Here is a 72089-nt window from a genome sequence, read left to right as displayed (position 1 = left end):
TCTAGAAGCTACAACTGGTCCAGAATACAATGACATAGGCCCTTGTAGGCATGCCTTGGTATATTCACGTTACACCTCTGCTTTGTGAGCTGAACTGGCTCCCAGTCGGTTTGAGATCAATTCAAGATATTGGTTGACAGCATCACAAAGCTGTGATATTTGTGGAACTTCCTCTTTCTAATTGTTTCTATACACCTAAGAAATCCAACAGGAAAGTCTTGCTGTAATTCTCACCAATTAAAGACTGTTATCAGAAAATCTTAAGGGCCTGCTTATGCTTCCAGGCAGAGGAGAGCCTGAGCCCATGAGACATTGTGATTTTTATTGTTCCTTTGAGTCTTGCTTGCCATAGCTATCTAGGTATTACAGATATGTTACAGATTGCTGAGTATGATATTTTGTGGTGCAATTGTAATTTTCTGGTTGTTTTTATGCAGTGTTTGTCACAAAAAGTACAATGGCAAGATGCTAAGCAGTCATATTAGTTGAACAAAGACTCCAAGATAAGAATGGAAGAAAGTAAAGTACAGTATAAAGAAACTTGAATACTCTTCTATAAATATCTGAGATTTGCTGAAATGTACTTTGTATCTCACAAAGCATGACAGGAAGAAAGCAGCTCCTACATATGTGATTCACATGCACTGAAGCCATGAATCAAAGTCATTTACTATTAGTGAACTGAAGTATTTGCAAAAGACAGTGATTAGAATCAGGGACGATGGATGGCATGCTTGACTTTACTTATTTATTATTCAAACATATGGCTGTCCATCTCAAATGCATGCCTAACTAGTACAAACTTTGTAAAAACATAAAACCCCATACACATACATTACTGGTTAGTAACCAAAGTAAAACAAACAAACAAAAATAGCAAATTAACACAACCATTACAGTGACTCAGCCATACATTTGAATTCAAAAGCCCAGTGACAAAAATACATCATTAAGGCCTGGTGAAAAGTTGGGAGGTTGGCGGACAATCTAATCTTCAGGTAGATGATGTTCAGGGTAGACATCATAACAGAAAAGGCTGTTCTTCCTGGGACCTGGAGCTGATATAATCAGGACAAGGCAGTCCCTCAAAGGAAGCTTCCCTTGAAGCTCCTTTGAAACAAAGCATGCTTTCCAAGGATGGTCAAAAAAAGTCAAGATGGGAACCACAATCACCCTTTTATAAAAGCACCCTGTTACAAATTTACACACACACACACACACACACACACACACACACACATACATGCATATGACACACAGCCTACACATGAGATTAATCTAAATTCTGATTTCCTGTATATTTGAAGCTGGATTAATAAAGCAGTTAAACTGAGCTAAGAAATACTGTAGATATATATACTCGCATTCAAATACTTTGGCTTAATTTTTGTGAGAAATTTCAGCTTCATATATTTTAATGAACTTGTAAATATTTATAAAAAAAGGAATTGGCTTAAATACAGGGAAATGCCAAAATGAACTAGATTGAGCAGGTGTGATTATTTATGTTTTTGGACTCAATGTTTAATTTTGGTTAGAGACCAGCAGTGATGGTTATAACATTATTTAAAATAAAGAATAAGAAGATTCTTAAAAACAACCAACAGTAAATTAAAAAAAAACTTAGGGGACATAGTAACCAAACATAATTTGTCAGCTACATTTATTTTCCATTCTTAATTATAATACTAGAAACATTATCAATGAACCATGTAATGGGAAGAATAATACCCATTCTTAAATTATTAATAAGCTAATATAAATGTCTGGATGCCATAGAAATTGACATTTTATACAAGTAGAATAGATTAGAGTAACCAGAGAAAGGCAAATGAGGAATTAGAGTATATGACTAGTTTTCTTGTTCAATACAAAGACAAATATAACTTACCATCTACTTCCATTTGTTCATCAGGCACATTTTTTTTCTCCTTCAGAATTAAGTATTTTCTCATCCTAAAGAAACACTTTGAAAGACATGGACATTTTTTTAATATTTCAGTCTTCAGAACCCGATTAGATTTTCCTCCTCCTCCTCCTCCTCTCTCTCTTCCCTCACACAACTCTGTGATACTGTACTAATGAAAAACAGGGGCTTTTTTATTTGCAATGGCCTTGGGGTCAATTATCAATTTATCATTGTGTCCTGCAGATTTAAAATAAAATACTCTGTGCAGTGTAACCATTGTACAAAATTGACATTAAATAGATTCTGCAAGTATGGATTTAATAAAAAAAATACAAAGGCGGTTGCCTAAAAGGATTCGACTTCTATAAATTTTATTTAACTACCTTAACTACATGATAGTGGAGAACTGCAAAACCAATTAAAGGCATCATTTGACTACTGTTTTCTATCTACATGCTGTAGGAGAAACACTTACCTCCAGAAAATTGGGCAGGGGAAGAGTTGTATCTGACCGCTTATTGTTTTACTTCTCTAATGTAATTTCTCTTTTACTTAATAACATGATCAAGGCAATAGTAACCATTGTTAGTAGGATAATGCTGGTTTTTTTAAGTTTCTTTACTTTGACAAAGGCTCAACTAAAGCTCCCATTTGAAGATGTTTTATGAAACAACATGGACATTGGTTCTAGAAGCAGCTGTGATCCGGTTGGCTGCTTTAGCATTTGCAACAACTGGGAGAGGTGGGTTGTTAAAAAGAAGATTTTTGGATTTGGGGGGAGGGTGGGCAGGGGGCTTTCCCAAGAACCTAAAAAGATGCTATTGTTTAAGGAATTCATCCTTAAAGTTCAGGCAAAGCATATATGTGGAACAATAAAAATGAAGACGTGGAAATGGGGCTGATTGCTTATAAATGTTCTTCCAGGTTATGGCCAAGGGTCAAAATTTTAGCCGAACATTTTGGGAACATATAGCAGCATTGTCAGCAAATGAAACCCACCATGTAGAACTAGGATCTCCTGTGAACTGGAGATATCAGTCTGCTTGTAGAAAGCTCTCTTGATACTGATTGGACTTCCAGTATAATTTTATTCAATTTTAATATTATTTTTGTTAAATAAAATTGAACTGGAAGTTGTCATATTGCAAAGCAGAATATTAGCTTCCAGAATTATCTTTATTAGGTTCTTGTTGGTTTCCTTGTGCTGTAGGTTAAAGCAGGAATTATGCAGTATTCTATTTTTTATTTCTATTTTGCTGCCAACTGTATACTATTAAAACTCTTGTTATCATGTGAGTTTTAATAGAGTGCTAAAATAGTGAGTTTTAACCAAGCAAAATGGTCCATCACAGGTTTGAACCAAGGTTTCTCCAAATAGGCCAACTTACAGAATGTATCCAAAATCTGGGACCTATGATTCCTTTGGGAATGAAATTTGGGGAAATTGTGTCATTTTAGGCTAGTGGCTGCTGCTGGACTGATGTTTCATTTTCAATGTTCTGTGGCAATTTCCCAGACAATTCCTCACTCTTTCCCAATTAGCAGCATCCACTGACACTTATCTGCTGGAAGGGAAGGGAAGTGTAGGGAAGGGAAGGGAAATTCTGATGTTCCATGCAGCTTCCCACAAGAAAACTCAGTAGAAAGTTGGAAGGCTTCCTCTGTCTTTTTGACCACCTGTGGACATTTTGTTTCTCTGTTTAGGTAAAGAAATAACGTATGTCTGAAATGATAACCAAATGGGCACACGTCGTCTAGTGATATTAATGAAAAGGTTAAATCTGGAATAACCAAATTAAAACAGTCAATTATCCACGGCATAGCTCTCAGTGATTATGGACAGTTCTACGCCTTTTGATATATAATTATATAGACATAATATATTTGTTTTCTGCTCATGTTTCCCTCTCTCCCTGCTTTTATCTCATGTTTGTCAGTTAATTATTTTGATGTTTGGTGATCTTAAAAACCAAGCATCAAGCTATATTTCTTGCTAGTTGAATTTAATGATGTTTGTGACTTTTCTGAACTGGATATAGGGACTGGCTGGGAGCTTGCTTGGTGTAAACTAAACTGGAAATTACTTAAAGTAATTCTGCACCACTTACCAGAGCTCAACTACAAAACCCTCAAAGATGGAAGCAGAGAGATTCCAGCGATTTCCCCAGGAATGATTTTTACCATGCTCCTAAATCACCTAGCCATCACTGAAATAATATAAAACCTGTTCTCACTGTTTTTATTTTGATGCAACAAAAGTTGAATGATTCTAGAAGACAATAGAAATCACTTTTAGAGTAAAGCACATTGAAAATGCTTAATTTAAATTTTTGAATCCCAGATCTATTAGTTCCTACCAAAGTGTAAAAGTTAAGTATACATTGTATATATCCTTGAGCATTAAAAAGTGTAGCATAGAATAATATATTTACCTTCTGTTAAATTAATGCTTAGACTGGCCAGATTCACTGTAGTTACTACTACGTGAATGAAGAACTTTGCAGCTGACTTTGTTTTAACCAAAAAATGTCATAGACACAGCCTCTCTCAGAAAAATAAGGATCCTTGGAAGATCTGTTTAGTTGTTTTATCATCAACATCATAATCATTATTTTGTTCCTAAAATGTTCTAAATCTGTACAAATATAATACATAATATACTTTGGAGTTGGTGGGATGCAGGCAACTATGTTCAATTGCAAAGCAGTTTCAGGGAATGTAAAAAATGAACTTCCATTGTGCCTGTAACATTTCTATTTCTATTTTACTAAATATATATGTATATGTATATGTGTATGTATGTATGTATGTACATATATATATATATATACACACACACATGAACAAAACCATTATATTAAAGTTTGATTGACCAAAAAATAGGAAAGGGCAATCTCAACTGACCAAAACATATGGAAAACTGTGATTTAATGTGTAAAAAGAATAAATGGTAAAGAAGATGTCTGAGTGAGGGATTGAATGAATGAACTGTACATTTGAGAGAAAGAGGATGTAACAGATATGAAGAAAGGTATTCTTATCTTGTGGAATGAATTGATGAATACATGCAGGAAAGGGAAGATGCATGCTTAATTATAAAAGAAAAGGCATAAATGTATATGAATAGGTAGGTACTAAGTATAATTTGGGTGAATGATGAATATGAATGTAGAAATTCATGGGTTGGGTTTATTACAGGTTACACATAGAATGATGATTATAGAAGAACTAGATGTGAGTTAAAGCAATATAATTGAAGGAGAAAAAGATATTTTGTAAAGTAACAAGAATGAATGAGCAGGGACCAGACAAGACAGCATAGAAAAGCAATTTTGATCTTTTGGAGACCCGAGAATGAATAACAATTGCAATTTTGGAATATCAGCTGAAAAAAGAAAGGTTTTGTTTTCTTTGTTTCAGACATGATGTCTATTACTAAGTACACATAAAAAGGATTGAATATATACATAAAAATATTATGAAAGATAGAAAATTAATGAAAGTACAAGAGTGATGAGAAGTTCTGACTGAGTGAAATAAATGAGCATCAAAGTAAAATATTAATATAGAAGGAGAAAGTATGGATCCTTTATGAAAATATATTAGATCGATCAGTTTCTCAACAGATTAAATGAAAAGCGGAAATGGATAATGAAGTTGCTTAGAACAAAGTGAAAAGAATTATGTTGCCTTAAAACTGTGTGGAATTGCATTTAAAGGATGGGATGAAAAGAGATGCTGGATAGAACAAAGAAGTGAAAGAAACTGGAAGAGAGGGGAAATGTCTGTAAGAGAGCGATTGCTGCAATGATTACTCCAAAATTGAGGATGTAAGGTACATAAGATTATGTAATATCTTTTCAGTTTTATGTATTATGGATGCCTGCATAAAGAATACTTACAGTGAAGTTAATACTATGTTTAAAAAATGCATGCATTTTATATGTAGGGAAATATATTAGATGGGTTTTAGGAGGAAGTTAGGAGCATCTGAATATACCAAACACCAGGATTTTTTATCTGACCCAGGGCAAGAAAGTAAGCAACTAGATGGATTTATGCACTACACTGGAACATACAGTAAACATGGATGGAAATAGATGGGGATTTTTATATGACAAATTGATTGAAAGAGACGTATCAGTTTAGGACGAATGTTGGTTGAAAGCCAACACAGTGGATGCTATGTTGAGTGTATCTAAAAAAGAATGAATGGTAAAGAGCATGTCTGGACAATTAGTTTTTCTCCAATGAAGTATAAATGTGTATAACATCATATTTCATTAAAAGAAACATAAAATAAAGAAATGCAAAGCTCCTGTTTGAGGGAGATGGGCAATTTAGAAATATGAAATATAAATGAATAAGTTGAATTCAAGTGAGTAGTTGAATTCAAGTGAGTAGTTAAGAAGTATGGCTGGTAAAAAAAGAATGGCTAAGGCCAAAAATGAATAGAAGCCAAATGAATAATATGTAAATATAAAAGTCAGTGACTAGAAAAAAAATAATAAGAGTTGGTGGTCTAAGGATACAGAGAGAACAAAAGTAATGCCAAATTGCAAAATAAATAGATATGGGTATGAATCATGACAAAGAGGAAGACTTAGAAAGCCATGGCTGAATGAAGCTTTTCATATATTTATACATGCAAATTTATACAACTGTGCATTTCACAACAGTGTCTATCAGTGGCACCCAGATAATTAATATCCCCAAAAATCCTGCTGAGCAATATGCAAATTAAATATGCCAAATACTAATAATAGTAATAAACTGCTGAGATTCTGAAAAACAGTGAAGTGAGAAATTTGGAAGAAGGCAAGAGAGGGTATGAAGGACAGTTTTCAGACATCCAGAAACAATAGAAAGATACAGTAAGTTGCATTGCTTTTACTTTTTCTTGTCCTCTGGCTTTAAGGACCTTGGAATACTCATATCAAACCACCTAAGCACCGGAACTCACTGTAACAGCATTGCCAAAAAGGCATTAAGAGTTGTAAATCTAATCTTATGAAGCTTCTCCTCAGGAAATATTGAATTGCTAACTAGGGCATAAAAAACCTTTGCTAGACCAATATTTGAATACAGCTCATCTGTCTGGAATCTGCACTGTATATCGGACATTAATACAATTGAGCAAGTCCAGAAAGATTTCATAAGAAGAAAACTACACTCCTTTGCTCACAACAAAATACCCTATATCACCAGGCTTGAAATTTTGGGCTTGAACAACCTTGAACTACCCCGCCTATGGTTGGACTTAAGCGTAGTACACAAAATTATCTGCTACAATGTCCTACCAGTCAATGACTACTTCAGCTTCAACCACAACAATACAAGGGCACACAACAGATAATGTTGTATGTAAACTGCTTCAAACTTCATTGCAGAAAGTGCGACTTCAGCAACAGAGTGGTCAATGCCTGGAATGCACTACCTGACTCTGTTATTACATCCTCTAACCCCCACTCCTTTAACCTTAAACTAACCACTATTGACCTCACCCCATTCCTAAGAGATCTGTAAGGGACATGCATTAGTGCACAATTTTGTGCCCACCATTTCCTGTATTTTTACTCATATTTATACTTATACCTATTATCTGGTAAGCAATTGACAAATCAAATAAATAAATAAATAAAATAAATTCTTTGACTTAGTATTTTTGTCATTTCCTTTCTGTGTTCTGTATATAACAATACTTACCCCTAATAGTAACTAATAATAAATCATACACAATCACAAATACAGAAGGAGATAAGATGTAGAGGGAAGAGAAAAATAGTTTCTCACTTAAAAGATTACTGTACTAAAAAAAATTGAAAAAGTTGTTGGTAACAGAAAAGATAATATTCTCTGCTGTAATCTTAATACCTTAATTTGCTCTGAATATACTGGAAATAATTGAACTAAAATTTGTGAATAGAGTCAGGGCCAACTCTTGCTTCCACAACACAACAAAAACAACAACAACAACAACAACAAAGTATGTCTTGGCGGAAAATAATAAAGACATATTATTTTGAAAGACACTTAAAATGTATTGTTGGAAACATTTGTTCAAGCCATTCTGAGAGTTATTAGAATTTGCAAGTAAATGGTAAACACATGATAAAGACACGAAGCAACAATGTATTTTGAAGCAGGTCTTTGTATTGTACATTTCAAATAAAAAAATTCCAAGGCTATAAGGAATTTTTTTAAAGCATAGTATTTAAGTTTTGTCAATATGGTAGACAAAGAAAAGAACATAGTAACAAGCCTTGTTTTCTCCAGTCAAAGTTCACACTCATTGTTCTGCTAGGAAAGTGATAGACAACCATAATTGAATTATATGTCTTGATTTGATCAAGAGTTCTGCAGATCTACATGGGTGCTTAAAAGGGGGGAGGCAGGAGGAATCATGTTTTCTCCTTGCCTTGCTGTTGTCAGTGTAATAAGTGTGAAATCGGTAAATATATGCACATTTACTACAAGCAAACAAGCTGTCCGGAATCTAATTAGGTACAAAACTACCCATCTGTTGTACATTATCATGGGGTTTGCTCATATGGATGTTGCCTCATTACTAAAGCAAGGGAGGAAAATTGAATTGAGTCAGCCTTTCCTTTTACAGAAGAATCAAGGCCATAAAGTCAGTTCCTTGCTGTGAACTAACAAAAGACCACTGGAGAAAGTGGGATGAGCCAAGGACTTTTCTTTCTTAAATGCCACATGTCCAGAGTTTATGCAGGCCATCATGGTGTGTAAGTGCCCATTTTTTACATAATACAACACCAGCCACAACCATATAAATTATGTTACCCTTCCCCTTGTTGACTTTTGCTTCTGTTCCCCTGTGGGAATATTAGTTAACTACTGATATATGCTGAGTTAGAAGAGACCCTGTTTCTAATGCAGGAGTTAAAAAGAAACAAGATTTCACATTTATTAAAAGGTTTGTCTATGTGCAAAAATGCAAAAGTCAGGGGATATTTAATATATTGTCCAACTCAACACAATATCAGATGGCAATGATTGTGGGATCAAATGTTGATTGTTCTTTATTTGTTATACCAGTATAATTTTAATTTTATACCAATAAATTTTCTAGGTGCAAAAATGTAAAAATATACAGTGTAAGTAGCATTTAGATTTAAGGATAGTTTAAACCAGAGCTGTTAAAACTCCAGGCCTGCGGGCTGGATGCGTCATGCACTGGCCACGCCCAGTGGTTTAGTGAAGGGGGAAAAGTCCCAATATGTCACATGACACCCCATGACAATGTGAGTTGAAAACCCCTAGTTTAAACCAATGAGAAATGTACACATTTACGCATGCCTTAAGCCCTGTAACCATCTCATTACTTCAATCCAACTGTTGTTGCAGAATGCATTTTTCTCTTTACCCGTTGGCCTTCTCTGCTTATTGGGTGTGAAATTGTTACTCCACAACAGTACACAGACCCAGACAACACATCCACCTGGATCATCAGCAAAACATATTGGCAACCAATTTGGGATTGGGATAGCCTTCAAAAGGATTGTGCAAGCCTTCTAAATGATGCAGATAGATGTTAAACAGAATTGAGGATAATAAATTTTATCAGCTTATCATTCAACTTTATCAGATTATTTGTATAAGGTACCGGTAATAATTTTAGCTAGAAGCAGCCCTTACAACAGATTTTCCAAGTAGGATTGAAGCTATTACAATTAAGTAACTTTCATTACCAGCCCAGACAGATCAGTCTCAGAAGAAGTTTTGCTACCCATTGGGAGAGAAAAATCTTATGTGATTTCTCTTTATACTGTATATCATATAAATCATATAATCTTAAGAGATTGTTAAGGTGATGACATATTGAGTTGACTGTTCATTAAAATATCTGCATGCATGCTATTAAGATCAGCAGAGCTATCACAGCTTTCAGGAACAATGAAATCAATATAAAGAGGTGCTTCATCTTCATCTGCTTTTATTCTGCTGTGGACCTAGTGATGCATGAATCATGAATAAAATTATTTGCAAGAATGGGAAAGAATGCAACATTGAAATGTTGACATACTAAGCCATTATCATTTAGCATATGGCATTTACAGAGGTCATGAAATTGCTGATCTACAAATAGAAGTTTAAATAAAGCATCAATACTAAGCAACATAATAGTGAAATAATCTAAGAGGTAAGCAGACCGAAGCACCATAATACTGAAATGACACAGCTGCTTTAATACACCAAGAAGGATTATCTCATTCAGACCCACATAAAACATTTGCTTCCAAGATTCTGTACAGTCCTAAGACAGCAGCTTGTCCTACTTTTTCTCAGATGTAGAAGTGGGAAGGAATATTCTAAACCAGTGTTTCTCAATCTCTTTAAGATATGTGAATTTTAACTCTCAGAATGTTACTGAGGTTATGAAACATTGCTCTAAACTATGTTTCGTGTGATAATGGAGGAGATCAGGAGCAAAAATAATAATTGCTCCTCCAGAAATATGTTTATTTCTTTGAATAAAAAACATGAACTGTACTGATACATTGCTAGTTTAGCCTAATGTAGGGTGTCAAACTCGCATTGTTGTGGCAGCGTCATGTGATGCATCATGATTTCCCCCCTCCCTTTACTAAACAGGGCATGGCCATGGCCAGCACGTGACGCATCCAGACCATGGGCCATGAGTTTGGCAGCCCTGGTGTAGTGGTTAAGGCATCAAGCTAGAAACCAGGAGATTATAATTTCTGATCCAACTTTCGGCATGAAAGTCAGCTGGGTTCCTCTCAGGCCAATTCATTTCACAAGGTTGTTGTGGGGAAAACAGGAGGAGGAAGGAGTATATTGGCCATCTTGAATTGTGTATAAAAATAATAAAGAGGATACTAAAAACATGTTTGCATCAAAGAAGCCCTGATTGATCAGATAGCAATCATTATGTAAAATGTATTTTTTTCTTATTTTCTTTCTATAATTATGTTATAGCTTTTATTTTTAAACTGAATAATTAGGGTAAAGAGAAAATTCATAAACATTTAAATTAAAAAATGTGCAGTATTTTTCAAAAAACATTAATATTCTTTGGGTGGGGGAAAAGTGAGCAAAGGATTAAATGGTTTTACAGTGGAAAAAATGTAAGCAGTACATTGATATCCCCCTATTTTATTATTTTTATTTGGGTCTCAGTGTACCATATAGAGTATGATAGACAGAATAATGGCATCAAAATGGATAGGCTAAAAATCTAGGACCTCTACTGAGTTTTGAACATTTTGAACACACCCTGTTTTTAACTTCATTTTTTAAAAAACAAGATATAAAACCCCCCACAATTCACATTTGTTTTGCAAAATTGTATTGGTGAGATATGGCAGTTAATAAAATTGAATTAGAATCTTTACAAAACTTGTTGTACTACTGTACTAGAATGTAGATATGTTTGTAGATGTCTTTCATATAACAGAAAATTGACATGTTTGATCTGTTGTTCAATGAATGATAGCAAGGGTGTTTCATAGAATCATTTAGGGCAGGGGTCCCCAAACTTGGCAATTTTCAGACTTGTGGATTTCAATTTAAAGTCCACAAGTCTTAAAGTTGCCAAGTTTGGAGACCTCTGATCTAATGTGCCAATTGCACCCCTTCCTGGATTGAAGGACCTTGTTCATAGTCATTCATGCCTTGGTAACATCCTGTTTAGATGACTGCAAAGCACTCTTTACACAGGGCTGTCCTTGAAGACCACCTGGAAACTTAGTCCAGAATGCAGCAGTGTGCATAGTGATAGGTGCCTCTAGATTTGCATAACACCTCAGATGTGAACTGGTTTGGCCTCCATTTTCTTTCTGGTGCAATTCAAGATGTTGGTCATCACGTTTAAAGCCCTATGTAGCACAGGGCCAGGTTATCTGTGGAACCATTTCTCCCTAAGTTCATCAATCCATCCTATCAGGTCAGATAGAATCTGCACACTTCTAGTCCCTTCCATTAAATATGTCCATTTAATGGGAACTAGGAAATGTGCCTTTTCTGTGGCAGCCCTTGCCCTATGGAATACTCAACCCCTTGAACTTTGGCAAGTTTCTACTCTCCAAGTCTTCCAAAAATCACTTTTTCCACAATCCATGGAATAAGATGAGGTGTCTGCATATTAAAGCCTTGACTTGGCACCAGTTTTTCTGTTTTTACTACATTTAGTTTTTGTAATTTTAATATTGTGTTTTTGGAGCTTCCCAGAGCTTGTTACAAGATGGCTGGCTATATAACACTTATAAACAAAAGGAGGGACTGAAATAAGGAATATAACAATTAAAATAAAAGCTGCTGAAAAAAATAATAACAGCACCACATTTCTCTCATTATACTTCATTTGTCTTTTCAATATTGTAGCTCACTTTTTCAGGAAATATGACTCTGGTTCTTTTTCTTCTTTATGATAACTGTGTAGGATATGACATCTTGACTATTTGCAGGAGAAATAATGGATAATTCCTGAATTCATAATTATGAACATTTAATTTCTGTAATCCCCAGACGGAGGACTGTAGTTGCCCTAGAAGGGCCCACATTGGGGGGAGGGGGGGGAGCCAGTTACATTTTTTCTCTTCTATTTCTGCTGTTACACTGAAAGAGCCAGGGAAAAGCAGGGAACCTATAATGCTTCATTAGTTAATTGTGCAAAGTGAGGCTCTTTAAGGGTAAATATGTGAAGGACATTTGCTGAATGGTCTTTGCCCATCATGCATATTATGGCCTAATGATGTTGGTAATGGTGGGTGGGTGGATGGGGGTTTCCTGGAGAGTCATCTGTCAAATTAGCACATTGAATTATTTATTGGTTCAGAGTAACATGCTGGAAAGGTAGCAGCTGAGAAAGGCTTGAAAGAAAACATACAATTCTCCAGCAACTGAACAACTGAAAGAGCTGTTTTTGGATCAGGGACATAGAAAAGATTAACTATATGTGTAGCAATATGTAAACTAAAGACATAAACTTGTACATGCATATTTATTTCAAAGCATGCATGCTGCAAGCCTGGTTATGGATATTATTGATTTGTTATTTAGCTCTCTCTATAGAAAAGCAGTAAAATCACATTTTTAAAATGAACACTGATTTGAAATGATAGATGAGTTTAAATTAAATATAAATGAATGGCAGCTGCATTTTATGTTTCATTCATCCTGACAGCTACAGATATGATTTGGATGCATTGATTCATGCTGAGTATTTGAGCTATGAAACACTTTATATTTGAAGGCACAAAAGGTACTTTGGAGTATGTAGGAATGCTTACATAGCACTAATTAAATCAAACGTCTTTTTCCAGGAATGAGGGCAGATACATACGATGATCACTAATCTAAAAAAAAAAAAAAAACTTAATTGGTTTTTTAAAAATGGAAGACAAATGTTAGATGAGCATTCCAATAACTCAAAGAAGTTTTCGATTAGAAATACAAGATGCTGCACAGCCATAGCAATTATACATTTAGATTGAACCATCTAGTCCAAGGTGCAAGGCTGATCATAGCATTTATATGATGAGAGTAGTGTCTTGTTTCTCAGCTTGGCTTTGTAGAGTTGTTGTGAAGATAAAATGGAGGAGGCAGAAGCTACATAATTTCTTGATCTTCAGAAAAGAAGGTGAGGATTTAAAAAAATGTAATACACAGAGAAATAATGTAAAACAAAGCACCTTTACAGCCTACAAGTTAGTGAGGAAAAGTTACTGTTGAAAAAAAAATGTGATCTCAATAATTTGTTATTGAGGGGTGGGATTCAAATTTTTTAACAACCGTTTCTGTTGGTGTGGCTTAGTTGGTGGGTGTGGCTTGGTGGTCATGTGACTGGCTGGGTGTGGCCAATTCAACATCACTCACATCGAGACATGCATCTCCTCCCCTAGCCTTTCATGACTGTGGGGATGATGCAACAGTTGTAAATGTGAAAAACGGTCATGTCACTTTTTTCAGTGCCATTGTAACTTTGAATGGTCACTCCACACAAGCAAAGTACCAGCAAAGGAGGGGAAAAAAACCTGAGACATTCCAGAGACAGGAAGTCTAGTCCTGCCAAGAATGTAATAAGGGTTAATGCAGAGGAAGTTTCTGTAAGCAACACCAGAATGTTTCCTTCCTGCCTTCCATACAGGATTAGGCTAGTAATGTCTTCTAACAACCGGTTCTCCAAACTGCCCTAGAATGTTAACAACCGGTTCTAGTGAATAGGTGCTAACCTGTAGAATCCCACCCCTGTTTATATGCCAGATTCCATCCAACAGCTGAGTCCAGGACATAAGATTATGTCCCCCAGTTTGTCCTCATTATTGAAGGATAATTTCTGCTCTTAGTCCAATGACATATTGACTCTCAAATAGTGTGACTAATGTGGAGAGCAACTGGGAGACCCAGGTTGATATCTTCCTGTGAACATTTGGTTGAAACAGTTCATCCAGGCTAGTCAGTTTCTTGTAACTCAGTTTTCCTAAAAGTGTTGCTCTAGGGGTAGAATTGGGGTGACCTTCTCTACCTGCATGGCTTAGAATTTCCAGAGGAAAGGTGGAATATAAATATCAGGCTAAATAAGTAGGTTACAAATTTGATTCAATATACATTAGATTGTTATGCCAACATTGGACATGTTTCATCAATACATGGCATGAAAGTTTAATCTGCTGTTTCAAAACTGACCCTGACAACAAGCAAACTCAATCTCAAAACAAAAGTGCTTGGAAAGAAGGCATTCCGTTTGCTAATCTCCAATAATTTTTCTGTTTCTTGCCATTCCAAATTAACCATCTAGATGTCATGATACCAAGAATGTTATTCAAAGATCTTAAAGATTATGAAGAAACAAAGAAAGGAGATTGTTGTGGTGTAAGACAAAATCATGCATTTGAAATGTGTCCAGAGCAGACATTATATGCTGTCAAATATCCACTATTTTCTTATATGTTTTGTACAAAAAGCACATGTAAAATAGGGCATGTAGTTGAGTCCATCATCTTCATTTTTTTTACCTCTTCCATCCCAGAACATTCCTTCTTCAGAATTGCCATCCTGTCCCAGTAGTGATTGGAAATCACCCCTGTTGTCTATCTTTGAAGCTTTTTATTTATTTATTTTTTAAATGGTCACCTTACCTTTAAATTACTGGCATAAATGTCATTTACCACATGACCAAACAAAATGTGTTTTCAAACAACAGGAAGGGATGAGGTTTGTTTTAGATAACTTTACTGAAAATATCTTGTACCAAAACAAACTAATTCAGCAGAATGTTGTGAACCATAATTTATTATTGTTATTGCTATTGCACTATTATTGTTTTGCTGCATAGTTGCAAATGTTGTAGTACTTATTCCAAGATAGAAATTCTGAGTAAAATTAGTCGCACAGATTTGGAAAGTAGGGAAATGGGGGGTGGGGGGTGGGGTGGGATTGTGATAATGAAAGTATCTCATCTGAAAATATATTTTCTCAATATATTATTCATCTCTCTATTGAAAGAATGCCTTTAAATAAATGAAGAATCTTTCACTGTATTTTTCGTATTTATTAAAATGATACATACATGTATTCATTCAAACACTCCCACACACCCAAAGATATATATCTTTTTAAAAAAGAAATCAACGTAGACCACTTATAAAATTTTAAAAAATACATATATTTGGTGAACATCCTCCACTAGATGTGTATTTCCGACCTTGCCACTTACCTACAGGCTCACAGTTCATTGAATATATGTCTGTTTAATTGAATATCTTTTGTTTAAAATAGTCACATTAGGTTTGATGACCAGACAAAGGGAGGAAAAAAAGCCATTCAGCTGTATAACTCTGGGTAATTGAATTCCTCCTGCTCTCCCCATGTTTCACAATCAGATTGCTTGTCTGTGTTTTCCTCTCCTGTTCATTTGAATAAACTTTATGTAGAATGTTTCTCTACCTAAAGATGGGGAATTAGGTTTAATTTGAAAACCTGAAGGTCAAATATTTGTTCTTCTGCAGAGCTGGTATTATTTCGATGTTTATTTGTGAAGATCTCTTTCTCTTTTTCTCTTTTCCTATGCTGAAAGGCAGAGAAAGGGGGAGAGAAAAGGCGGGTAGCTCGTGGGTTGTTTATTGCCCTGTGAAAAGAAGAAAAGAGGCAGGTGATTAAGAGGAGAATTGCTTGCTAGCCTCCTTCACAAGCAGGCCACCATGTTTCGGGATATGAGGCCACCTAATATTTATGTTTGAGTCCATCTGAGTCTGAAAAAAAAACCAAGCTGGAACCTCTGAAACAAAGCCAAGCCAAAAGGCATCATTATTGTTAATTACCCAGCAAAAGAGAGAGAGAGAGAGAGAGAGAGAGAGAGAGAGAGAGAGAGAGAGAGAGAGAGAGAGAAAGAAAGAAAGAAAGAAAGAAAGAAAGAAAGAAAGAAAGAAAGAAAGCCGTCTTGCTTTCCTCAGCAAAGCAACAGTGTTGGTGGAGCAGCTGATACTGTAAGAGACAATTGGTCTTACTTTGATTAGCATTGTACTGTGAGATTATCAACCTCAATAAACAGCTAAATGTAACTGTGTTTAGAAAGGCTGCTTTTGTGTGCTTCCCCAAATGCCAAAAACAACCTGTGAATTGTAAGTAGGAGACATCTGTGGAGGGGCAGTATCTTAATCATTCTTTTTTCCATACAAAATGAAAATGGAGAGGAAAAGTTCACCCATATCAAAAGTGAAAGATCAGTGATGCATAAAAGAAACCTACTAACTGACCCACTTTATTTCATTTATGTATTTATTAAATATATATGATATAATTTTTATATTACCCTGTTTCTCCAACAAGACGGCCTTCACCAATAGGAAGGCCCAGCATGATTTCTAGGTATGAGGTGAAATTAAGCCCTGCCACCAAAATTTAGGTCTATTTAATCCATGCGTTTGCCCGCTATTTTTCACATCATTCATTAAAATTACACGAGATGAAGAGAAACGGGGGGGAGGTGGGGAGAAAACCTGCCTTTAGGAATGCCCTGCACGTAGAATACCCCAATCTACTACCGATAGAACATCGGCCGATAGAAGCTCCCCGAAGGCCGAGTCACCAGCCGCTTCTATCAGCCAGTAGAAGTGGCCTCGGGACGAATGCCCACGCGCACTCCCCTCACCACAAAGCTGTTTCTATTGGCTGATGGAAACTCCCCAAAGGCAGAGTCACCAGCCGCTTTGGGGCAAGGCTTGGCTGCCCGCGGAGCACTCCTGACAGGAGCATCCCATGCACATATCCCTTGTCATGAAGCCGTTTCTACCGGCCGATGGAAGTTCACCAAAGGCAGAGTCACCAGCCGCTTTTATTGGCTGGTAGAAGCGGCCTTGGGGTGAACGCCCACATGCACTCCCCTCACCACAAAGCTGTTTCTATTGGCCGATGGAAGCTCTCCGAAAGCAGAGACACCAGACGCTTCTATCGGCTGGTAGAAGCAGCCTCAGGGCGAGTGCCCCATGCACACTCCCTTCACCACAAACCCGCTTCTACTAGCCGATAGAAGCAGCTGGTGACTCTGCCTTTGGGGAGCTTCCATTGGCCGATAGAAATGGCTTCGTGGCGAGGGGAGTGCATGTGGACGCTCACGCCGAGGCTTCTTTTACCGGCCAATAGATTTCCTCCCCCATGCTCACCCCCACCTAGAGCAGCCCATATGCACTCAACTCTCCACGAGGCCGCTTCTACCAGCTGATAGAAGCAGCTGGTGACTCTGCCTTTGGGAGCTTCCATCAGCCGATAGAAGTGGCCTCGTGGAGAGGTGACTGCGCATGGGGCACTCTAGGTTGGGGTGTGTGTGGGAGAGGAAATTAAGTCACCCCTGAAAAGATGTCCTAGCCATTTTTTCGGGGCTCAAAAAAAAAAAAAGACCCGGCCTTATTTTATGAGAAATACGGTATTTTCTCAAAAGACTGTGTTCAAGATGGAATTGTTTATATTTTTGTTACTCTTTGATATGCTGTTTAAAAAAGGAGTCTAAACTAAAGTCCTGATTTGCTGAACTGATTTTATTTTATTCAAACAGTTGTTATAGGTTGAAGCTGTTGCATCAGCTAAAAGTATTTTTTTATATCACAATTGGAAACTTGTCCAAAAACTGGGTGCTATTATGTGATTATTCACAATGGGGCAAGCAGTTTCCTCCCTCCCACCAAAGATAAACTCATAGAATCATTAAAAGAGGATGGAAGAAGCTTCTTGGATGAGAAACAAAATAGTTTTAAAGAAAAAAAACCAAGAGAGTCCAGTTCCTTTTTGGAAAAAGCACCTTTGGGACAAGAATATGAAATTTTGAAAACCTCATATCAGAGTACTTATGCAGCCCTGCCTGAAATCTTGCTATGGAGCATGCAAAAATGGAAAATGTCACAATCTTGGTGATTATTTTTTTGAAAAAAATGGCATCACCATCTGGGAATGCTGTAAGTGTCCTGATACCCACAGGTATTATATGCCAATCAGAGGTGGTATTCAGGTTTTGACCAGTTCTGGAGAACCAGTAGAGGAAATTTTGAGTAGTTTGGAGAACCAGAAAATACCACCTCTGACTGGAGATTTTACAGTATCTTTCCCCTGCCATGCCCACCAAGCCACGCCAGCAGAACTGGTGGTTAAAAAAAATTGAATCCCACCACTGATGCCAATCTCTTTTTTTCTCTTGGGCAAAAGTGCCAACTATTTTGGTATTATCATTTTAATGTTTTAGTGTTAACTTAGTTATTTAATTAACATATTTATATGGCTGACCATCTGCTAAAGTACTCTGGAGGGCAAACAAATAAAAAACCCAACATTAATAGATGGCATAACAAAGAAATAGCAACAGCAATCAAATCTTCTCCCACCAAACTTTCAAAAATAATAATGGAAAAATCTATGCCCACATCTGACCTATTAGGACTCTGGTCCCACTGCCTCAAGAATAGCTAGGGCTTTATAGTCTTGTGAAAGGTCAGCAGGATGGGAGACATTTGCAAGTGTGTCAAAGACACACCAACAACATTGTTTCACCAATGGGATGAGCATGATCATTCTACCTGATCCAGTAAAACGGACAAAAACTATTGGGGAGAGGTATTATTCTACTTGTAATATTCATATATGGAAAACAAGATGTCCTTTTTTTGGATTTGAAGAATAGCGTATTATATTTTCTTAATTGCAATTTTTGAATATTCTGCTTCAATACTGTAGGAACTGTGGTTCTAAATATCTGTAATGACATGGAGAAATGACCCGAGAGACAGGAGGGAGACCCATAGACAAGGCAACAGGCATATTTCAGCCAACAGAAGGAGGAACCCTCTCTAGTTTTCCAGAATGTAAAATGAAAGGAGGGAAGACAAGCTTTCAGTCTTGCAAAATTCTGTTAATGTAACATTACAATAAAGAAAAGGACATCTTAGTTGTGCATCTTATCTGGACTATTACAAGGCAATCTGATTAATTATAAATGCAATCCTAGGCTTCATTAACAGAGGGATAGAATCAAGATCGTGTGAAGTGTTAGTACCCCTTTATAAAGCCTTGAGAAGATCACACTTGGAGTACTGCATCCAATTTTGGTTGCCAGAATATAAAAAGGATGTTCAGACTCTGGAAAGAGTGCAGAGAAGCGCAAGAAAGATGATTGGGGACCAGAGGCTAAAACATATGAACAGTAATTGCAGGAAATGGGTATGTCTAGGCTAATGAAAAGAAGGACTAGGGGTGACATGATATTTGAGGGGCTGCCATAAAGAAGAGGAGGGTCAACCTATTTTCCAAAGCATCTGAAGTCAAGACAAGAAGCAATGGTTAAAAACTAACCAAGGAAAGAAACAACCTGGAACTAAGGTGAAATTTCTTAATAGTAATAATAATAAACCGGTGGAATGGCTTTCCTTCAGAAATTATGGGTTTTCCATCACTGGAGGCTTTTTAAAAGAGACTGAACAACCATTTATCTAAAATGGTATAGGGTCTCTTTCTTGTGCAGGGGGGTTGGACTGAAAGACCTCCAAAGTCCCTTCCAACTCTGTTATTCTGTTCTGTTAAAGGCCTAACATGTCAGAGGAAAAGTTCCAACAACAACATGTCACCCAGAATCTCTATTTACACATTCCTGCTTTTAAAAGTAAAAGAACAGAAAGCCTGCTTCATCTATCCTGTTCATTTCATGAATTGTTCTAACGAATCACTTTTTTAATGTAGGCAGATACATCAGAGGTCTGCAATTTTTCAGATATTAGGTACAATGGTGCCAGTGGTGGAATTCAATTTTTTTTTTTTACTACTGGTTCTCTGGGCGTGGCTTGATGGGAGTGGCAGGGGAAGGATGCTGTAAAATCTCCAGTCAGAGGGGGTATTTTCCGGTTCTCCGAACTACTCAAAATTTCCGCTACCAGTTCTCCAGAATTGTTCTCCAGAACCTCTGAATTGTGCATGAGGGTAAGATATTCAAAACAGTAATTTTAAAACATCCTGACAGCTTGCAAAATTATAAAATCTCACAATATTCTGATATTTTCCATCCAAAGATGATAGTATTTTACTGTTCTTGTCTTCAAACTTGGTAGTGTTTTAGTATTCTTGCCTTAATTTCTCACAAGATTTTGGAGTGAGAATGCAGAAATCTAAAAGGATTTCTCAGTCTTGCAAGAAAAAGAATAATTATTTTCTATGTTGATGTTCTTTTTGTCTTTTTTATTATTTCACTTCGTAGTAGTGCATTATAATTATATTGTTTCTCCCCTTTATATTTTTTTTCAGGCCCATACATGAATTTGTTAACTATATCACCTGCATACCAGCATTGTTTAATTTATACTTCTTTAATGACATATGTAAGCATGTGATCTAAATCCAGAAAGTTCTGAGTCAGCATCATTTTTTTCCCCCTTTCTCTCAGACTATAAAAGTTTGCCCTCTGTATTCCCCAGGATAACTAGGTAATTTAATTAAGCATTTCAAAGGAAAGAAATAAATACCTTTTTTTTCCTTCTGAACCACAGCTGAAATTATTGGTCCTGAATTTTCATTGACTTGTCTCTGTTTTTGTTATTTGCCGGTCTCCCTGTTTATGTCGAATAACCTTTAGAGTCTCTCTTCTGAAATAATAAAGTAAAAGCTTCCTGTTCTATTGATTTGGTAAGACCTATTTTTTGCACTAATAAAATGAAGCCTGGTTTGATAAAATAGACTTTTCCAACTGGTGGCTAAGGGTTGAGCCCTTGTCTTGACAATTTTGGAGGAGGTCAGCTTAGAGTAAGTGGGTCAGATCTGTGGTAAATCAACCCCCATGAACAAATCACTGGACACCATAAAAACCAAGAGTGGTTCTTTAAGAGAGCAGCTTGACCTCTCCTTAACCAGAAAATAGCATCTGACCTTCCAGTGACATTTATCACAATGTTTCAATTAAAACTTGCCAGCCAAATAAAGTGACACATTGCTCTGCTAACAGTTGACCTTGTTATAGAAAACACAATTCATTCAAGAAGGGGAGAAGGAGATTCTGTTTATCCTATGAATATGAATCTAAGAATCAATATTTAAAAGAAACACCTATAGACAGCTCTCCAAACTATAAAGAGGACAGGGTGTGAGTTATCTTAAACTTTGCCCTGTTCTGGGTGCTATTAAGCAGCATATATGATTAACAGTTCAGATGAACTCCATAGTACCCAATTTATTTTCTTTTTCAATGACTTCATTGTCTTCTTATTAAAAGTTGCCTACTTGAAATCTCAGGCTATGAAAATTCTTATTTTAAGCCTCAGAGATACCAAAACAACTCTTGGCGGTAGTCTGTAGTAACAAATTGGGCAAATTCTGCATGCAGGTAATTGATTATTAAGAATAATTTTCAACATTAGAAAATTATTTGGCCAATGTTACATTCATTTGGTAAATCTGTTGATTAGCCCCAGATATTATAAGCTGCATCCTATATCCATTTGGTAATTTACTATCTCCAAGCACTAGGTTTATTTATGAATTGGGGTTAACAAACTGCAATAGTAGGGTTTCTATTTATTAAGTTTACATGATTGGCAGATGTAACCCACTGAGATCCAGAGACTTTAACCTGGATCTTCCTGGTCCCAGTTCAATACAACACGATGATCTTGTTTTCATTTAATTCAAGTAGGCAGTCACTAACCCAGTTAGATCTTCTCATCAGTGGCTTTAGAGTACCATTGTACTGGAAATAAAGATTCTCTACCAGTTTGCCCAAATAGGACCTAATATACATTATTCTAGGAAAGCACCAATAAGATTTCATTATATTGGGGTATTTAGTTAGTTAGTTAGTTAGTTAGTTAGTTGTATTGATTTTTGTACTTAAATTCTTTAACCATTGGATAAAAAGGCCTAGATGTGTTAGGAATCAGGCAACATATAGATTTAATAAATTATCATTAATTTTACTAGTTGCAGAGTTTGCCATATATTTAAACTAGATTCAGCATTTTGTCTGTCTATCAAGTCCTTCATAAAGACAGTCCTTTAAACTATAAACTAACAATAACAACTGTAGGCAGATATTATTGTTTGAGGGTCATAAAGATATTGTCACAGTATTTAAAATGTTCCAAGCAAAGCTGCCTTTTGCAGTTGACAGGTGGTGATCTTGTCAGTGCCGAAAGAGTTCAAGGTGTTTTTCAGATGTTTTGGAATTGCCCCCAAGCACTTGTTATTATTGGTACTATCCTTGTTTTCTTTTGCCACAATCATTCTATTTTCTGAATGTTGTATTTTCTTATTTTTTCCAGTTCTTTCTCTGATATTTTCAGGTACTACAACACATACTTTATTCTCTTTTTTATCAATAGTTATTAAGTTTGGATGTTTGTCTGTTTGAATGCTACAGTCCTGGAGAATTTTAGTGTCTTCATTTTCTATTACTTTGCCAATGTTTTGGACCTACCAGTTCTTGCTTGCTGGCAAATGTTATTTTATGAATAAATGAATTTTTTATTGGCCAAGTGTGATTAGACACACAATGAATTTGTCGGTGCATATGCTCTCAGTGTACATAAAAAGAAAAGATAGGTTCATCAAGAATCATAAGGTACAGCATTTAATGATAGTCATAGGGTACAAATAAAGCAATCAAATCATCCTAGAAAACAGTCAATATAAATCATAAGGATAAAGCAACAAAGTTACAGTCATACAATCATAAGTTGGAGGAGATGGGTGACAGGAACAATGAGAAGATTAATAGTAATAGTAATGCAGACTTAGTAAATAGTTGGACAGTGTTGAGGGAATTAGTTGTTTAGCAGACCTCTTTTTGACTTGTGCATATAGAGGTCCTTGATGGAATTTCTTGTAGCTATTTCAAGGCCCATTATTGCTACTTTTTCCATGCTATTGTTTTTAGCATGAAGTCTGTGCAATTTTCTTGCAGCAGTTATTCTTCTTCTTCTTCATCATCATCATCATCATCATCATCATCATCATCATCATCATCTGTCTCATTAGCCAAGGAGAGAACAATAGCCTGGAGCCAACCAATACTTGAAAACCTATTTCATGCTGTCAGATCATAACTCTAAATTCTGTAATGAAAAGTGTTCATATTCAGGCCATTTCATTAGCATTTGAAAGAAGGATTGAGGACCGATAACTGATATTAACTTCATAACCATTGCAGAAATTTAATTGTAAGAATCTGCTTGAAATCAGTGGTGTCCAAAGAATGGGAAAAATAAGAAATATTAGAAAATATGAAATCATAAGAATAAAATAATAAAGATAATAAAATATCCAATAATATTTACATTGTTATATGAGCATTAAATAATTATACAGCTTTTGTCTATTTTAAGCCTAAGGAAGAAGGGTTCAACTATCTTCCAAAGCACCTGAAAGCAGAACAAGAAGCAATGGATTAACCAATTAACCAGTGGAACAGCTTGACTCCAGAAGTTGTGGATGCTTCATCACTGGCAGTTTTTAAGAAGAGATTGGCCAATCATTTTCCTGAAAAGGTATAAGGTCTGCTGCTTGAGCAAAGGTTTGAACTAGAAGACTTCCAAGATCCTTCCAGCTCTGCTATTCTGTTATTCTCTCCCATCCCAGTTTATTATTTGAATGTACGCCTACTTGCTGGCTCCCCATCTTGAGCCACACAGCACCACCAGCTCTATGAAGGCAGGAAGCCTTAATGAAGCAGTACAACAAAATTATGAGAAACCCACTTCTTCCTGTGCACACTGATCTTCCTCATCTATCAATTGGCAGGCTTAAATCCAGGAAGCCCTGTCTGGCACTCACGCAACAGCTGTCTAAAAACTTTGACATCAACTCACAGTGAAAAGCCAAATGGGCTGTTTAACGCCCAGATGCAGGCAGTTATGTAGATGACCCTCAGTGGTGGGATTCAAATTTTTTTACTACCAGTTCAGTGGGCATGGCTTGGTGGGCATTGAGTGGCTTGGTGGGCGTGGCAGGGGAAGGATACTATAAAATCCTCATTCCCTCTCCATCCCATTAACTTGCTTTCCAGCTCTGTTGTCCTGTGCAGGGCAATAAAAGAAGACCCAGATGATCAGGTGGGACTTAGGAGGCAATGAATACCTGGTAGTGGGGCCAGTCAGAGGTGGTATTTGCCAGTTCTCTGAACAACTCAAAATTTCCTCTACTGGTTCTCCAGCACTGGTCAGAATCTGCTAAACACCACCTCTGATGATCCAACACAAAAGTGCCAGGTATTGACCTTCCTCGCCATGATTGGTCAACTCTGAACAGGATCCGTATCCAACATGGCATCTGCCAGGATTCGTTGTTTAAGTGAGGTCTTGTCTCTACCCCTCAGTGTGACGGTGGTGCTCCTTGACAAAATATCCATCACATTGTGTCCAAATGTCCATCAAGAGATTTCAGTGCTCAATGTCTGATTTTTTTTCAACATTAACGACCCTGTCCTTGAATGGCCGGGAGGACTGGACATTAACATTTGAACTACTATAAGTCCGTGTATTTGCCATATGCTAAATAAAATAAATTTGAATGCTGCCCCTCCAAAGATTTAGAAATATACCACTCAAACTTCCCATGACTGCTAAGAAAATAACCTTGAATATTAGAATATTCAGAGAAATCTTTTTTTAGCCCTATGTCATCCCTCTTATTTCTTTTTTTAAATGTGTGTCTGTGTGTGGTTTTGAAGTTTTTTGGCAAGGCAAATTCAAGTTGACAAGCTGCATTTTCCTTCTGTATTTGCATGACCATGATTCATTGGGCTAACATCTGCATTCTGCGAGACTGCAGAAATTGGACATATTTTAATATATACCAAAGAAAACCCCAAGGAAGCAAGCATAAGGTAGCAGCCGGAGGTTTGAGGCAGAGTGGCCTCTTTCCTCTTGCACTATTGTGCTCTTCCTGTGGGAGAGCTGCAAATTAGCAGATACTTAAACCAATATTCTCTTCAGAAGAAAATAGCGGGTTGGAACAATCCTTTCCTATTGCATTTGCAACCTGATTATACTCCTATTTCGTTTTTTGTGGCATGCTTGAAGAATACAATAACTGAGATTAACTATATTATACCCTGACTTGTGTGATACACACTATATAATTTAAATAGGAAGAAAAATCAGCAGAAAAAAAATATTATAACTCCCCACTCCTCACTTTAAATTATATGGTACAAGTGACTTATATTAGGCAATATTTGCATTCTCACATTTTAATCTTCTAGCTTTATCTTAGGCTCTGGATGTGATGTTTTGGAAATTTACTCATATGTGTATGTTCCAACAAGGATTAATTAGTTTTAAAAATTGGTCCTTTTTAGTGACACAATAGTGGAAATATTTAATTTGTGTAATATTAGTAATTGAATTGTTAGGTAAAGAGGACCAACATTATTAAAAATGGAAGGCAGAAATCCAAATGAAATCCATTACATCTGGCCTTTTGTCTGTTCCACAATGTCCTCTTTATATTTTTAGGGAAAGCAGGAATTCTATTCTATTCCAAACAAATTTTCAATTAAAATGGTCACTATTTAATGAGATCATCAAATACCAACCTTCCAATCTTTTCTTATATGAAATTGGATACGATTTGGGGACAAAATGTTGACATTTCATGAAATTTCTGGATTCTCATTCAAGATACAATAAGAATGAGATGTTTTCAAATAAGACTATGCAATCTCAAGGGTGAGACCATTGTATCTTGCCAGTAAGAGTTTCACATTTTTAGATATATTTTTTAAAATCAAATTTTATTTATATTATTTTTCAGCAATGAGGCCTTTTTTCTGTCTACATACTTTGAAAAAAATCATTGACAGTTGTATTAGTTATTCCTTCATGAAACCTTAGCTAGAATATCCAAGTTGAAAAAAAAATGAATATAAAGTTTTAGAAACAAAGCTTACATTTTGCTACTTGTTCAGGTGGCCAGAACCAATATATTTTAATATGTAAAAAACTTACTAAATATGTAATGGAAGAATAAACATAAGGGAAAATGCACTAAGAAACTAAACTAGCCTCATCCTGCAGCTTTTAAACATCTTAAAAACTTTTTTGTTGAAAACTTCTTATGAGACAGGAAGCCAGGAATATGTGTTCCATCTTAGTTGACAAGTTGTCATGTGTCAAGAACCTTACTCTTAACTTTCCAAAATTCAGACCTTCCAATGGCGAAACTGTAAAGATCACAAAATAATACCAGTATTCTTCTATGAGCATGTTCTCTATTCTTAATCCCTTTTTACAACATTATTTTGCTTTTCTTATAAATGTTAGGAAGCTATTCAACAACAAAGTCACACTTTTAAATCTCTGCATAATGCAACTTTTGAACATGCCTCAAAGTTCCACATAATAAATAACAATGATCTTATACAATTTTTGGAAGTGTAGAATATTAAAAATATCAAACTATAACTTAAAAATAATGGTGGTCAAATCTAACAAAAACAATCTTTAATTAAATATTTTTTCAAATATTTCTAGGATTTCAGTCATGTAATTTATTCATCTATTTTCTACATTTTTAAATATATCTGATCCAAACGCACTTTAGTTTTCTAATATTTTGTTAAATTTAATAAAAACTAATAACATTTAGAAATAAATTAATTTTACATCTGTAGATGCTAACATTACCAAAGAGTGTGTATATCTTTTCCAATTTCTTCAAAAACTAATGCATTTTAATAAAGGTGTGCTAACATGTAAAATCAATTGTTCCATTTTTATTATCAATATAAACTGCAATTGCATTTATTAATATTTTGTATGCATGGTTTGACTCCATTTAGACTGGAACACTTAACTGATCTCACTGCCGTTACAATATAAATCAATGAAGAAAAGTGAGCATTTTGATTTATTAAACTGATTTTGAGCCATCCAAATTGAGTATTCAGTTTGACTTCTGTTTTTATCTAGGAATTTAACTTGATCTGGAGATTCAGTGGAAATGGACTTGAATTAAATTTTCAAACTGAAGGTTAAAACAGCTCAGTTAATATAGTGCAGCACTGATGGAGTGTTATACCGTTTTTTTTTATTATGGTCAATTCTAGCTGACTTTGCAAAATACAACTAACACATTTTGTACCATAAAAAGTTCCACTCCAACTTGCCATATTGCCAACTTGCTATCCTAAACTTGAGAGTTTCAAGGCAGAAACACATTCAGAAATAGCTGCTCATCCAGCAACACAGTTTATTTGGCCACATTGAGCTCTATCATCAACTAGTCGGAAAAAGATCTCTCTCTGTGTACTTGCATGAGTGCATCTTCAAGTTTGTGCTGACTCCTGATAATTGACTGGATTATTCCTTTTTTTGGCAAGATTTCAGAAGTGTTTGCCTTTGTCTTCTTCCTAGGGAAGGGAGGGAGGGAGGGAGGGAGGGGAGAGGGGAGAGAGGGAGAGAGAGAGAGAGAGAGAGAGAGAGAGAGAGAGAGAGAGAGAGAGAGAGCGCAATTGACCTAAAGTCACTCAAGCTGGCTTCTTGTCTAAGGCAGGATAGAATTCCTGATGTCCCAGCTTATAACCTGATGCCTTAACCCAGGGGTGTCAAACTCATGTTGTCATGGTGGTTTCACATGGTATATTGTGATTTTTTCCTTTTCGCTAAACCAGGCATGGGTGTAGCCAGATGTATGTGGCCTGTGGGCCACAAGTTTGACACCCCTACCTTAATAATTGCACCAGTGGTGGGATTCAAAATGTCTTACTACTAGTTCTGTGGGTGTGGCTTGGTGGATGTTGCATAGCTTGGTGGGCATGATAGTGGAAGGTTACTGCAAAATCCCCATTCCCTCCCCAGCCCACTAACCTGCTTTCCAGCTCCGTTCTCCTGTGCAGGGCAACAAAAGAAGACTCAGCCAATCAACTGGGACTCAGGAGGCAGAGAATAGATGGGGGTAGGGCCAGTCAGAGGTGGTTTTTGCCGGTTCTCCAAACTACTCAAAATTTCCACTACCAGTTCTCCAGAACTGGTCAGAACCTGCTGAATACCACCTCTACATTGCGCCAGACCAGTTATAGTTTATAACTATATTTCATTTCATATTATTACAAGGAAGATATTGAGTAATTTAATACACTGATGACAGTCCACTCTAAACTTTGGGCAATCATTCTTTATCTCTTAGGCTATAGTCAGGTTCATCAGCAATTCGTCCTTTCTTCTAAAAATTTGGTTGTGATAGATGTAGTGAAGTTGACTACTTCAGTCTCCTATTAATATTAATAGTATTGCCATTTTTAAAATAAATGTATAGAATGAAGATTTAAGAATCAATTAAAAATAGAGACTTCATTTCATCTTGCTTTATTATTGTAATATTTCTATTCAGCTTTGTTCTAATACACTTATAATTAAAACATCAAAATTACAAGTTTAGGCATACAGAATCAATTTCTACAGTAGATCAAAAAATACTGAGACTAGTTTGGTGTGATCTGTAAGACTATTAAGAGGTGTTAACACCTAGATATCTTGTGCCTTAACTCTCTTACCAGAAGCCTCAAGTCATTAGCAATTGTAAATCAAACCAGTCAATGGACATATAATAATCTAATTAGCTCCATTTTACCAGTTCCTTTAAAAGATATTTAAAAGTGATGCTTTTTTGCCTGCATCAACAAGTAAGGAAAAGCATGCTGGGCTTAGCATGTGGGATACTCCTTTTACCAGCAATAGCCATGGAGAGAGTTTGCATTTTTGTCAGGAGAAGTAACCTGGTTTGTGTGCAGATGACACATGTGCCAATTGGGAAGCACAGAGTTGGGGCATACAATATATACTCTCTCCTGAGTCATATGCCCTGGTGGGATTCACATTTTTTTACTACCGGTTCTGTGGGTGTGGTTTGGTGGGCGTGGCAGGGGAAGGATACTGTAAAATCTCCAGTCAGAGGGGGTATTTGGTGGTTCTCTGAACTACTCAAAATTTCCACTACCAGTTCTCCAGAATTGGTCAGAACCTGCTGAATACCACCTCTGACCAAAAGAAGAAGGAGATATGTATACAATGGAGCATTCTAAGCAATGGAGGAATTTAATTCCTTTTTTTCCCTCTGTAACCTTTGGACAATTGTGGATGAATTTTGATCTTTCTTTTGCTGGTTTCTCTCACTATTCCAAATTAAGGTCCATTCTGTTCCATTTTCAGAGAGTTACAGTCTAATCCATCTTTACAAAAAAAATTCCATCAGGCATTGGATTGGGAAAAATAAATTAAAATATTCATGCAGTAAGGTTTACATTAAGAATGGGTGGATTATGACAGCAATTCCCACACACATAAGATTATATGTCAGCTGTAACCATTAGGTAAAGAAGATTATAAAAGAAGAATCATGCTTACGGATAACCAGATAGTACTAAAAGGACTGACATAAGGAACATAATGGTAAGGGAGAGTATCAAGGTCTGTCCTAACAAGGCAGTTCTTCTTACAATGTTTTTGGCCCAATGTGTCATAGGGCTGGTCCTGTCAGTATCTCAAGTGTTCCCAAGCACAGATGGTATGGGTAAGGAATGCAGAGAGCTAGTGGCATCTGCAGTTGGATAGGAGTTAAACAGAGCAGATGGTGGATGTGGGATTAGAAGCCAACCCATTCCACGCTTGTAGGAAGGGCTTCCACTGCAACATTTAATTTGCCATCTTACCTTTTTTGACCTCCCAGTACAAATGGCAGAAGAAAGAAAAGAGCTATATGTTATTATACATTATAAGGAAATGTATGAGTCAGGTTCCAGTCCATACTAGTTTGTGATTTTAAAAAATGAACAAAGATCCTTTTCTTCATTCTTTGTTTCTTCTTCTTTTAGAAGAAAGCATACACTTACTGAGTAGCATCATAGATCAGTGTGCATAAAATGCTAATAGAACAAATAGAATAATGTCCAAAAATTATGACATCTCTGATGGTTCTTAAATCAGTTTCCCTGACTTGCGCAACCTCCAGATGTGCAAAATTCAATTTCTAATGTACTCAGTTACCCTCAAGCTGCCCAATAGTTAATTCATTCTAAAGGTGAATATTTGCCCTAAGATTTAGCCCTTGTCTTCTGTCCTCATGTATACTGAAGGATGTGGTCACTCTTGAAGTGCATTTTATGGAGAGGATCATCGCATCTTTTTGAAAAGAAACATGATTGGCTGTTCCTGTCCATTAACATTCTAGAGCAGGGGTCTCCAACCTTTGCAACTTTAAGACTTGTGGACTTCAACAAAAGTCACAAGTCTTAAAGTTGCCAAGGTTGGAGACTCCTGTTCTAGAGCCCCCCCACCCTCCACCCACCCCCAAAAAGCTGTTAGTTACAGGATAGACAAGAAATACCTTTTGAATTGGAATCTGAAAACAGGCAGTAAATAATCTGATAACAGATTTTGTATGCAAGTTTCAAAGGAAAAAAATCACAGAATAAAGGAATTAAAAGCAGCATCCCACTATTTAGTTTATGACAGATTTATGATAAAGTGGCTTAACATAAACTTTAACAGTTTAAGAAAGTTTAAGGATGTGGAATACATTTTGAAATTTGTCATTCACCTTTAAGATTTCAAGGAATTTTAATATAAAAATGTGAGTACACATACATGTATGTATGTATATACAGACAATATATATTCTCACTCACTATTTTATTGTGTGAAACACTGATAGATTCATTATAAAATCAATGACTCTTTCACATGGCAAAATAGTTTATAACAGCTGGAACATCTCTGAAAGACACATGGAGCTCACTGGAGCCACCCAGGCAGCCAATTAAGAGAAAACATCTATTAAGTAAAAACAGGGAAGAACTATTGATTTTCTTAACCCCATGAAAAGAGAATCAATTAGATAAGAAAGACTAATGTTATGGCTGCAATTTAATAAACCTGACATGAAAAAAAGGAGGGCTATTGATTTCTGACATGGAATTTTGAATTTTATTGAAATAAATACTGAACTGCGCTTGCTTCAGAACCATCTTACCCAAGAAGAAGTGTTTACAGGAGTAAATGCCTTGAACAGTCTAACATCTAAAGGCTTTGACAGATCTGGTGATGATAAATTAAAAAGGAGAATCAAAATAAACCCTGCTCTATGTGTGGGAAAAAAAGCACACACAGAGATTTGGAAGGACTTACTATGTTTTCCCAAAAATAAGACCCTGTCTTATAATTTTTTTTTGCCACCAAAAAAGGCACCAGGTCTTATTTCGTGGGGATGTCATCCACTGACAAACCTCACTTGTACGCATTGCCCGAACCTCCTTTTCACTGTCAGAGGTCTTCAGGAATGTCTTCTGTGGATGCCAAGGCTTTCCTGAAGACCTTTGCAGTTGATTAGAGAGCTTGATCCAGAGCTTTATTATCAGCTACAGAGAACTTCAGGAAAGCATTGCCAGCCTTGCTGGCTACAGAAGAAATGGGCCAACAAGGCAGGTGTTAGGGTGTGCAAGGCCTGGCTACAACTGTCCAAAGGAAAATAGTAGGGCAGCTCCATCCCCCATCCCCACTCGAGCTGAGTTTTTATCCATCCACTCTGGAGAGGGTGGAATCTTAATTAGGGCTTACTTTGCAGGGGGTAGGGCTTATATTGGATGCACATGTAAAATCAAGCTAGAACTTACTTTCAGGGTAGGTCGTATTTTTGGGGAAACAGAGTAGTAGTGCTAGTTGGCATATTAAATTGCAGGAGACATTGATAGAAGTTAATATATCCTGGTGAAGGATGTTTCTGCCTCTGTTGTTTGTGTGTCTCTCTTTCCACCCTTTCACATCAAGTGCTCCAGACCACCACCTGTCATGTTCAAAAGCAAAGTCAGTTTTGCCAACCAGCCGTGAATAAAAAATAAAGCTTTATATAAAACACAAGGGCATATTATGCACCATTGTGTGCTGGGCTAAGTGCTAATTTATCTGGCTTGTTCTCTTCAGCAAACATTCACAGAGGCACACGAAATAATTCATCTAATTATGTAGCTATTTGGGACAGAAACAAAGCAAGGGGGTGTTTTCTTCTTCTTCTTTTTTGTCTGATGCAAAGGTACCTGAGGCAACAATACCTTTCTTTGAAAAATATAAAGAGAAAGAAAGAAGAGCTGTAAAGCTGTAACAATTTTAAAAACAAATGCAACTTTTGCCAGAACCAGCTGCTTTTCATAAATAGATGAGTACTTGCATTCATTTTTTTTTAATAGACCTTAATTGGAAATGTCGAATAAGCCTTGTGCCTTTCCTACTGAAACATCTGGTGTAAAATACTTTTATCCATATATTCTTTTTGTGCTTTTTTTCTTCTATTGCTTGCATTTGATCCCTTTTTTTTTCTTGTTGTATATATGGTCCTTTTCAGCAAGAGACAGCTGCTATTCACATTAATTGCCAGGGCAGTCAATTATACTTTAAATAAGCCTACTTGAGGGCAAATGGTAGCCTAAATTATACTATGGGCCTTCTATCTACAAAGTGTTATATTAAAAAATTAATCCACGGTAAATATTATTCAAAACAATATATCTCATCAAGATATAAGAAATGGCTTTATAGCTTTAGATTAACAAATACAAATTAATTGACTTTTGCACTGCAAGGATATTTTTTTTTATGAAAATAGACATTTTTTTTCAATGTATCTCTTCCTCTTTTACATATAATTTTAACTAGTGTTTCTCTGACATCTTAATTCAGTATAATGACAATTAAATGTTAGCCCAGTGGTCACCAACTGGTGGTCCTTGGACCACTGGTAGTCCATGAGAAAATTTGGGTGGTCTGCAGAAAAATTATTTCCATTTTTTATATTGCACTAAATCAGGGGTCCTAAAACTATGGTCCCTGGGCCAAATATGTGCAATGAACAGATGCTGCAGAGAATCTCCCGCTTTTTGTGTGGGTCAGAGTGGGGCAGAAATTCCAACTCCTAGTGTGAGGCTTTGGGTGAAGGCTGAAGGAAAATGCTACTGGGGTCCAAGAGCTGGAGGGCCTTGTTACAGTGGGACTGCATCATGGCCTGGAACTGGCTGACCATCTCATCTCGCTGAACCTCCAGGGGCCAGTACCTAGCCTTGCACTCCCGCAGGTCTTCCCTTTACTTGGAAAGCCTATGCTTGTAGTCCTCAGTGAGGTACTTCTGCTGAGCCTCCTTCTCGGTCAGATCCAATTTGAACTGAGCCAGCTGTTTTGCCAACTCTCGTGGTGGCTGCTCCAACAACTGCTTCCTGTTCGGGCCCTAAGGAGCCTGGGCAGGCAGGAAGGCAGGCAAGGAATGGCTGGGAGGGGAGGGGTGAGTAGTAAACAGCAAGGTGCCCCTTGATGTGAGTGACATCAAGTTGCCCATGTCCACCCAGTCACAGGACCATCTAACCACACCCACCTAACCAGTTATTAGGCAGATCATATTAGCAGTCCGTGGGATTTAAAATTATGAATTTAGTGGTCCCTGAAGTCTGAAAGTTTGGGATCCCTGCCTTAGTCAGTTCCATAGGTAGATGGATTAAAAATGGATGTCTATAAATCTTAGAACATATCTTCATTGAGCATATTAATTTACCTGGTTCTTAAGGGCAGCGTTTGAAAGAAAGCAACTGTCTTCTTGATTTGAATCAGCTTTGTAGCCTTACTAAACTGATTAGAACTTAAAAGAACAGTTATCATCAGCCATGTGTATATTTTGCATAATAGCACTTCATAACTTCTTGCAGCCCCCATGCTACCAGGATCCTCTGGGAGACATAAAATGATCCAGATTTACACAAGCAAACTGACCCTGGTGTAAAATTAAACCAATTTGCATTTCATGAGTTGTCACACTGAATGACAGATTGAACTAGTTAATGGGATGGGACTCTGAGACTTGGTACATTGGTCTTCCCAACCTGGAATGATAGCAGTTGAATCCAATTCTTCTAGAAAGCATCACACTGAGAATCAGTGCTGCAAATGTTTCCTTCTAGCAATGAGCTATTCATGCTTTGATTACCAAAACTTTGGAACATTGGGATGAAATCATTGGCTTGATTTTTCTTTTCCTGCAGAGCATCATGGTTCTGAATAGCAGTATAATCAACAGAAGGAAAAAGGTGAAAAGATTTTTGTTTTTTTTAATTTTTAACTTGGTTATAAACATTAATGTAATTTATTAGACATTGGCTAATAAAACTGTTCAGTGGTAGTATTGGATTCCACTATAAAAAATGAATGAATGCAGAAGAAACTCATTTCCAAAGTCCCATATAAATAATAATTTATTACACTTGAAGCGAATAACACATTTTCTATTCCCAACTTAACATACCTCACCGAACTACTGTAGGAATAAAAATGGGGAAATATATTTTTTTAAACAACAACAACCCTGTTTCAGAATCCTACCTTAAACTACTTTAATAAACAGAAATATATGAAAGTGATAGATAAAAATCTTATTTTATTTTAAAGTCATTACTTCAAATACTTTGACCAGGCAATGCTATGTCAGACCATTGTGGGGGTTTTAACTGTATTTTTCCTGTGGATATTTTATTATTTAAAATGAACAGTATTTCCTAATCTGGAAACAGCGACAGGTTTTTTTTTAAAGAGCTTTAATATGTGTTTAACAAAGCAGTTCAGCCTCATTGTGCTGCTCTCTTGCCTTTCTGTGGCTCAATAATAAACAAAATATTGCCATGCATGAAAGATATGCAGAAAAATTTGACTCTGGACATAAATTCTTGCCATTTTCTTACACCAGTAATAAAATATGAGGGGCATGCTGCATTTGAGATCTGAAGATCAGGTGCTTCAGATCAGGTGTGTGCACAGGCTGCTCTTGTGGGTATCTCCTTCAAGAAGTTGCATTGTTCCTGACTTGCACAAACTAGCGAGGCAATCCCAAGTAAACATGTGCTTCGCAAGGCACCTTGTCACACTCTATTGGTATCTTCTTCACTCAAATATTTATTTTCCTGTGATTATATGCCTCATGTGCAAGCCCAGTTAAAGATGCAGCTCCTTACATGTGTAATTGGTGCGCTTCTCCTGTTTGAAAAGCATATTTTCAGATCTGGATTCAAAGTGCAGCACATCCAGTGAAACAGATACACATTGGTTCACTCATACTTGAACAGTAATCTCTAAGGTGACATTTGGTGTCTAAGGATACCTTTCCTTGAGATATCCCTGAATCATACCTCACCTGGTCAACATCCAATTTCTAACTTCGCAAGAATAGCGATGGGCTCTGAAAGTCTTAGAAAATAAAAAAGATGCAAGCCCAATGTTTGGTTTGGAAACATATCTGCTCAATACAAGGAAAATGGTAAGAGTGGACTGGGGGATAGGAGTAGAGGATATAGTCAGTCATATAAGTGTTTAATTTCTCTGTGATAGTCATTTTACAAAAGACAAAGTCCTTCCACCCAGCAGTGCAAGTATTCACAATATGTTCTTTCAAAATTTTAAATTATGTTCATCAACCTCAAACATTTAGGGACTCCTGAATTAGAATCATTGAGAATTTTGGAAAATACTACGCACACACTTATTTAGAGTGTGTGTGCATGTGTGAACAGGAGCAGGACAATAATGTAAACCACAGGATGCTGCTAAGTGACCACAGTGAGGACACATGATGGTGGATCTGGATCATAGGTAGTTTAGGTAGATTTTCAGGCAGGTTGTAACTTTGAACTGACATTCACTGCCATTAACTGACTGGTTGTAAGTCAAGGACTACCTGGATAGTGGAGGTTGTCTATAAGGAAGGCAATTTGATTAGAGTCTCAGGGGACAGCACACTTATTACATTGTTTTGGTTTGTTGGATTTATGTGCTGCCCATCTCCTCTGGAACTGACTCTTGGCAGCTTACATTAGAGTGTAATTTTTCACTGTATATCATTTCGCATGAGCCTATTTCCAAAGTGACAGACCAAAGTCATTTCACAAGAACCCCTCCAAAATTTGCTTCTACTTTTCTGTTCATTCCAATGCCACTGGAAAAGGAATTTAAATCTAGTGCACTTTTCCCATCCTTTTGTTTTGTTGTTATTAGTTGCAAAGTCATGTTCAACCCATCGCAAACCCATGGACAATATTCCTCCAACCCTTCCTGTCCTCTACCGTCCCCTGGAGTCCATTTAAGCTCACACCAACTACTTCAGTGACTCCATTCAGCCATCTCATTCTCTGTCATTCCTGTGATGACCCGGGGCGTGCCCCCAAAATAACAAAGTCACAAAAGTTGATAAATTCCCTTTAATACCTCCAACTTGGCCCCCAATGTCCAGGTATCCTCATCTGGAGATCAGTCTACAAACAGTCTACAAAGGGAAGAAATGCAGTCCAAACCCAAAGTACAGATAAAGTAGAAATATAAAAAAAAAAACCAACACAAACCACACTGAAGTATGTGGAACATGACAGGCCAGGATAATAAATTGTAGACTTCCAAAAGATAACGAAGCACACACAGTTGGGAGGATGCCAAATCCCAGATAAGCCTTGACAAAGATAATGCACGCTTTGCTTCCAGCAAGGTGCTGTTTGCAAATGCCCTTCTTATATCCTGTTCTCCCAGCTGCAACTAATGAAAGGGATCAAGGCCTTTTTCTCTCCTGTAAGCCACATTGCTCCCTTCTCTGTTCCTCCCTGTGTGCCCTAGATTGAAGAGGGGGTGGCCTTTGGTTTTTCTCTGAATGCCCAGCTGGACTGTGCCCTTCCCACATTTCTTCCATAGCCACCGGAGCCACACTTCCACTCCCTGTCAGCTGCTCAATCTCCACCTAAGAATTAGACTCCAACAAGGGCACGGCAATCCCCTACTTCTTTTGTCCTCAATTGTTCCCAGCATTAGGTTCTTCTCCAGTGAGTCATTAGGTGGCCAAAGTATTTGAGTTTCATCTTCAGGATCTGGCCTTCTAAAGAGTGGTCAGGGTTGATCTACTCTAAGACTGAATGGTTTGATCACCTTGCAGTCCAAGGAACTCATAGGAGTCTTTTCCACCACCATAGTTCAAAGGCCTCAATTCTTTGGTGCTCAGCCTTCCTTATGGTCCTTTTGTTTTAGCTGGAAGCAATAATTAGTCCCATCTGGAAGAGTTAACAGATAGGAAGAATAACATAGGTAAAAAGGGAAGCAGGTAATAGATTCTGAAACAGCACAGCAACACAAACACACCTAGAAGGAGATGGATGCTTAATGAAGTGCAATTAAATGCAGCAGCATGGATTCTCCATCCCCTTATTATGGACAAAAGATAGTATTACCGCACTGGAAAGATAACCTTATGGTACCTATCACTCAATGGATTGAGAACCTGATTGTACCTGCTACCTCGGAGCAGGTTGCCTATAGATGTAGACTTTGTATGGACAAATATAATGAAATGTAGGAGTCATTTATATAAAATATGGTGGTTAAAACATGGTACTTATATAAATGTACTAGAAATATATATGTGCTTGAAGAATAATTGCATTAGATTATATAGATTTGTGACTATTTACTGTTAAAATGATATGCTATACTTTTTTCTTTGTATTTTTCTACTTTCTTTTAAAAGCACTTCTTAGTTGTTATTTTCTTTTCTCTGACAATTGTATGTACTTTTCTTTTTTTTTTGCATTTCTTCCATTTCTTTTTTGTCACTATTTTAAAACAATAAAAGAATAAATTAAAAATGTTAGACCCAGTAGCAACATTTATACCACTACCCAAGTTTTATAAGCTTTACCTTAGCTAAGTTATGGATGAGCCCAGCCTCTTTAATTAGTATTATGTGGAACCAGAACATAGGTTAATTCACAAGTGAATTGTGTGAACCCAACCAGAATAAAATAGCAGAAGCAATCTTGAGTAATAGATGAGCATAGATTTTACAGAATTCTTACTTAATTCTTAAATGTTTGAAAACACCAGTTGAAACAAAGAGGAAAGAGTTACAAATGAATTTGATGGCTGTAGTGTGATACTTTGGTGAGGTCCTTGATGTTCTTTCTTGTTTTCTTGCAAACATTTCATCACCCAACTAAGTAACATCGCCAGGGTTAGAAGGGAGTGGGGTTTGCTCTCTTTATATACACATGACTAGCCCTATCAATGTTGGTGGGAGTGTTCTTGGTAGGTCCTTGATTAGACTGTTATTTACTGTTTGATTGTTTGTCAGAATTGGTGATTCCTTGATTGAAGTATTGTTTACAGCTTGATTATTGGTCCAGTGTTAATCCTGGTGTTAATCTTTGCTTATCTGGATGTTGATTGCTAGTGTGATACTCTTTGATGCCTATTTCCCAATGTGGACTGTAGTCATCATAAATTGTCCATTTGTATTCTACCCTCTATTTTCAATAAGGTCTAGACCAGGGGTCTCCAACCTTGGCAACTTTAAGGCTTGTGGACTTCAACTCCCAGAGTTCCTCAGCCAGCATAGCTGGCTGAGGAACTCTGGGAGTTGAAGTCCACAAGCCTTAAAGTTGCCAAGGTTGGAGACCCCTGGTCTAGAAGACAAAACAAACTGAAATTCTCACAATGCTGAGTAGGCAGTTACTGAATGTTTGTCAATCTCTATTGAAATATGTAGTAATATCCGAAATACCTGTCCTAAGTACCTGTCCTTGTGCCACTTTCAGGGAAATGGTAGCTTTTCTTCCCAGATTTGAATGGTTCTAATAGGACAAAAGTCTCACACTAACTTATTTATAGTGGAACCTCAGGTCGCGAATGCTCCTCTTTGTGACCAAATCAGGTGACAACTAACAATTTGGAGAAATTGTTGCTTCTGATCGCAAACAGATCTTCGGGTGCCAATCAGTACAGTGATTTTCCTTGCCCTGGCGATTTTCCCTTCTGCACATGCTCAGAAGTGTGAGAACATGTATAGACGGTCGTGCTTCCGGCCACAACCAAATCGGGTTATGACTATAGTCCTGGAATGGATTATGATTGCAACCTGAGGTTCTACTGTATTCCAATTTCTGTTACTTGTTACAATGTTACACATTTTGGTAGCTTTAACGTGAATAACTTGATTAATAACTAACTAAATAGAGAAAAATACAAATTTCTATCCAGATCTTTCTAATTGGTTGATTAATGCTGGAGATAAAATGAGTGTTCAGCATCCATACACTTTCTTCTCCTTTTCTCCAAATTGATAAAAGTCAACTTTTTTCTTTGGCTGTTTCTTTGCTTTTTATAGGTAGCAGTTTTAATCACACCTACTTTCTGTCTATAACCACCTCTTAAATCCTTACTTGTCTGTACTGAAGTAAGTCGTTTTTACAAAACTGATACTGTACTTGTTCTACCAATTCTCATTCCTTTAACAAGAGTGTTTGCTTTCAGAATTTCTTTGAATGGAGAAAGGAATGTTTGTGAAATTGCTGCTAAGAAATATGCTTACAAGGCTGAATAAGGGTGAATATCACATCTTTTGATTGTTGTACAATCATCCTTTCTTTGTCACACCCTTTAGTAAAAAAAAAACCAAGGGAAGATTACAACAGAATTCTTTCTTCTGAGTTTTAGTCACAATATAAAAGTGAGAAGAAGGATAGTTTTAGCATGAGTGGTTCCATCAGTGATGAAAACATTAAAACCATCATCAAGATAAATTCAAAAGTCATTCCAAATGACTTTTGATGAGAATAAAGCAGAAAAAGGGGGGAAACCCTTCTTTTGTAAGGAAGGAAACCAGAAAATTGCGAGAAGATTTTAACATAGCATTATCTTGTTCTACTTTCTCCACAATTGGATTGCTTTCTCTTCTTTTCTCAACTTTTTCCCTGTGGTAGATTTTCATTCTGAAGCTTGATGCAACTTCAACAATAAGAGACACACACAAACACACATACACAGCCAGACAAGTACATTCTCAAACATGCTTTGATGGATGGTTAGAATGATACATTGAACTCAGATCATTGGTGTAGTTGTTTTTCAGCTTAGATGAGAATCCATTATATTCATTCCTACTTACCTGATAAGCAAATGAATTTAGATGAATTCTTCATTTTATGATATAGTATATAGACAAGAAGTAGCATTTAGACAAGTTTATTCTGAATTCCAATAAAAATCAATTAATCACTTGAACCATAGGTGAAATGATACATTTAAAATTACAAATAGAAATATTAAAATTATTATATTTTCAGTTGTTTGGGTGTGAATTACATTCCTTCATTACAAAAAGCTTCACTTCAGAATATCAAAGTAGCTGAAGACAGCAGATACCAGAATGATTGGCTTAAAAATGTTAACATTTATTTTATTATTTACTTAAATATATAGACACAACAATAGTTACATCAAAAGATGTGTGTCTCTGGGAGTGCATATACATATGACTTTTATAACTTCATTCCATTATTTGACAATTTTGACAGACATTATTGATTTGGCCAGCCACTGCGGCTAACTATAAGGGGACAATGTGACAGTTTTATGTAACAAAAGCCAGAGTGTCATGTCAGCTGAACAAAGTGTTGTACAAAGTGACAGCAGGACAAAAACGCCTTTCAGACTTAATTTTCTGCTTCGTTCCTTCTCTCCTGAAATGCAGTAGGTGACACAAATTAGCAGGATTGAGCAAAAGGTCTACCTTAGCTTCCCTTGTTATATACTTGATTCTTTTTCCCTGAAAGCAGTGTGTGTGTATGTGTGTGTGTGTATCTTCAAGAAAAAATTGAGCAGCTTATAGTAATCAACCAACCCCTATAGGAGAAAATATATCCCTTATCAAGAAGCTTTATATATTTCTCCCAGGTGGCTTTTGGGAAGGGATGAAAAGGAGGGAGGAGGCCCCCCTCTCCTCTTGTAGGTCATGCCTACGAGACACATTCTGTCAAATCTTAAAAGCAACTACAGCTTTGCCTGTGGGATACCTATAATTATTATGCAGCACGGCCTTATGCCTGCTGTAGCTCATTGTTCCACTAACACAAGCCTGAATGAGAACACTGGCTCCAGGCTGTGAGTTGATAAAGTGCAACTTTTCGATTTTGCTCCAGCATTGTGTCAAAGCCATGAGTGACATCTTTGGCCTACCTTTGGGCTGAGCAGATTGAATCTGTCACACTGAGTTAAACAATGACTGGAGGACATAACCTTAGCAGGCCCTGTCATTTTTTTCCTAGTAATTCAATCTACATTTAATCAATGAAAGTAATTTCTTGTTTGTTTAAGTCTCATATTTGTGGGTCTTGAGGATTCTAAAGAAACCCTCTTCTACCCATACTTCTTGAACCTGAGCTAGCACATCAGCAGTAAAAGAGACCATAAGACGAATGGCTCTTACATATTATAGTCTCTTTCATTTGTATTTGATATTTATTGTTCCATTACCTTAATGTTGCTAACCTGTAATATTTAATTTATTTACTTATTGACTCGTTCATTTATTTTTAACCCATTGTAACTGAAAGACTCTGAGTGGTTGACATATATACCAATAACATGTCCATGGTTCAATATATTTTAAACAGTTAATCAAAAAATAAAAATCATAAAAATAAAAATCATAACAACAACCAATAACCAGATAACTACAAAAGTACCATTTAGACCCTTTAATCATTTGTTCAGTTTTTCATTCAGATAATTCTAAACCTAACTGGCAGAGGAAGTTATCATCTCTATCTCTGAACTGGCTATTCTGGGGAATAATGTATCATGTTTCCTGAACAATATCCCATGATCTTTACTTTGGATGAACTGGCCAATCTCAACATACATACAGAAAAAATGAGATCACATATGGTAAGCATCAACAAACAATTGGAACTGCATTCAACCCAAAATGGCATTATAAAAACCAAATCTAGTAAAAAAGAAAAAAAAATGAATTTCTTTAAAAAATTTCACAAGCTTTCTCCCAGAGACCAAGATTTCATGTAACACTCTATCTGCTTAGCTATTTAATGCAAGAATATCTGTGTCCTATCTAGCTGCTGCTTCATACTTATAAAATAATTGTTTCATCAACTTCCACAACAACAAATTATCATATATAAAATAATCCTCCCAAAAGATTATGTTATATATGCATCTGATGATAATACATATAATTCTTAAGATGCATTTTTTTCTGGAGAAGATAAAACTGATGAACATCTCACAAGGATTAAGTAGATAATGTAATTCCTCTTGCTATATAGTAAACTATATTATTCCATATTTCATATATACGTTGGGATGCCTTTTTGTCTTTGTTTCAAGCCATTCCTCTTAATGAAACCAGCCAGGAGTCACTTATGCAAGTTCAAGGACTTTATTGATCGGTTTGCTGGCCTTAATCAAAAGCTGCCTTCCATTCCACTCATAGTGATTAAGTATAAGAGAGCCTGACATTAAGCTCCTGAGTTTTTATTAGTTGCATCAAACCAAGCAGTCAGCATTTCCAACCTGACATTGCCGAAGAAAGACAACAATGTCAGAGAAATTTTGGGGATTATAGAAATGTTGAATGTTTTTGATTAAACCTATGTAAGTCAACATAGAAGCAGCACAGGAAGAGAAATCCAGTTAAGGCTTTCTGTGTTTTGGAAATGAAGTGTCCATTCTTCATTCTTGAATTGTACATGGAGAGGCATCCATAGGAAACTGCCCAAAATCAATATCATCAAGACAATTGCATGGGAACTACTGTCCTTTTGACTTTTTAAAACCTTTCCTATAGATGACACCTCTCACATGTGTGGACAGATGGAACCAGATTAATCCTAGATTTCAGAAAGGGTTTGTTCATCTGTCTAGAAACTTCTGGCTTTTGAAATGCCAGAGGACAATATGCTTGGACTGCAAAAGAGAGTGAAACAAAGCAATGCAACCATTTTGCCTTTAAAAACAAGGGGGTTATTTTATTTTATTTTATTTTTTATTTTATTAAATTTATTGACTGCTCATGAAGCAGATTGGAGGCATAATTTGCTTAAGGCTTCATTAAGGAAACTTCTTTTCCAAAATCTGCACAGTCTTTCTTAGCATTTTTCAAGCTTCTAATGATTCAAACTTTAGAAATAAAGAGAAGGTTGAATTCTAAATTGAATCTGAAACCTATACTCTATTTTAATTTCCAACTATTCAGCACATCATCCCACCACAGGCATAACCCATAGGAAGCAAACTCAAGAAGTGCTGCTTTTCTGAAACAGTAGTAGGGTTAACATTTCCTTGCAGCAAATAAGAGAACAACTATTGATAAAAACAAATAAAAGTAGGCTATCCAATACAATCATTATAGCTCATGGCCTTTGGATTAAAATTAGAAAAAAATAGTCCTAAAAACAAGTCCTATTTATTAGATAAAATATAACAAGAAAAGAAAGAAAGAAAGAAAGAAAGAAAGAAAGAAAGAAAGAAAGAAAGAAAGAAAGAAAGAAAGAAAGAAAGAAAGAAAGAAATTGGTATTGATGTCATTAAATCTGGATCATAACTAAAGGAATAAATGAGGAAGTATTTTTTTTAAATGGATTGGGAGGTTTCACAACATTTCTTAACTTGAGGTTAAGATGTGGTTAAGAATTCCTGTAGATTTCAATCTCAATACATCTGAAGGTATTTATAAGACTTTACTTCTAAATATACTTACTGTAATTCAGAATTAAAACAAATATTGCCACCATTTTTGAAAACATAAAATTTTGCTAATGATGGTTTGTTTCCAGCCTTAGGTGAAGTCAAACAGGTTTTCGGCATTCAAACAATATAAATAGATTGACCATCTTTGTAGTAGTCTCCCGTCACTGGAATAATTTTCCTCCAAGATGCGTGTTGATCTTATTAATGGTTAATAATTCATTAATTCATTAATGGTTTGAGACAAAATGATAGAAACAGTTGTGTTCAAGAGAGCAAGACTTTTGATGACAGCTACAAGTTTATTTGCAACTTGTAATCATTTGTTTATCTTTTATTGATTTTATGAATGAATTTATGATTTTTTTTATTTCAAATGTAGGCTGTCTAGAATTGGAAGAATAGTCAGCATATAAATGCAGATATATATATAAATGTACAAATGGTCCTCAACTTTCACCTGGTCAATTAGCGACCATTCAAAGTTACAACAGAAAGTGATTGACAACCACTCCACACACTTACAACCATTACAGCAATCCCATTGTCATGTGATCAAAATTTGTGCACTTCACAACTAGACTGTATTTACAATGGTTGCAGCATCCAAGGTTCATGTGGTCACCTTTTGTGACATTCCCAGCTGGCTTCTGACAAGCAAAGTTAATGGGGAAAGCTGGTTTCACTCAAGAACTGTGATAAAAGGTCATAAAATCAGGTGGAGCTCATTTAGCAACTGTCTTGCTTGGTAATGGAGACTCTGGTTCCAACTGTGGTCTATCTGTAATGAGAAATACAGCAGATCTCTAGCAAATATAAGAAATTAACATTTGGCGAAATCAACAGAGACTGAACTTGATCAAGTTATCTAGATGAAGAAAAATAAATTAAAGTTGTTGAAACATCCTGAATATGATTAAAGTCTGAAGTGGTGTAGCATATCCTGTATAAGCAGGGGGTTGGACTATGAGACCTCTAAGATACCTTCCAACTCTGTTATTATATTCTAAAGCCTGTGCAAAAGTGCACAGGGTTTTAAGCAAAATGAAAATAATTGTTTTAATAAAAAATAGAAAAGAATGCTGTAGTAAATGCTGTAGTTTTTTTTGCTTCTCAATATTGCAATTTTATGTTAACTTTGAAACCTCTTCTCTTGCCAAAATTTCAGGGAAGGTTGCATTTTAAAATAATTCATTGAAACATTCTACAAAATATACATATCCTCAAATATGTTGATTTTTTTTTCTTAATTGAGAGTGACCGACATTTGTGCAATTTTACCATCCCATTAAAATCCAATTTCTACTCTGGAATGTGAATTGGTGGATCTTTTCACCTTAGCTGATAGTTTCCTGCATTAATTCAGAGCTTCATTCTAGCCCTTGCAGAACAAAAGGCATTTCTGCACATAGTTGGTGAAATCTTCACAATTCTGCTGTTAACCTACTTCTCCTCAAATGACTGACTTCAGTCCAACGTGCACACTGTGGATTTGAATAGGGCAATAGCAGGAGACTAATTACACTGGCATTTCAGAGAAATTACATGATAAATTTGCATTGGCTGTGTCTGCATCCCCATTCATTTCCCCTCTGCGTGCATTGATGACTTGAATAAAGAAGGGAAGCAAGCTGCTGGCTAAGTTTCAGAATTCGGATGGCCATTTTGTAAATTGTCATATAATTTTATACAATTTGACTTAAATTTCAGAAGGAAGGAAGGAAGGAAGGAAGGAAGGAAGGAAGGAAGGAAGGAAGGAAGGAAGGAAGGAAGGAAGGAAGGAAGGAAGGGAGGAAGGGAGGGAAAGGGAAAGAAGGAGGGAGGAAAGGAGGGAGGAAAGGAGGGAGGGAATTTCAACATTTATCCTTCTCTCTGCAGCTCTGCATCATGTGAATCTGAAACAAATGTTTAGGTTGGATTGATAAACCAGATGCAAGAATACAGCAGAGTTTTTCAAGATGACAGAAGCAGAAATCAGTGCTCAAAATGAATGACAACCAAAGGGAAGATCATGAGGAGAAAGAACATGGAAGAAATAACCTTTAACATCTGTAAACTCATGAGAAGAATTGACAATAAACCAAATAAAAAAGAATTAGGAAGAGAACTTTTAAATGTACCTTTCCTTCAATACTTAGCATATGGAAGAAGCCTTACCTTAAGCTGTCCATTAGTATTTATTCTTATTTATTCTTATATTTATTTCTTATTTCTTCTTATATTTCTTATTCTAACAAAAATGAAATTCAATGTAGAGAAAGGTAAAGTCTTACATGTAAGCAAGAAAAACCAAAAGTACAGCTATAGACTAGGGGAAACCAGGCTTAATAATAGTAACTGTGACAGGGATCTTTGAGTCTTAGTGGACAGCCAGCTAAATATAAGCCAATAGTGTGCAGCAGCAGCCAAATAAGCCAATGCAATCCTAAGCTGCTTTAACAGAGGGATACAATAAAAATCAAGTGAGGAACTATGCTATTCTAGAAAGCCTTAATAAGACCATACCTAGAGTGCAGTCAATGCCGCTCACAGAATAGTTGTGTTACATATGTCATGTAGCTAGCACCATTTATTATGCATGCAACAGCATTTTGTACCTGTTGAAGTTTCTGAATGCTGTTCAAGGGCAGTTCCATGTATATGTTACTCAATATTTAAATTATATTGTTGTTATTATTATTTTATATTATGTGATTTATAAACTTGAGAAAATAAGCCATAGTTTCCTATTAAAGATTGTTCCAAATCACACCTCATTATTTCTCAGCTCTTTGAAGAGATTCTGTAGGATGATACTGATAAGCAGAATAGTGATCCAAAAGCCACTGCTAAGGGATTAAAGCACAAAACATGCTAAACTAAAATTTATTTATATCTATATTTATCATTAAATATTGTCAGAAACAATAAATCAAATTAAGATTGGTTAACTAAATGTTCATTGATTACCTAGAAACATAGACATTTGTTCTCTGATACACGTGCATGCACACAGACATCCTCCCTCTCCCTCATACATACACACACACACACACGCACACATAAAAACACACAAACACACACACATACTGTAGTGTAAAAAAGGACCACTTACCATGCAATCATTTCTTCTCTAATCCATTGTATATTTCTTAAAAGAAAAGGAATACAAAAGCTTTATTTGGATACAGACAGCATATAATTTAATTCTATCTTTCTGCCTAAAGTCTTCTAAAGAAATAATAGATATAAGCCAAGGACTAAGGACGATGTTTATAAACCTTGTTGATCCTTTCAATACATCTATGAATAACATAAGATAAGAAAAACTCATGTTGAATATAAGACTAAAATGAATACTCTTCATAAGAAAAAGAAATGCATATTGAATGAAAAGGTCAAATCTTCCATTTTGTGTACATAAACTGTCAACATTCTTCACATATTGTGAAAGGAAAACTGAGGTCACATTCAAAGCAACTCTGGTAGCCAAGAAGACAAATAGCAAAGCTTTTAGAAGGCTGGGGAAGGATGTAGTATAAATTTATGGAATTCTTTGGGCTTTTAGAGCTGAGCAAAATGGTGAGATATGGAATTATAGGTGAGATCGTAGAAATGAAATGCTATGGTTGATGTCAAGGCTCATGTCAAGACTCTACCAAGTGGGGACAAGTAAGCAGAATTGATGAATATGGTAAACATTCCCGTTTTCCCCACAGGAGGAAAAATGTTTTCGGAATGTTAACAAAGCCATGATCTTGCAGTCGACATAAAAAGAAGGAATATGAGGTACAAATTTGAGTATCTTCAGAAACTGAGTGGAAGGTTAAGATCAGCGTTAAATATAATATGGCCAGGAAGGATGCCAATTTAAAAGAAAATTGAAGGACAAGCACTTCCATTCCTCCCTTTCAGAAGATACTTTTACAACTCCTAATCAGTGGAATTTAAATAATTTCAACAACATTCAATGACTGTACTTCCAGCAAAAAACATCTTGTATTTATATTTATTCATGGCATCTGTGTTCAATTATATAAATACAAATTTGGGGGGGGGTGTATTTGTGAGTGACCGATTGTAATGGGTTTCAGAACAGTGGTTCTTTTTGTGAAAAGGTACAATGGTTTGAAGATAGAAGACAAATGTGTGTATCAGTTAGATTTACGTGATTTGTAGAGCTTTAATAAATCTTCATTTAGCATAAATTTACATATATTCTTTTTGTAAATGTCAGCCTAACAGTTACCATAGATAAAAAGATTTGTTTACAATCAAATAACCTAGGCTAGAATTCAGTTGGAAAGGAAAATATCCTTAAAAAACTGAATTAGCATAGAAAGCTGTGATTTTTCAGAGTAAGGTTGAGCAGTCTGAAGGACAAAAAGAAGGGTTTGGATAATGGTGATAGCTGACTGATAAAAAGATGCACAAGCCCTTCCAGGATAAGCACATTAGAACACGTATTTCTAGGATGAGTGTGATTTTGTTCATAAAAGAATAATATGAGACTTTGCAAAGCCTTTTCTGTATTTGCCTCAATTTTCTTTGAGACAGAAAGACAGGATATAATTTCAAATTAGTGAAAAATGGAGAGCTGAATTGTAGAACTCATGGGGGATATGTGAATTTCAAAAGAGAATTAAACTGAGTTACTAATCAAAATGATGTTATGAAAAGTGGAACCAAATACCGAACATCTTCTCCCCCTCCATATACTTTAAGATAAAACCATATTTATGAGTTCCTGAAGAGCAGAGGTGTCAAACTCCCATTGTCATGTTGTTGTCATGTGACATATCACAACTTTCCCCCCCTTTGCTAAAATGGAGGTGGAAGTGGTCAGCGTGTGACGCATCCGGCCCATGGGCCACGAGTTTGACACTCCTGCTGTAGAGAACATACCTTGATCTGAAATGTCAAAATCTGAGAGAACTTTTCAAAAATGAAGTGCTGTCTCCTCAGAGACAAAAAAACCCCCCAATAGATTTAAAGAATTACAATATTTTATAGGATTGTGTGTTTATGCTTCCTAGTTTAAACATTAATCCAGCCCCTTACAGCCAAAACAAACAATGTATTTGTGATAATATGACATGTCCTCTTCTCTATTTGGCCACATAAATTCAGAGTAATATTTCTCTATATTTCTACAGACCTTTCTTCTGAACAAAAGCTTTTCTGTCTGCATTTCTTGGCATTTTTATTTCAAGAACAATCCTATTCTCAAACTCAGTGCAGAATTCAGCTATTATTGTTTGGGGTCATAAAGGTGTATTGTAGAATGAAAAAATACACATACTAAGCTAATTGTCTTGGCAGAAATGGAGTACTAAAGTGAGAAGCAACCACACTTAGAGTAAAATGTGACTTCTTGAAGTAAAAAGTGAAAGAGCTGGATGTGTACTGAATCACACAATCAAAATGAGGTTTAGAGCTTTTTCTACTAATCGATGAATCTACTATGGGTTAGATTGGCTTCTTTTTTCTGGTCTCTAGTTTGTTTCATTTAATTTTTGTAGCACTGTCATCATTTTTTATCACACGTTTTTCTCCTAATGTTTTTGTGTACACTGTGGACTCATATACAACTATTGTCCTGAAATTTATACCATTTTTGGTATATTCTTGTTGCATATCAGTGTGCTTTTTCATCTAAACATAAACAGTATATTGCAGTTTAAAAAGAAAGATGTGTTCATTTGTGGTTGCAAATTGCATTTTAGAATTCAGGAAATGTGATTACAAAGCTTAGATTACATTTCAGTTTGGAAATTTATATTGCAACCAATGCTTTTAATTACTTTGTAATTTATAGAACTGAGATTGAGCAGTTTTTCCAAGTTTTCTGATATCAAATTATTTAGAGTGGTTAATTAGAAGAACAGCAGAAAAAGGGCAGGTAATGTAAGGATGCACAAAACATTCTGTTTTAGGATGTCCCAAGCTCATACAGATAACTCCAGAAAATTCCAGAAGATCTGAAATAAGATACCTCATAAGGATCTGTAGATGTTAAACTATGATCACATCACCGTGTATTACCAACATCTAGAGAAAGGGAAATTTGGTTTGTTTGCTTTTTTAATCCTCCATGTTATAAGTCAAAATCCTTTTTGCTATTCTGAAAGTCCTTCAAGACCTGCTCTAGGTAACTGGAAATATGTTCAATATAGCCATTGTTGAAATGACTGTTTTTATCCTCTCTTTGCCTAAGATGCTTATATTCATTTTATAATATTTCTCTTTTAAGTTACATATTTATAGTTTTATATCTATTATCTTTATATATGTTGCTTTATTTAATTTGTTATATGCTGCCCGCATCATTTTTTGTGATATGGGTGGCTATACAAATTATACAATAAATAAATAGATCAGTTGTTACTCTGTTATCTCAGTGGGTTTTTTTCCCCTTCATTTTTTTAAAAACAAGATTAGGTTCTCTACACCCCTGGTCTGCGGCCTGCTAGAAATCAGGTCACAGGAAAAATGAGCAAGCGTGCCCGCAAAGCTCCACTCACATGAGCAGTGGACAAGTGCATGCATATGAAGCTCCGGTAGCACAAGCAAAAACTGAGTTTCGTGCACAAGTGCTCTCTGCTCATGCAAGATTCATGTTTGAGCACAAGTGCCTGTTGCTCATGTGAGGAGAGCTTCGTGTGTGAGTGCAAGTGGCCTCTGCTTGCACATGAACTCCATTCGCACAAATACTGCTACCACAAATGGAGATGTGCATGCGCCTGCTACTCACATGCCTCTCCTACCACTCCAGGCTGTGCAGCCAAGCTGAAAAGGTTGGGGACCATTGTTCTATGCTTCTTATGAGATGTCACCAATAATGTTCAAGTCATCATTTTATTGCAATTAAATTTTTAAAAATGGGTGAAATCATATGAATTTGGTGTAATATCTAGTTTATCCCTCAATGATATTAGAAATGAAAAAGAGAAATCAACTCAAAGCAGATAAATGTATATTATTAGCAGAAATGGGAATGTACAGTTTATTTTTAGACTTAGGATACTAGCTTGTATTATACTAGGGATCAATTTTCATGAGACAGATAATAAATTATACAATTGTTTCCCAATATTGTTACTCTTGATTATCTAATATAGGCAATAATACAGATCTGGTGGAAGACTAAATCTTGAGTAGAGAATATTGAACCCTTCATTATACTGACTTTGGTTTAAAAAGTAGGTTTTAAAATGTAAAGTAGTTTATATGTTACTTCAAATAGAACATACAGTACATTGTCTTCCATACCTACCAATAATATCCTTATACATACAAGTGTGCATGTACATATACCCAAATGTGTACCCACATACATTTACTATTTCAGATACATACACATGCTCATAGTAGAAGTAGCATATACATATTGCAGCATATAATATAAAATATACTCTAGATCATATTTGGTTATGCCTTTGAGCATTGTGAGAATCCTCAAGACTTGCTACTAGTGTGATGGCATCTGAAGATAATGATGACATTGCAGACATGGTAATACATCAAGGAAAGCTGATAAAACACAGAGAATGTAACACTATGGCAAAGCAAGGCAGAGACAGACATGGGGGAGTAAAGCAAGAGGGGGATGAATTTGCTAATGGCAAAATCCAAGAACCAAGAAAAGAACCGGTCCCTGGCAAATTGAAGACATTTATTAGGCTAAGTAGACATGGTGAAAATGATGAATTATCACTGTACAAGCCAACCCTAAAGCTGAAAGAAGGGAGATTATACTAAGTACCTCAATCCATAGGAAGTGATATTTCATATATACATATTTGCTGCACTGAAGTATTGACCTCAAATCCAACTTGCTTCCACATACATGACAATGATACATACACAGCTTTTAAAAATTTCTCTTTAGCTTTTGTTTCCCATCATAGCAGGAATTTGTTAATTTTTTTAAGTATTGTGTAGAAAACTGCTTCTGCAATTTCAACCTTTCTCTTCAAACTTGATAGGAAACATTTTTCAAATATATATATATATATATATATATATATATATATATATATATATATATATATATATGTGTGTGTGTGTGTGTGTGTGTGTGTGTGTGTGTGTGTGTGTATTTTTGGTTGTTCGGGTTTTCTCCCACGTAAAATTGGAAGTATCTAGGTGACGTTTCGATGAAGTCTCATTCAACATCTTCAGGCTTGTGTCTTCGGCTTTGTGCTTCTCGGAGTAATGTGAGCTTGCAGCTGCTTCTTTCTTTTAACTGCTAGTGGGGGTGTGACTTGATTGGGTGGGGGCTTGGCTGTGTTCTGATTGGCTGGTGGTGTGTTCTGTTCAGGTGGGAGTTTGGTTTTGTTCAGGTTAGTCTTAGTTGCCAGGGGATTTGAGCTGGTGAGCTGTGATCCTGTTGTTTGGCTTCGCATTCATGGTCGTGCCACATCTTCATGGTGGGCGTCAGTTTGCTTCATGTATGGGTCAGAGGGGTTTGAAGTGGGTAGTGATGCCGTTTCTGTACGGCTTCTGGTCCGTGGTCGTGTCTCATCTTCTGTGTGGGTGTGAGTCTGCTTTCTACGTGGAAGTGTGGTGGTAGCATCTTGTGTAGCCCTCGTGCATGTGGGTCTGGTATCATTCTTCATGTTAGGTACTCGTTTGTTCATGAGGGCAGGTTTCCAAATGGCTGGTAGATGGGAGGTATCATCTCATTTATTCATGCATGACTCTTGTGTTTTTCATAGCAGAAACAGGAGGAAGTCAAGGATTTTGTAGCACCTTTCATTAAAAACACTGCCAAAAGAAATTTAAAACAGACTGAGAATGAGTTAGAAAAACAGAAGACTTTTTTTTCAGAAAATAGGGGACAAGGTGTGTGTGGAGGGGGGGATTTGAAGATAAACATTGGTGCCTTTGTCAGCTTTTTTAAAATGCCTAAATCAGAGAAAAAATTTAATTGATTGATAATCTAAATATTAGGCAACTTTTGGAGCTCCAATATTGAATACTCCAAGGGGGACAATTGGATTGTCCTATCCAGTTGGAAAAAAATTGTATTGGTTACTTCCAAAAACTGGAAACCATTTAGAATTGCAAAAGCAATGCTAAATAAGACATAAGACATAAGAATTTATTTGTCATTACACTCGCAAGCGGGTGCAACGAAATGAGGTGCTCTTCCACAACACCATTGAAAGAAAAATAAAATTAAACACAACAGACCATACAATAATCTTTATACAATTTAAAAATGTAAATACCCCATTACTCTCAGCCATTAAATTCCACAAAATCTTATGACCCTGCATTCAAACTCAAAACTGCACTTGGATAAAAACTGTTCTTAAATCTAGTCGTCCTTGTTCTTAATACCCTGAATCTCCTTCTCGAAGCTGATGTCCCGGATGAGAGGAGTCATTCAATATATTAAATATCTTCCTCTTACATCTATTCCTATACCGTTCTCCCAAAGAGGGGAGTGAGCAGCCAATGATGTTTTGGGCCATCTTAATCACCCTCTGAATTGCCTTTTTCTCTGCCACTGTGCAGCTCGAGAACCATACACAGAGACAGTAGGATAATATACTCTCAATTGAACTCCGATAGAAGGTAGTCAGTAGACTCTCAGCCAGTTGTTGTTTCCTAAGAATCCTTAGTAAATACAACCGTTGTTGTGCCTTCTTAATTAAAGCAGCGGTGTTTGCACTCCAGGTCAGGTCATTTGTAATGATGGTCCCGAGATACTTACATTCAACCACCTGTTCCACACGAACTCCCTCTATATACAGTGGCTGAATGTCTGCTCTTTTTTTCCTATAGTCCACTATAACCTCCTTGGTCTTCTTAATGTTAAATAGAAGATTATTATTTTTGCACCAGTGGGATAGCTGTAATACCTCATCCCGATATGCAGACTCATCATCCCCAGAAATAAGTCCTACAAGCATAGTATCATCTGCAAATTTTATTATCTTATTTTTGGGATGTTTATTTGTGCAATCTGATGAATAAATGGAGAACAGTAGTGGACTAAGGACACAACCTTGTGGAGTGCCAATGCTAAGTGTCTTGACAGTAGAAATATAATCATTCAGTTTAACTCTTTGTGGACGATTTGTTAAAAAATGCAATATCCATAAACAAATAGAATCTGGAAAATCTAGATCTTTGAGCTTGGCTATTAATCTGTGTGGTATGATGGTATTGAAAGCAGAACTAAAATCTGCAAACAACATTCTTACATAATTCCCCGGTGTTTCCAAATGGGATAAGGCCATGTGAAGCACAGTAATAATTGCATCCTCGGTTGATCTATTTTCTTTGTAAGCAAACTGAAGCCCATCAAAGGAATCAGGAAGGCAGGAGATAATATAATTTCGAACTAGCTTCTCAAAGCACTTCATTAAGATAGAAGTTAGTGCCACCGGCCTATAGTCGCTAGGACCATTTGTGGGCAACTTTTTAGGCAGTGGAACGATGGTGGAAGCCTTGAGACACACAGGAACCACACTTTGTGTCAAGGATCGATTAAAAATTTCAGCCCACACCCCAGCTAGCTGATCAGCACAATCTTTTACCACACGACCAGGAATTGAGTCGATATATAGGTGTTTTCTGAAATATAACATTATGCAGTTAGATTTATTCCAAAGTGGAGAACTAAATTCAAGTCTAAAATTTTATTACATTATATCTGAGAGATAATAAGCAAATGTTTCTATTAAAAATAGTTATAGAAGTTTATTCACAAAGGAATTACAATCTCTCTTACTCTGTTTCTCCTCCATAAAAAAAAATAGAAGATTACTTCTTTAATTCATAAGTAGCTTAAAAGACTTTAAATGCATTTTAGTCAGGTGAATCCTCTCATGATTTTTTCCTAGGAGATTAAGCATACAACAAAGCATGAAGATAAATAGTCCATGATTCTCAGAAAGAAAGAAAGAAAGAAAGAAAGAAAGAAAGAAAGAAAGAAAGAAAGAAAGAAAGAAAGAAAGAAAGAAAGAAAGAAAACAAAGTGTGCTGCTATTCTGATGTATAAACTAGGCATAAATTTTAATTTTGGGGATTAATGTTATAACGTTAAAAGCCAGATATTAAAATCCATCTGGGCAATGTGTTTGTTTGTGCCCTTCCCTTGCATTGTTGTTTCTAACCTCACTCTAATTATGCTTACAGCTTCTAGCTGAGTACAAATCTTACATACTATTTAACATCAAGAGAAAAATTGCCAGAGAAACCATGAAGAGCAGAAAAGTGAAGAATAGAATTAAAAAGAATTTCTGTCAAATTGTAAAGTAGTAGGAAACCCAGTTCTACCTGGTTAGTATGTAGGTTAGTGTGTTGAAATGCTATAATAACAACTGTATTGTTAAAGTGATGCCTCTTTGTATAATGTTAGATTTGATAAAAATCTTTTAGAAATCTCATTTAGATGCTGTTTGTTTGACTTCTATTACCTCTCACCTTCCAGTGTTTAAAATGTTTCTACATTTTTTAATAGTTTTTGTTACATAATTTTACATATATAATAAGAAATAAATTCAAAGAAAAACTATAGTAAATGCAAAAAAAGTATATATATGTGTGTGTGTGTGTGTGTGTGTGTGTGTGTGTGCGCACATACACAGACAGATGATAGATTGATAGATAGATCTTCCTTTTGAAAGTTATACATACAATTCTGATCAAACCTGTTTTTCTAAGATTTCATCATACTTTCCTTGTTTCTGTAATCTATTCTTTCTAATCATAAAAGTTCTAAGTCATAAAATCATTTTCATGTGTATGTCAACAATGGCTTTTGTCTTTAATCAAACAAGTCAATCTGACCATTTCAACAAGATCTGTCAATTTTACCAACCAAATGTTTTACCTGAATGCATGTTCTAATTTTACTGCACTAGTCATATATTGAAATAACCATTTGTGGTTTTTCTTTAATTGTTTATCCAAAGTTCAGACTTCAAATGAATATTCTCCGGCATAACGTAATGATACATCATTTGATAAACACTTTCTTTAAGATTATAACATAATATGAATTGACCCATCTGTATGTTACAAACATTTTTTTTTTACTCTACTTTATCATAAGTTCTTTAACTTGTTCTTTCATTTCCAAATTTCAACAAAAATGTATACATTTTAGCAATTAAGTGTCCATAATTGATACAAAATTGTACTTCAAATTCTGACTTACTTTGTTCCACGTTATAAGCATTTTTATGCATTTTAAATCATTATGATAACTATGATGGGAAAACCATTGACAACAATGTCTTTCTTCCATTAGTTGCTTTCTGGGATTAATTTGATGTTCCCTTTGATGATTTTTCTATAATTCCTGGGACATTAACCATTTGTCTTTGTGTATTGTTATTTCTCTTCTATAAAATGCTTCTTGAGCTGAGATCCAAAGAGTTATTTTTGCATTTATCTCTGTTCCATATTCTCATCTGTTTAATGGTTTTTAAAATCAACATTAACTTTAGCATAACTTAATCATACCATAAATATCCATGCCATCCAAATCTCAATCTGTGTGTTTCTGACTCTAAAAGTGTTTTGTTTCTGTGATCTTTGGGAAATTCTGTTTATATAAATATTCAACCACTTTTTCCAAGGAAGTTTCTTGACATTTATGTAAAGTAAAATAATACTGATGGAATGCTTTTCACTTATTTGCATTATCTATTATCATTGTATTTCCTTCTTGTAACTGTAATACCACTTTCTTTTCTTTTTGCTATTTATATACCAACCATTTTCTCACTTTATTTGCAAATTGAAATTTTATTTGTTTCCCATACTTTATTTTTATTTCCATCTCTATCGTTGTTAATGTACAGTAGATAATGTCTCTGTAGAATCTTAATTTGGTGGACAATAGTGGTCCTTTAGGGACATTTTTCTATTTTTTCTTCCTTTTTTTAAATCTCCTCCCAAAAATTTGTATCTTTTCTTTCCTTTTTTTAAAAAAAATCACTGTTATGTTGTAAAATATCCTCTTAGACATGTTTTGCTTGCATTCCAATCTTTCTTAGGCCTTAAGATTAGGATTGTTTCAAAATAATTATTTTAATCATTTTAAACCTTCACCAGAATTTTCTTTTGCAACAGCATATCATTCAGTCCCCATCTTTTTAAAAGTTAAAAGTCATTGGACTGTGGTCTGAGAAAATATTTGATATATTTCCTCTTTAGCAGTGAAAGCCTTAGAGATTGAGTTGATATCTATTTTGCAAAAAGAAATGATGTACAGAAATATAAGTAAATTCTTCTGAGTCAACATTTTTTATATTTTTATACCTTCAAATTGTCCATTAAATCACAGAAAGCTTTGGTAGTAAAAAGTTTCTATATTTCTGACTGGTTAGAGCAAGGTAAAGTAATTAAAGCCAACAATAATTAGCATAGTTAAACCCAAGTAAATAGAATGATGAACTAGCTAATCTTGACCTACAAAAAAAAACAGCAATAATGTGGTGCTCTGGTATACTTAAGAATGTAACAATTGCTGTTGTTTTTTTGTAGGTCAAGATTAGCTAGTTCATCATTCTATTTCCATGGCCAATGAAATGCTTCTGATGAATCAGAAACTTGGAATGAAGCACTGGCCTTTACGTTTTATTCAGGTCCAACAGGAATATGCTGCTATTGATCATATGCTTCACAAAATAAAATGCCCATATACATAAAAGTACATACACACAAACTTAACACACATTTGACAAATGAGAGAGAAAGAAAGAAAGAAAAAGGCCCTAATAAATAAATCATTATTTCAATATGCAACATAATATAACTAAGAGGTACAATATTATTATTGATCTGTTCTTCGATTAATCAATTGAGAGATGCAAGCCATAAGGTTTCACAGTACTATTATACTTGATTTTGTGTGCAGTGAAATGAACTTTTATTGTTTTATATTGGTTCTATATTTTGGGGAGGACTTAGTAAGTTGTTCTCAAATGAAGCTTTTTCCTAAGAGCCATATTTTCTTAATACCATCAAACTGTATTTTCACAAACACACAAAATGAAATCGTGTATGGTCAGGGAAGAGGGAAACCAAGAACCCAGGAAATGAAAGGAGATTTGCTGAGAAGCAATCCCCAATGGGACCTTTGGGTCAATAGCAATAGCACTTAGACTTATATACCAATTTATAGTGCTTTACATCCCTCTATAAGTGGTTTCCAGAGTCAGCATAATGCCCTCTAACAATCTGGGTTCTTATTTTACCCTCCTCAGAAGAATGGAAGGCTGAGTCAACTTTGAGCCTGGTGGGATTTCATCTGCCAAATTGCAGGCAGCTACCTGTCAGCAGAAGTAGTTTGCAGTACTGCACTCTAGCCATTGTGCCACTGAGGTTCTAATAGTCATGCTCTGCATTTGGGCATAAGAACATAAGGAGTACTGTTCTAGATCATACCAAAGGCCTACCTAGTCAAATAGAGGGTTCCCACCATGGCTAAACAGATGTCTCTGAAAAACGTTTATGGAAAACAATAATGTAACAATATATCTGCCTGATTATAGTTTCAACATCTGCTTGTGCATATTTTACCTAAAATAATATTTAACTATGATGATTTGCATCCATTGGTACTCTAGTCTTTCATGACTATATTACATCAACAGAAAATTTAAAAATGAAAATCTGCAGGTTTGATTCAATGCTGGCACTTCGGTAACAATGTACTTTAAATGGGAGTAGTAGTTACCAACACGTGCCTGAGAAAAAAGCAGACTCATTATCTAATGTTCTCTACTTTGTAGAGACTTAATTTTCATCCTGTTCCTAACCCTGAGACCCATTTATAACAAAAGGAAAAGTGTTATCTAAATATATCCTTTAATCCAACTCCTGCCTTTACCACCCCATGATGCATCTATTCCAGGAACAACAGCAATAAAATATATCCAGGCCTGATTTATTTTACTGAAATATTATTTAATCACTCACTAGTGTGCCACTTCATATGGTACAAATATAACAGGTTTCTGCTATGGACCTGGGAGGTAGGGAGGATTATGCATCTTCTTTTTTGAATATAGTAGAATCCTTCTGAAGCCTGGCTCATATGCATAGCAGAAGCATATATCCAAAGCCATATTCAATATTTATTTATTTTTAATTATTTTATTTGTCAATTGTTTACAAGATAATAAGTATAAGTGTATACATAATTATGAATACATGATATGGGTACATATAAGAAAAATAAAATAAAAATAAAAGAAACAATAGGACAGGGACGGTAGGCACGTTGGTGCGCTTATGCACGCCCCCTACAGACCTCTTAGGAAAGGGGTGAGGTCAATAGTAGACAGTCTAAGGTTAATATCTGGGAAACTCATGGAAAAAATAATCAAGCTACAAATCTGCAAATATCTCAAAGCAAGCAAAGTTATATACAGAAGGCAACATTGGTTTGTCAAAAAAAAAAAAAAAAACCAGATCATGCCAAACAAATCTTATTCAATTCTTTGACAAAGTGTCTAAATTAGTGAAACAGTGAAACATTGTGGACATAGTATGCTTGGATTTCAATAAGGAATTTGACAAAGTAGATCACAACCTACTTCTTGCAAGTTAGATGTGGGATAGACAGCAACACCACCAAATGGATTCATAACTGGCTGATAAACTACACTCAATGTATAGTTCCTTAATAGAACTACATTTACATGAAGGGAAGTAAGCAGTGGAGTACTCGAGGTTCTGTCTTATACCCAGAACTTTTCAATATCTTCATCAATGATTTAGATGAAGGGCTAGAATGGTAACTCAAATAGGCAGACAACACCAAACTGGCAGGAATAGCCAACACCCCAGATAATAGGCTCAAGATCCTGAAGGATCTCAACAGACTTGAATGCTGTGCCCTATCTAACAAAATGAAAATCAGTGTAGAGAAAAGTTTCACACTTAGGCAAGAAAAACCAAATGAACAGGTATAGAATAGGTGGAACCTGGCTCAATAGCAGTAACTGCAAGAGGGATTTTGGAGTTCTAGTGGATACTCCACTTAGAATATGAGCCAGCATCCTAGACTGCATTAACAGAGGGATAGAAACAAGATTATAGGAAGTGCTAGTACGATTTTATGATGCCTTGGTAATACCACACTTGGAATACCGCATCCAGTTTAGGTTGCTACAATATAAAAAGGGTACTGAGACTCTGGAAAGAGTGCAGATAAGAACAACAAAGATGATTAGGGGGGTGGAGGCTAAAACATATGAAAAAAGATTGTGGGAACTGGTTATGTCTGGTCTAGTTAAAAGAAGGATTAGGTTTGACATGATAGCAGTGTTCCAATATTTGAGGGGCTACCACAAAGAAGATGGGGGAGGGTCAATCTATTTTGCAAAACATCAGAAGGCAAGATAAGAAGTGATGGATGGAAACTAATTGTTCTGGACCTTAAAACCATTACCTGATTATAAAGCAGACAGATAACTCCATAAAGCATCCATACAAAGTTTTTGGTTCATCAGGCATCCTCAAGATAACTCACGGTTACATCGAGATTCATCTCAATGTCCAACTCTTTGCATAGCTGACTTTCTGGTGTAAAAGGATGTTCATCTTTCATCCCCAAAATGAAGGAGCAAGGGGGTGAGGCAGCAGCATGCTGCTGGGTTCCAGGCAAGAGTGCTGGGTTCCAGGCAAGAGTGAGGAAACCTCCCCCAACCCGCCAAGAGTTAATTCAGGGACCAATCAGGATTACAGATGTGGCCACATGACATGGACTACATTTCCTAGGATACCTTAACTACATTTACCATGATGCATTCCCTTAAGGGGATAGCTCCCAATTCCTGACTAACTATCCCAGTTCCCAATTAACTATGCATTTCCTGAACAGCACACTAATCAAGGAAAAAAGCAAACTAGAACTCAGGAGAAATTTCCTGACAATGAGAACAATCAAGCAAAGGAATGGCTTGCCTTCAGAAGTTGTAGGTGTTCCATCACTGGAGGTTTTTAAGAAGAGATTGGACAACCATTTGTCTAAAATGGTATAGGGTCTCCTGCTTGAGCAAGGTCCCTTCCAAGGTCTCTTCTAAATCGGTAATTCTGTTATTTACCATTGATAATCTGGGCCAAACATTGGTTATATGCAATTTGTACTGGTGATCTTCCTGTGATATGATAACATGTGACTTCTGGGAATTGAAGTCTACACATCTTCAAGTTGCCAAGATTGAGAAACATTGATCTATGCAAAGACTCAAAAAGGAAAAGATCGTAGTATTCGGTAGATTGTCCTTTATCCTGAAAGTCACATTAGCATTATCTGTTTGGGAAAATTCCTGGTTCTTTCTCCTACAAGACATAGTCTTGGTAAGATATGCATGAGCAATAGCAAGTGTGGCAATTTTTGTTTTATCTCATTTTTCAAGCATTGTGAAAGCCAAACTGTTTCCTGCATTGAAGGTGTTTTGCTGTGATTTAGAGTTGAATATAATTAAACCCCTACCATCAATTTTGACAGAACATCCTGTACATTGTAAAGAGGCAACCAGACTCAGATTGTTTGCACTAAAGATATTTGACATCTCTTTATCTTCCTGATGGAAGCCTGTTATCTTACATACAGCACAATCCACAGGAGTAGGCTAACTTTATTGTGCCTTGATTGACAGATTAGCAAAGTGATAGACTTTGACAAACATGAGAGCAGCGTCTTGATTCATTCTGAGAAAAGAACATTTACAAATGAAAGCAGCCACACAATAGGAAATTCTTTTGATTTGGTTGCCTGGATAATATTTATATACAAATATGACAGCTACTTCTTTACACAAAGTGTATGACTAGGTCTGCTCAGGTTTAGCAATCCAGGCATTTGTATCCTAACTTTCAAAATAGCAAAACAAGGCCAAGTTTGGACATTTCTTTATTTATTAAACTTACTATGCTAACAACTACAGACATATGGCCAGTTTCTAAAACTGAATGAGGTATACGATCAGAATGGCTATGGAGATTCTCAGTCACCCAGGTCATGGTTGTCCCAAAGGTGCTTTCTTTTTTCAAGAGGCAACTGGACTTTGGGATATGCAATCAGAAAATACACAAGTGATGGTCTTCCTCCAAGATCCTCAAAATTGAGCATTGTGACTAACTATGAGAAATACCACAATGGTTTCTCTTTCTATTATAATGGCTACCCAAGTCAAATACATTCTGGGATAAATAGGTGTTAGGAAACCAACATGGTGTAGATCACTGTTGCTCAACCTTGGCAACTTTAAGATGTGTGGATTTCAGCTCCCAGAATTCTCCAACCAGCAAGCTTGTTTGGGTGCTGGAGGTTTGGGCCAAGAATAGAGAAACTTAGATTCAAATGTACAATCATCCATAGCAATAGCAATAGCACTTAGACTTATATACCACTTCACAGTGCTTTACAGCCCTCTCTAAGTAGTTTACAGAGTCAGATTAATCTCCCCAACAATCTGGTTTCTCATTTTACCAACCTTGGAAGATGGAAGGGTGGGTCAACTTTGAGCCTGGTGAGATTTGACCTGCCAAATTGCAGGCAGACGGTGGCCAGCAGAAGTAGCTTGCAGTACTGCATTCTAACCACTGCGCCACTTTGGCTCTTGCACATGCATTTCACCATATTTATTTATTTCCCATTTGCAGACTTTTAGCCTTACATGCCACATAGAGTTTGAGTGGGAGGTAGATAACCAAATATCAAATCTGCAGCTCCTGGTGCAAAAATGAAATATGAATGTGATGAATAATATAATTTTAAAAGCCTGATTATAATTCACCATAATTCTAATATTCTAATGCCCGTGGGCCACCTGTGGCCCTGGGCAGCCAATAATTCAGCCCCAAAAGATCATAAACTTTTAACATTGTTATATGATTTATATACATTAACTAAATTATATATTTTATATGCAACTGAAGACAATTCCTCTTCACCCAATGTGACCCAGTCAAGCTAAAAGGTTACACACACACGTATACACCTCACCATGTTCTATCAATCTATCAGAAACTCAATCTTTTAATGCATTTTAAATCTAGATCATATGCTAGATCTTAGCATGTTTCATAGTTAGAGTCTTCTCTGCTTAGGCATAAGGTGGTCAAATAAAATCAAATTGTGTACATAAGAAACACCTACCAAAAATATCTCTTCCTCATATATTTGGACAACATCATCAAAGTGTAGAGTGATGATATTGTCCAAATATGTAACTCAGTTTTCATCAAGCTGTTTCCCTCCAGATGTTTTTAATCCAAAACTCTCAGAATTCTCACCATAGGTTGAAATTCTAAGGCAGTGACGGCTAACTCTTTTGGTACCGAGTGCCCAAAGCAGACATGTGTGCATTCCCAAAATGCAACACATGGCCACACACGTGTCCCACCGTGCATGCGAGTGCACCCCAGGTGTGTGTGTGACTCCTGCATGTGTGCCCCACCCCCGTAAGTGTGCTCCCCGTGCATGTGCAGACCTGAACACCAGCTGGCTGGCAGGAGGTGCATGTACACATGCGTGGCAGAGCTGAGCTGGAGCGACGGCTTGCATGCCCAGAGAGAGGGTTCTGCGTGCCACCTCTAGCACATGTGCCATAGGTTTGCCATCACGGTTTAAGGCATGACTTAAATTGCTAAGAGTTATAGGTCCAATACCAATAATACTGTTGTTTTGAACTTCTTTAGGACTGGCTTTTACAACTTATAAATAAAACTTTCAGATAAGCATGGCTAGGACATCACTTTTTCCTTCTTCAAGGTAACTCACTAAAGAATTGCATTCAGATGTACAGTAACCAAATGATTTTGGTTCACCTAGGTAAGCTAAGCAGTTAGTGCTTGGATGGACATCATAGAAAATCTCAAGATTTCCTAGAAAAGGAAGTAAAAGGAATATCCCCAAGCAGACAGTGACTCCTCATATTGTTGCCAAAATAACCACATGGTTATATCCATAAGCTGTTTGATTTGAAGGAAATTTTAATTCTTTTTTAATATCTGAGTTTCTTTCTCATGTATTTCAAAGATACAATTCTCTTATTCGTCTCTATCCAGGCAAAAGTTCCAACTGTCATAGAAGTAAAACATTCCTAGTTGTCGGTGCAGCTGAAATAATCAGTAAGACATAGTGGAGAAACAAATGTTCACCACCTTTGCCTCTGCAATCATGGGACTTCGTCAGCTCCTATGATGATGACAAAACAACTCTATTGATTGTTCACACAAGCACGATTTCAAAGTTTACAGATATTGCGCAATCACCTTCGTTCATCAGGATGTGTTGACTTCTGCCAGCTTGTTCTGGAATCTTATCTTGCAAGGGTGTTATTTTTAAATAAAGCTATCACACCTACTTCAAAAGTACCTTATCTCCCTTTCTTTCTTTTCTCCCCACTTCCTTTTTTAAAGTTGCAATCAGCAGAAATAACATTATCAACATTTATTGAAAAGTTAACTAAACAAACTCCAGGGCCGATCAAATGTAGCCATTGTAGGAATTTCTTCTACTATATACAGTGAGTGACATTCAGACAGGTTATACATCATATAGAAAATATCACACAAGCAGGATGCGTCAGGCAGGATGGCATATTGTTTCTTGCTAGGGAAAGACTTCTTCCTTATCTTTCAGTTCTGATGGCAATAGAATTCAAAACAGGTTCAGATGTCTTTCATTAAGTAGTTTTATCTTTCTTTCTCTTTCTCTGTCTTTCTCTCTCCCCACACCCTTTCTCTTTCTCTTTCTCTTTCTGTGTGTTCAAGTTTGTGTGTGTACATATCCTCTGATCTCCCCTACAACACTTGGTTATTCTGCTTTAGCAGGTTTTTTTTTAAATGCTTTTTTGGTGCATCCAAATTCATTAGATGTGATCCCAAAGTTGTAGTTACCAAATGAAGTTTTCAAATGGGAATTCATGCAGCTCATAGTTTCTTGTCCTCCAATTTCTGTTTCCTATCCCCAAAACAAAGAGAGTGTATTACTATTGATGAGCAAAATAAAAACTTAAGGAATGCATCGTTTTTCACCATTTTCCCTCCACCACTCTACCAAAGCCAGTGAAAAGAGGCCCTAATAATAAATGCTGTGTCATGCAAATGATTTGAATTTCTATCCTTAAAATCCCATGGCCTAAAATCGAATCCCCAGAGTTTGCTATTTTATTATCAAATATTTGTAGTCTAATTTTGGTCTAATTGTTTTGGGGGGGAGGCTGTGGGAAGAGAGATTTCTAGAGGAAATGGAATCATGGTCCCAAAGGCTTCTTAGTAAAATTGATAACACATTTCCCCTGGAAAAAGTCCATCACTATTCTATGCAATTTCTTCTAGATGTATGGTACATGGTATGCACTTTTTTGCATCCTAAAAATTGTACCTCAAGTTTAGAATAAAAAGATGAATAATAAATTGGATAATTTGTTGTTAATATTTAAAAGGACAAGAATAATCTTTAAACATATATTATAGGTTAAATTTGAATTGGATGAAAACCACTTTTCAAGTTACAATAGCTAGAAATCACACCAAAATTGCAATATAAGGGGTATAGATCAGTGGTGGGATTCAATTTTTCTTACTACCGGTTCTGTGGGCATGGCTTGGTGGGCGTGACAGGGAAAAGATACTGTAAAATCTCCAGTCAGAGGTGGCATTTGCCGGTTCTCTGAATTATTTCTGCTACCGGTTCCCAAGAACTGGTCAGAACCTGCTGAATACCACCTCTGGTACAGATCCAAATATTAAATGCAGTGATCCTAACAACTAGGTTAGATGCTAGGAAGGTGCTGTAGATCAGAGGTATCAAAACTCACATCATCACAGCGAGACATATTGGGACTTTCCCCCCCTTCGCTAAACCAGGAGTGGATGTGGTCAGCACATGACGCATCGGGCCCATGGACCGTGAGTTTGACACCACTGCTCTACATTGTTCAGCTCCTTACTCTTTTTTCCCACAAAACTAAGAGATCTGTTTGCTTAATCATTCATGTCAGTGTGTTTAAATAAATGCCTATAGCTTATAAATATTACAACCACAACTTTTTAATTCCACTAGACCAGTGATGGCTAACCTTTTTGCCACAAGTGCCCAAAGTGCGCGCGCAAGCCCCCAAATTGTAATGCGCACACACCCCCATACATGCATGCACACACTCTACATGTGCCCTGTCCCATGCATGAGTGTGTTTCCCCCCTGCATGTGCCCCACCCCCACACAGAGACCCAAAGACCAGCTGGCCGGTGGGGTTGTATGCTCCTGCACGGCAGAGCTGAGCTGTGGCGATGGCTCGGAGAGGGCTCTGGGTGCCACCTCTGGCACATGTGCCATAGGATTGCCATCATGGCACTAGATAGACTGTTTCTACCCACACAATGAGGTAAATCCTGGAATATGAATCCATTAAAAAAAAGAAACATTATGAAAAAAAACACCTGTATTTAGTGCTACTTTAAATTTCAGTTGCTTCATCTGCAAGTTGTTTGTTTTTTAAAAAAATATGCAGTTCTTTTAAAAAAGGTTTAGCAATTTGTGATCCCTCAGTGTCCAATTTAACTTAGGACATCTGCACAGTAGTAACTTGGGACAGAGAAATCCCAGGATGGTAGCTTTGACTTATAATTGAAATTCCCTTTAGATCTGTTAGCATGGCATGATAGATTTTAGTGGAAATTACAGTATAAGTGAAAGATTTCCATGAGGAAAAGTTCTCCTGTTTCCATTCTTAAAAATCCCCAAACTCCCCAAATCAAATAAAAAATGATTTAACAGTTCCATCTTTTCTGATTACATAAGTATATTAACAGATTTTATTGCAGCTTTCTGGTAGCTTGGGGCCTAAGCTGTCCAATTCTCTTTTAAAAATCAGTTATCCCATTCAAAAATAAGACTTGGTTGTAAGTATAATGAAGTTGTTCCTTAAGTGTGGACAGCTTAAGATGTTGTGTCTGTCAAAATGAACTGATGATGCATTGTATTTAAAGGAGACTTCAGATAATACCATGGAGAACATTAACAAAGTATGTTATTTGCTTAATGTGGTTACCTGTACCAACAGATATTCTACTTGAATATAGTTAGTCAAAGCAATTTCTTTGACTTCAGATATGTCTATTGGAGGAGATAAATTGGGAAGAGAACCCCATATTAGTTTAAGCATTGAAAGAACAGAAATCACAATTTAAAACAGACTGACTTATTTACTGTCTTACTTACTGTGATTTGTTTTACTAATAACATTAGGTTTATATTTTTTTTCAAAGAAATATAATTGGCCCAACCATCATGAGCCCAGCCTGTCCCATATCAGGTCTGCATAGTTCTTGGATATCATCCATTCCAGAAGTAGTTTTATCATCAAATACTATAGTTTGAAATACTTCTGCACCAAACAGTGACTTGTTGTTCTCGACAATTTTATTCTGCTTAAAAGAGGATTCTGCTTTTCGGCTGTGTATTCATGATGATTGAGATTTTCTTTCAAATTTCTTTCTGGTGTACTAGAAGAGCAACAAGCCAAATAATGAAACCTGTATCATGACTTTCTACTATGGAAATTCCATGATTTCTATACATAGGCACATAAGGACAAAAACAAGGGATTTGCAACATAATATTTCAACCCATGTTTAGCCCTTTTCTCCTTTTTTTTCATCATCATGATTTGTGGTGGTTAAGGAGATTTTAAATATATGCTGGTGTCATTTTCTGTTACATTTCTTTTCATCCCCAGCTGTATACACTTCCTAATCTAGAAATGTTGTCTCAGATTTAATTAGAGTTTAGAAAGTCAAATTGCTAGAAAATAGATTGGACAATGAAAAATCCTCATAATTAAACAAGTGTGAGAACATTGCTCTTCCCTGATTGAAATCCCTGACATACACTTCTTTGAAAAACATTTCAAATACAAATTGGAATTCACCAGGTCAAAGAACAACAGGTAAAACCTTTTCAAAAATATTTTAGTCTTTTTCCTGTAACAGTTGTCGACTGTTGGACCAACCTTGTCAAGAATAGACTCTGTGTGTATATATAATAACTAAATGTATTTGTAATATCCAGAGATACAATGCCAACCAGAAATGGTGCAAATGACCAAATGACTGCAAGGAATATAAATCCTTCCATCCTCCACCATTCTGTCAGAATGGAAAAAGCTTCTGGGATCAGAAGTGAAATGTCTTCAAGAAAAAACAAAGAAAATCCAGTTGCTTCTTGAAAAAACACCTTTGGGAATGCCACCAGTAACATCTACAACAATAGCAATAGCACTTACATTTATATACCACTTTACAGCCTTCCCTAAGTGGCATATTGCCCCCAACAATTTAGGTCCTCATTTTACCCACCTCAGAAGGATGGAAGGCTGAGTCAACCTTGAGCCTGGTGAAAGTCAAACTGCCAAATTGCAGGCAGCTGGCAGTCAGCAGAAGTAGGCTGCAGTACTGCACTCTAACCACTGCCCCATCATGGCTCATACAAAATGCCTTTATGTCAAAATAAAAGCATGCGATACCATTGAATAACCACATACCTATGCATTTTTATCATAATGTCTGACCCATGAAATACAAATGGCTAATGTTGACATGATGATGTCATCAGCAGACATTGTCATTTGCCTTTGCCTGCTCCCTGGAGACTCCCATAGAAGCAGCCTTAGAAATATCTATGTTATAGACAGCTATTATAAGATTATTCCCATATACAAGAATCCCATTAATTTTATTATACAGTATCAGTATGACAAATCAGTTAGTTACAACTAGTCTTGAGCAAGAAGATTACCTTTTTTTAAACATTAACCTGAATTTATCATCATTGTAAGGTCTCACATTTGATTATTAGTTCCTAACCACACCAGATACAGGACAGGTCAAGCAAAATTGATTTTGTTCTGGCCCAGGTGCATGATATGTTTCCTTTGAAGTACTGTTGTTTCAAGACTACATCTAGACTTCAAAGAATGTTATTTCAGGCAAAAGATATCCGTAGGCATGAGCACTGCTACTAGGAAAATTTCTAATAAATAAATAAATGTCAGATAAACTAATCAAAATTTGTTAAATACCAGCCCTTTGTGCAGGTGATAAAGTTCACTCACTATCAGAATGGTGCAATGAATAAACCTGAACAAGAAACGTGGACGCCCATGTACTTACTTTGTCAATACCAATGGCAGAACAATGGCGGCTATCAGAAATGAGCCCATACTGTGTCAGAAAAAAAAAATAATCAGACATAGTTGTCATCTAGCCTAACTGATGTATTTTTTTTAAAAAAAAACAATGACTACCTTGTATGTTAGGAAATTTAAATGGGCTCCATTCTTTAGCATGTTTCTTAAAGAGTAAGAGCATTTGAACATAGTGGATGGGCCTGGCTGAAGGCTTTCTAACGGGACAAAATAAATCAAGAAATGTATAATGTTGTACTATATGGAGTGACAATTAAATTTATTATTAATTTAGAAAGAGATAAACATTTTTATTAGGAGAAAGACTTTACTTAATGCTTTATAGAACTATAGGCAAATCTAAAGAACCTAAGAACTTCTATTCATTTCCCTTCTTATGAATTTGTTTATCTCTGTAGCTACAATATAAGTAAATATGATCTCCAATGTTACATTCCTGCTCATGGCTTAATGGGGATAAAAGAAGAATATGTGTATGAATTATATTGTAACATTCAGTTCGAATTTACTGAATCCCTAACTAAATCTTCACACCTATAAACCACGCTCCTTTAAAGTCCCTGGATCTTTTCAACAAACCGAAACAATCTACTTTTTGAGAACAAAAAAATAGGACAAGTGTATTTGTATTGTTGTAGCATTAAATATGGATGAACTTTATGAACTATAAATTTGTAAGTATAATTGTTAGACATACAAAGAAGAAATTTTAGAAATCATTAAATGGAAGGGAGAAAGAGAAGTGGTTCAACATTGTTCTGAGTTAAATTTAAAAGATGTCTTGTCACTTTTTCAGGATCTATCCATATTTCCTTTTAATCTATTCCCTTTATTCCTTAACTTTACGTCCATTTAAAGCTGTATGAATTCCTCTTCTGGGTCACATAACATTTTGTGAACATTCCTGATGGTTCAGTTGATGCACAAATCACAAGCTATAAATATGTAAATTGTACATTTTCATGCTAACACAAGTTCTATTTCAGAATTTTCAAGACTAAAACCAATGTGGCCATACATTCAGATGTATGCAAATCCTGTCAACACAAGATATACAGGTAATGAAATGTGCTAGATTCTATTATTCTGCAAGATTCTGTGATTTTTTTTTTAAAAAAATAACAAGTTCCTAAACTTATGACTGATGAAATTCCATATCAGCATTATTTTCTCATAATTTTTTCACTGGACACTGAAAATTTCTTGTACTCTTAAATATTTGACAATCGTGATATTAGATTATGGTATGGTGCCCAAAGAGAGGGAAAGCAGCTTCAGTTATCAAGGTGGGGAAAAACCATACCATGTGAAAATTCTACAAAATGATATTTTCTGTTTCTCTAATTATTCAACATTCATTTATTTATTCAAGAAAATTTATATTGCCACCCAACTCACTCTCAGTAACCCTGGGCAGCTTACAAAGATAATAATAATAATAACCCAATAATAAACATATAATAATAAAAACCTAATAATAAAAACCAATAAGAAGCAATAACCTCCAGTCCTGATGACAAGAATCAATCAAATAAGCCATTTGATGGGCTGCATCCCACTCTACGTTCCCCAGGCCTGGTGGGAAAACAAGATATTCAGGGCCTTGCAAAAGAGTGTCAAAATGGGGGCTGATCTTATCTGATTGAGGATGATGTTCCGTAGAGAGGGATGTTCCATGGAGAAGGCCCTTCTTCTTGGTCCTGCTAGATGTAACTCCTTAGGAGGGGGACCCGTAGCATTTGCTGTTTCCCTACTTTGCTAGGTCAGGTAGATTTAACTAGGAAAAGATAGTTCTTCAAATAACTTGGTCCCCAGCCATGTATGGCTTTAAAGATGACAACCAGCACCTTGAATTTGACCCAGAAGCAAATCAGCAGCCAATGCAGCTTCTGCAGGAGAGACAACACACCTGCATATCTAGTCTCGCACAACATCATATAGGCTGCTGCATTTTGAACCAATTGAATCTTCTGAATACTTTTCAAAAGCAGCCCCATGTAGAGCAGGATTCTATTGTTAGTTGTTCATACATGCTTCCCCAGATCCATTTGTTGGGTTCATGATGCTATCTGAACTTAATTTTAATGTTAATTTTATCCATCTCTTGGGAAGAATGAAAAGATTTTCATTTTTTTATAGAATCTACAGTAGGATCAGAAATGTGACAATTACATCTCAAAAGGAAGGATACTCTAAAACCAGTGCCCCCTAACTCATTGGCTCATTGATCACTTTGTGAAGTTTCAGATTGTTCCTTAACCCTCAGTCTTCTATTATATGAAAATAATTTAATAAACATTACTTTAACTAGTAGCATTATGAATAATAATATAGACAAAATAATAGAAAATTAAAAATCTAAAGTGCTCTGGACTTTACAGCTTAAACAGACAAGCATTTGCCACATAATACTACAGACTTAACAATTGTTGATAAGAAAGACAAAAAAGTATGGATAGTGAATGTGATAGCAAAATAGAAGAGAAAGAACTGGAGAAAAATCACAAAATACAAAGACCACCCAATAAAAGTTGAATAACTATGTCAAAAGAAAGCAAAGATAGTACAAATGTTTATCGGCTCCTTTGGTGCAATCCCAAAATGGCTGGAGCCCAACTTGAACACCATTGGCACTGCCAAAATCACCATCAATCAATTTCAAAATATACCTTTCTTATAACAGTTTATATCTTGCACCGATACCTTTAACATCATCAAAACAACACCTGCCTATTCCAGGTCCTTAGGAAGGAATTAATAGGTGGATAAAAATGCTAAATCCAGTCTAAACATCTGGCTGACTGTGCAACCAATCATAAAAATAACACCAGCAGCAATGGAAAGAATAGCAATCAAAATGGACAACCTTTAATAACTATAACCAAACAGATCACATACAGTAAATTCAACAAAACTACTCCAGGAATACAGTTGCCCTGAAAAATATGGAGCCACCCGAATAGAATG

Source organism: Pseudonaja textilis, chromosome 2 (genome assembly GCF_049901715.1).
Source record: "Pseudonaja textilis isolate UNSWEBS1 chromosome 2, rPseTex1.2, whole genome shotgun sequence".
In the NCBI taxonomy this organism is placed as follows: domain Eukaryota; kingdom Metazoa; phylum Chordata; class Lepidosauria; order Squamata; family Elapidae; genus Pseudonaja; species Pseudonaja textilis.
This window is presented reverse-complemented; position numbering follows the sequence as displayed.